Source organism: Oncorhynchus nerka, linkage group LG28 (genome assembly GCF_034236695.1).
Source record: "Oncorhynchus nerka isolate Pitt River linkage group LG28, Oner_Uvic_2.0, whole genome shotgun sequence".
Classification (NCBI taxonomy): Eukaryota; Metazoa; Chordata; class Actinopteri; order Salmoniformes; family Salmonidae; genus Oncorhynchus; species Oncorhynchus nerka.
In genome coordinates this window covers 51,614,975-51,667,285 of record NC_088423.1, presented here as the reverse complement: position 1 = coordinate 51,667,285, position 52,311 = coordinate 51,614,975, and the positions used below count along the sequence as shown (strand labels likewise).

Here is a 52,311-nt window from a genome sequence, read left to right as displayed (position 1 = left end):
CCATAGAATTACATTAGAAGTGCCCATTCAAGAAGGCTCAAGGTCATTCGCAACAGATAAAATGATGTCAAATCACATTATATCTACCATAGCTTTGATTGGACATCATACTTTTAAAATCTTAGCAATCAAGCTAGACAAGGAGTCATCATCATGAATCGCGTCAACAATCTATTGGCAAATCCTTGTCAAATGAAGAGAAATTAAACATACTGTATAACGTATTGGTGCTCATCGGCCATTGAACATAAAAATTACACAACAAGTTGGAAATCACAACTTCAACAAAGAGTGGTTTGGAAGGAATACGTGGGTAATTGCAAAGCAATCACTATTTTGCTTCCCTTGTCTACTATTCGGTGGAGAGGGTGTGTTCTCCAAGTCTGGGTGTAAGGGTCTCTTTTCCAGGCTTAAAAGTACTGACATCATGATACGACCTTGTTTTTTTTGTAGTTCCCAGTTGTCTTGAAAGCACCATAAATCCAGAGAACCCCAGACTTTGCTGACAATGTTCCATGACAAAATTTTCTCTCAAGAAGAACCGCTGCGCCACCTTGTTGTTCAAGTGGGTACAGCACAATGGTGAGTCCAAAAATGTGTTGTATACTGCTGCATAAATGATGTAGTATGTAATGGAGATATGTATACTGCAGCTAAGAAAGTAATACTAAGTATATGTTGTGTAGGAAACTGTTAGTAGACAATGTGCCTCACCCTAATCATTTGGTACCTTTCCCCCTCATAACTTAGCCTACCGTTCTGACTTGGTGGTGCACATGTAGCCTATAGCCTGTTTTAGATAAATGTCATAATTTATTATTGTAAGAGCTTTCATTGTCTGCTTACAGTGGGGCAAAAAATTATTTAGTCAGCCACCAATTGTGCAAGTTCTCCCACTTAAAAAGATGAGAGTGGGAGAACTTGCACAATTGGTGGCTGACTAAATACTTTTTTGCCCCACTGTATATGCCCCCTTTACCTATGCTACAGTTCTGACTTGGTGTACAGGGAGAACACTGTAAGAACGGCCCATGTTCTGAATTCTGTCGATGTACATTTCAAAAGTGCTGAACAAATAGACATTAATGTCTTAATTGAAATTATGGATTGCCTCTTATCCTCTCATCGTTCCATTATGCCATCGTTTGTACATCTCAGTTGTCAGTAGAAACCACATTTGATTAAGCAAGTCAGACATCTTAGCTATGTTTTTTTTAAAGGCAGTAAATGAGGCTGAACTAATTGTTTTGCCCCCAGACAAGACTCTGCTGATAGCCAGGTGTAGCGGTGGTAAGGATTATTTAAAAAATATATATATTTTACCTTTATTTAACTAAGCAAGTGTGAGGGAAAAATTATGTGTTCACTTTATTTGTTGTCTATGTAACAATTATTTACTTAACGACAGTAAGATATTTCTGTCCTGCTAATGCAGTGTTGTATGGTCTCCACTCTAGCACCCTGCAGCCAGTCTGGGTGTTGAGGACATGGGTTCTACTAGAGATAGCTTGAACCTCACAATTGACTTGTGTTTGTCACGTCTGCTCCCGCTCTTCCCTTCCCCTGGCGCTTGAGGGCGCCAGATTACCCTGCATTATGCACTCCTGCCATCCACCACGCACACCTGCCTTCCCTCGTCACACACATCAGCGTTATTGGACTCACCTGGTCTCACTTATCTCCTGTTTATTTCCTCCCCTATATTTGACATTTCCCCAGCTCTGTTCCCGGCTGCTGCATTGATTGTCTTTTGTCTTAGGCACAGCGTCAGCAAACAGAAACTGTCTCGTTACTCCCCGTACCTGCTTCGTCTCTCCAGCGTCAATACATGTGACAGAATGCAGCAGCCACATACAAAGCATCGGGGAGTACTGGCGTTCCGGTTGGAATGGTGGCAGCGGCTCTGGGTCGCCTAGCCAGCTCATCAGGCTTTCACGCCCTAGCTGGCTCGAGAGGTTTCCTTGCCCCAGCTGGCTCGGAGGGTGTCCATCCCACGTCGGGCCTCACCTGGATCGTCAGTTCTTGTTCGCCCGGCTGGTCCAGGACTTTTTGTCTTTTGTTTTGTTGGTGACATCGGGTTGGATCCTGCCGCCGATGGAACCGGGGGTGCCTAAGCCAGCCCATCAGGCTTTCTCACGCCCTGGCTGGCTCGAGAGGTTTTCCGGCTTGGCGGCTTCCCATCCCATGTCACACTCCACTGGATCATCGGGCTCCCCTTCTACTGCGGGATCAGCAGTCGTCTTGCCTCAGCCGGATCGTCAGGCTCTCGCGGCCTAGGAACAGTGGGTTAACTGCCTTGTTCAGGGGCAGAATGACAGATTTTTACCTTGTCGCCTCTGGGATTTGATCTAGCAACTTTTCTGTTACCAGTCCAACGCTCTAACCACAAGCCTACCTGGTGCTGAAAAGAGAACTCTGCTGTTGGGACAGCTTTATGTAGACCCTAACATTTTGTGGGCACCGTTTATCAGTTATAGTGCAATTAATGTATTGTTTAGTGCTGTGTAGTGGCTTTGCTGGCATGCATAAAAACATGTTTTATTTTAGTTTGCCCCACCAAGATTTACATGCTAAAGTTGCCACTGAGCGTTAAGCAAGTGTAAAAAACTATCATCTCGCAGCCAAAGCAGTAGGTATGAAAATGAGCAAGGACAAGAAGCAAAGCAAAGGAAACTTGCTTTGAGCCCCAAGACTACAGTGGTGAGTAGGGCTTCAGAGCTCGACTTTAAAGTCCATATGCGGTTTTCAGGCGGATACGATGGGAAGATCAACCCTCAGACTGCCAACAGCATTAAAATCTCAACTCGGGAAATAAAAAATGCACGAGTATTTTCGGATGGCAATGTCCTTCTCACATGTGCTTCCGAAGAACAAAGCAGTAAGGACTTAACCTTCACATTTGTGGCCAAACAAACCCTAGTGTACCAAATATGGTGACCAGAAGTGGAGTAAAGGGGTTATATAGAAACGGGGTGGCAGGGTAGCCTAGTGGTTAGAGCGTTGGACTAGTAACCGGAAGGACGCAAGTTCAAACCCCCGAGCTGACAAGGTACAAATCTGTTGTTTTGCCCCTGACCAGGCAGTTAACCCACTGTTCCTAGGCTGTCATTGAAAATAAGAATTAGTTCTTAACTGACTTGCCTAGTTAAATAAAGGTAAAAAAATAAAAACCATGTGTTTGATACCATTCCAATTATTCCGCTCCAGCCATTACCACGAGCCTGTCTTCCCCAATTAAGGTGCCACCAACCTTTTGTGAATTCAGCCCATGTTCCTGTTTCAAACCACCAGGGCCTGATGCATTGTTGTCACTCCGATTTCCCCAACATACCTCAAGAAATACTGTATGTGTATGAATAGATATTGCACACAGGGTCTTGGGATATGTACTGTCCTCTGACGACATCGTTTCTAACTAACAAATCTGCCTCTAAGATATTGTGGGAAAACAGTGATATGATACTTTAAAATTACTTAAACCTATGATGTTTGTGTTTCATGAAGATAGAGTTGTTCTTTTTAAAATAAATGTAATCAGCATATGACAATTGAAAAATAGAACTCAGTTGATCGGTTTAGTCCTTTCCTACCAAGAAGTTATCACATTTTCAAAACAATAATTTTCCACTTTCTAATTCTCTGGCTACAACTTGACCAAATGAGAATATGAGAGTATACACGAGGTGATAAAATATCTTACCAACTGTTTTAACTTTTAGTCTTGAGATTGGAATATCATTATGTTTCCAGAAGCTGTATAAACACTTTTATATCGCACATATCTGTTAAGTGGAAATCATGAACAGTATGTGAGCTATTATAGTTGTTTTTTTGTTTTTTTACAAATAGTAAAATATGCAGTTTTATAACTAATCATTACATTATTCATTAATCAACTAATAAAATAAAAGGGCAGCACATCACTCCAATGACAACTGTGGGCCCATGAGAGGATCCTTCTTCATTCTCACATTGCCCGTTAATGTTTTTTTTATATAGGTGGATAACTTTTCCAGGGTACCAAATGTGATTGGCTCCAGAAATAACTGTGCCGTACATTTCCTGGTGTGTGGATCCTTCAGGAAGTGCTACCACGCAGGTCCCTGTAGTTCTTGAGGTGTTGAAGATAATTGGGGTCTGCGTCTACCAATCCAACTGACAGGACTTTGGCCAACAAGTGATAGTCTTGTTCAGTTAACTGCAGAAGAAACTAATGTCAATTGATGATATTAAAGAATATATGAACCAGTTTTATTATCTAAAGTGTGTTATCAGAATATACGTGGCCTGCATCAACTCCACACCTTTTTCTTGTTGGCTTCCTTGTGTTCAGGATTTTGAGGATTTCCACCTTTATTTCTGCGCATCAAAGCATTTCTCTGTGAAAAAAAAAGGTTACATGGACTTTTAGAATGAAGACTAGTGAACTGTGATTAGGACAACAATAATAATTTTAAAATTTCAAAAGGAGGTGGGTCTGTCTGTCATTTATCAAAATATGAATCTCTTTGTTGTGAAGACAGGGAATCATTTCCAAACATTTGAGCAGGGTGACACAGTATATTGAAGTGTTGCATAATCTGACAATTTTAAAACAAACACACCAGGGCACTTTCAGTCAGTGGTAAATCAAGGAATTATAAAGGTAAATGGTAATGCACAATAAATGATTTACAGATGTGTCAAATGAACCCCCAATGATTACAGGAAAAATGTAAAGATAGAAATGTTAAGGCTTAACAGTAAAATTTGAAGACACTGAAAATGTGTAATCTGAAAATCTAGAGATAAGATGAGGTTGATAAGGAATCCTTTTCTGGTTTACACTTCCTTCTTAGGAAACATTTGATTTGCGTACCCCGGAAGTTTCAAGAAACAAGTAGGGAAAATTATACTTTGATAATTAATAATTGTGAGGGCATTAACAGGAGTTTTAAATACAATATCACTAGTTTTGGTATTGGTAGTGAAACTCGTGATGTAGGAAATAAAAAGTACTCGCCTCTTTTAGGCCATTTGAAAAGCATATAATGATGCAAATGAGGCCAATGGTAATCTGTAAAGGTTTAATGGAAAAGAAACATTAGGTCAACATTTTTATTTTCCCACATAAGGGCCTAAGTCTTGTTATGACGAAGGATCTTAAAGAAAAAATACAGGTTTCACAATAGTCTAGCACTGCTTATCAAATCCAGAATAATGTATAGGTAATACCTAGTATGAACTACAATTGGAAGCTCAAATAAAAGGTCCTTGTTTTTTAGATAAAAAGTTTGAACTTACCCCTAATATGTACAACATGTGTCTCTCTCTGTAAATCCTTCCTGAGAGGTGTGTGAGGTCTTATCTTAAGAGAAGCGAAGTTTCCTGCTCCTACGCTTTAACAGACTACTCTCGCAATGTGAATCTCCTACAAATAACCAGTAATACAGGTTTAACCGCATTTGTTAGGTATTGTTAAACCACAAAAGGCTCTAGTTATGCGTAGTGAGCTGGTCTATTACGTAAATAAACGTCAACTGATTGAATCAGAGTTATTTAATGATACACTCAACATAGCTATTGATTTTTTTTAAATAGGCTACACCTAGAAACAATGTGTGCATAAGGTTAGGCTATTTTGTGGAAAATCTGCACACCCATGTATATATAGACCCATTGGAAATGTTATAAAACCAAGTATGCAGTTACTCAAGGAATTCTTATAAAACCATAAAGTCTCAGGTGCAACTGAACCAAACCCCTAATTAATTGCTTTGTAATGATACATTTTCTATTTAAAATGCACACATTTAATGCTGTCTCAAATCAGAGAGAGGAATGTAGCTTATATTAAAACGACATTAAAAACATTACATTTAGACTATATTAAATCATATTTAAATGATTGTGTGCAGGTTTAATTGTCTATTTAGTTTTTATTATTTTGACTGTGTAGTCTGTGCCTACACCCTTCATCACCATACCACTCATAGTGCTTGGGGTAGACGTTGGTACAGTATTCGGCACAGATGTAATATCCTCAGTTTGTCCTCAATGGGTTATTGTTAGGAGGGAAACACAAAACGGACCTTAGATCAGTCTAATGGATCGGTGTCAAGGCGCAACGAGAGATATTACAGAAAGGAGGATATATCAGAGGAGACAATCCCATTGGGCAACGAATAGAGGAACGTATAACGCATCACCAAAAAGACTGTCGACCAATCGCCTTCACGTTGTCAAATATGCGTCACGCATTTGCAAAACTATCGTCATGAAATCCCTTCTTAATTTAAAGTCAGGGTAGGAGTCGAGAAAACCTGCCTATTTTCTTCGATAGTATGTAATGTCACGATTCCAAAGCTTATACGATACTACAGAGTACAAGTTAATTATTTCACATCTCGGAAAATAATTGCAATGTACTTCTTGTTGACCAAATCCATTTTAATGTTGGGTTTTGGAGCAGCGCCAACTGAACCATTCACGCCCTGATATTCACCCAGAATGCACCCTGCGGCCCATTGACGATGAATGGGCAACATTCAATGTGCGTTAATACGATACCAATTGGGTTTCCCGTCTCCTCAAAAATATCTCTGGTGCAACACTCTGCCGCATTCATGTGCTAGTAGAAACTAGGAAACTCGGAAATGTCCGACTTGCTAGTAGTTATACACGTGCTGCTTCCAATAAATCAACAACACAGAAATGTCTGAGTTTTCCTTCTGTGAACGCTTGTTGTGCTAGCAGTTGTCTGGTCTCAATAACTACCTACAATTTACACCTTCCGAGCAAATCTGGTCACCGACATTTAACTAATATAAGAAAAACATTTCAGACTTCTCGTGGCAACGTTCAAGTACCCCTGACTGCAGTTCGGGTCCGGGATAAATGTGAGTGGAGTCAAACGTTTGACCCTGCCCACCGGTGTTTTTTGTCCCTCTGTGGTTTGACAGTCACACTGAATACGAACACACACGTTTGCGCAAGGCACACATTGAATACAAACGTATTTCAATTTTGAAGATTGTAAGAAATATTATATAAAGTGGTACCAGCACATCTGTTGTAAACACTTTTAGCTTCATGCTATATTTAAGACAAGCTGATGATATTGTTGCAGTGAACAACAGACGTGCTATGTACTGTTAAAATTGTGTTGATAAATGTTATAAGTTAGTAATTATATCATTTCATTGAGCATATATACAGTTACTACCTATCCTGATTTATAATGCTATTTACTTTCCTCATGAGAATGGAGACAGACTATACCATATAGACATACTGACAAGCTGCATGTGTTAAGCTATATCAGCTCCAGTAAAGAGATCAGAGACTCGGGTGACTTCTACATCATCTTTACTAAACAAAATAACACAATTAAACATTTGAAACAAATAACACAGCAGACAAAAACAAGGTTTGACCACTCCTCAAAAATGGCTTCACTCTTGCTCCTCAAAAGAGGCAGAGACAGTAATTTTCTTGTTGTCAACTGCCTCAATATAGAACATCTCTCCTTGTAACTGGAACGAGAACATGAATGGTTCCTTGAGGATAATATTTTCCTCTTCATCCAAGCCATCATACAAAGTTCTTTAAGGGTTGTAATATGATCTCCCCGTCCATCCCAATTACTCTAAGGAGGGAAATGGTGCCTTTAAATGTTTGGTGTTCGCACCACCTTGCTGCTTCTAGGGTGTCCCTTAGAAGAACGTCTGCATCCTTGAAGAAAAAGCAAGAATAAATATTAAGAGTGGTCCTCATTGGGTGATCAAGACAAATTACACCCCACTTTCACAATACCACCATGCAAACAAAAGCCACTATTGCTATAGGGGTTTTCAGTGATATCTATAACTACTCGACAAGTCATCACAACTATTATATCTTGCCATGCAATCAAGCCTTCAGCATTACACACAGTAGACTACATACCCAGTTCACAGATCCCAGTTCGCAGTGCATTTTGTTTTCAGTATCGTCTAGAAAGAAAACAGATTGTGGTCATTAAGTAATGTAAAGAAACCTCTAGGGATATGTGTACAAGAATGCACCTTACTTTAGGCAAATAGCCTATATAGTACCTGATCCTGCAGAGCTGGATTCTGATGTGGGGCGGCAGGGTAGCCTAGTGGTTAGAGCGTTGGACTAGTTGAGTAACCGAAAGGTTGCAAGTTCGAATCCCCGAGCTGACAAGGTACAAATCTGTCGTTCTGCCCCTGAACAGGCAGTTAACCAACTGTTCCTAGGCCGTCATTGAAAATAAGAATTTGTTCTTAACTGGCTTGCCTAGTAAAATGAAGGTTAAAAAAAAATGTGACATGCTGTGACTTCTTGGGGGGATGTCTTCTAGTTATAATAATACCCCCCCTTTTGAAGTATGCTTGGGGTCCATGTCCATTTGGAAGACCCATTTGTGACCAAGCTTTATCTTCCTGACTGATGTCTTGAGATGTTGCTTCAATATATCCACATCATTTTGAGGATTGATTATAAAAAACGTTTGACATGTTTCTAAGAACTTTACAGATACTATTTGGAATTTCCGTCTGCCCCGTTGTGACCGCTTGAGCCTGTGGATTTCTTAACAAAACGCGCCAATCAAATGGTGCGGAACAAAAGGAACATTTATTGTGTAACTGGGAGTCTCGTGAGTGCAAACATCCGAAGATCATCAAAGGTAAGCGATTCATCTGATTGCTTTTCTGACTTTCGTGACCAATCTACTTGGCTGCTAGCTGTTTGTAATGTTTTGTCTGCTGAGAGAGATGTCCTTACATAAACGCTTGGTATGCTTTCGCCGAAAAGCTTTTTTGAAATCTGACACGCCAGGTGGATTAACAACAAGCTAAACTGTGTTTTGCTATATTGCACTTGTGATTTCATGAAAATTAAATATTATTAGTAATTTAATTTGAATTTGGCGCTCTGCAATTCAGTGGATGTTGACGAAAATGATCCCGCTTAACGGGATGGGTGCATCAAATTCTAACTGGTTCTCTACCAAACTGGTTCTCTACCAAATTTGTTCAAGAATGGCCCTTTTCCCTTTGTTCCGATTACAACCGCTCACTTTCAGTTATTTGAAAAGGAAGTCATCTCCCAAATATCACAATTTTTAAACAAGCCATAGAAAGTTGGTTGCAATTTCAATTTAATCCACCAGAAAATACAGAACAAATAATATAACAAATATTGTTGTTCAACTCAAATATTCAAATTGATAATATACCATTATTTTTTAAGAATATTTAAAAAAAGGTATAATCTTTGTAAATGATATATTTTAAAGGGCTGGTGGAGTTATGTCACACATGCAGCTAACAAAAACATATGGAAATGTCTGCTCTACCCAAAATTACAACCAACTAATTGCATCATTACCACAAAAATGGAAGAGAAAAGTGGAAGGGGGAAAAAGTAAGGAACTTGTCAGTCAGCCCTGCATTAAAGACCGTAATTGGTTAAAGAAAATTGTGATTAAAAAAAGTATACCAGTTTCATCTTGTGTAACATGTGTCATATTGTGTTGGTCCGCTAGGGACCTGTTGTCATCGTATTAAGTTTCTAATCAATAACCAATACCGTGTATGTGTATCTTATGTTGTCACTTAGCTTGTTAGTAAATTATTAAATCAATTTGTGTGGTACGGAATGATCAGTGAGATTCGGGTTTGTGCAGATTTACGGATTATGCGACATTCAGAATGAGACTGATATAAGGAAATTATTAATTGACGACTGTTATGATATCTATATTCTTAAGTTAATTCGGGAAATTGTAACTCATTAAATAAACTTTTCCGTGGTGCCCCAGTCCTAAATGAGTTAATTGTTACATGATTAATTTAAAATCGTGTAATAATTCAATGTTAAGTAATTATTCGATAAATAGTATGTCATCACATTAATGATAGTCATGTCACAACACCTTAGGGGGGACATGTTAGATGAAATAGCTTACATTTTGAATCAGGCTACCATCTCAGTTTTTTTATTTACTTGGCAATACATTTTTTTTCAGGTCTAGAGCCCTGCCGCTAAGGTAGCCTTAAGTAACTGCCCATAAAAATAAATTATTTAATTTATTGAGCAAAATAGTTACATTTATCACAATTACTTTTTGTCCATATCTCCCAGCTCTAGCAACTATTTATCGTAATTTATCCCTAATTTATCGTTAATGCAAAAAAAGTATATTTATCTCGATATGGATTTTTGTCCATATCACCCAGCTCTAAGAGTTTTTTTTATTTTTTATTTTTTTACAGTTTTTTTTGGGGGGGGGGGGGGGAGTAGATCAGCTTTAATATTGCAGATAGATTGTAGTTTCCATCAATGTAATTGTCTACATCACTTCCAATACCCCATATATTTTTTCAAATACACACACACACACAAACACACACACACATACACAAATATATATATATACACACTACCGGTCAAAAGTTTTAGAACACCTACTCATTCAAGGGTTTTTCTTTATTTGTCTTATTTTCTGTATTGTGAATAATAGTGAAGACATCAAAACTAAGAAATAACACATACGGAAGGAATCATGTAGTAACCAAAGAAGTGTTAAACAAATCCAAATATATTTTATATTTTATACTTCAAATAGCCACCCTTTGCCTTGATGACAGCTTAAGCTAATCAAAATATATTTTATATTTTATACTTCAAATAGCCACCCTTTGCATTGATGACAGCTTTGCACAGTCTTGGCATTCTCTCAACAAGCTTCATGAGGTAGTCATCTAGAATGCATTTCAATTAACAGGTGTGCTGTGTTAAAAGTATTTTGGGGGGGGGTGGTTTCCTTCTTAATGCGTTTTAGCCAAGCAGTTATGTTGTGACAAGGTAGGGGGGCTATATACAGAAGATAGCCCTATTTGGTAAAATACCAATTCCATATTATGGCAAGAACAGCTCAAATAAGCAAAGAGAAACAACAGTCCATCATTACTTTAAGACATGAAGGTAAGTCAATACAGAACATTTCAAGAACTTTGAAAGTTTCTTCAAGTGCATTCGCAAACCAATCAAGCGCTATGATGAAACTAGCTCTCATGAGGACTGCCACAGGAATGGAAGACCCAGAGTTACCTCTGCTGCAGAGGATAAGTTCATTAGAGTTACCAGCCTCAGAAATTGCAGCCCAAGTAAATGCTTCACAGAGTTCAAGTAACAGAAACATCTCAACATCAACTGTTCAGTGGAGACTGTGTGAATCAGGCTTTCGTGGTTGTATTGCTGCAAAGAAACCATGACTAAGGACACCAATAAGAAGAAGAGACTTGTTTGAGCCAAGAAACACGAGCAATGGACGGTGGAAACTTGTCCTTTGGTCTGGAGTTCAAATGGAACATTTTTTATTCCAACTGCCGTGTCTTTGTGAGACGTGGTGTGGGTGAACGGATGATCTCCGCATGTGTATTTCCCACCGTAAAGCATGGAGGAGGAGGTGTTATGGTATGGGGTTGCTTTGCTGGTGACAATGTCTGTGATTTATTTAGAATTCAATTCACACAGCATTCCGCAGCGATAGGCCATCCCATCTGGTTTGGGCTTAGTGGGACTATCATTTGTTTTTCAACAGGACAATTACCCAACATACCTCCAGGCTGTGTAAGAGCTATTTCACCAAGAAGGAGAGTGATGGAGTGCTGCGTCAGATGACATAGCCTCCACAATCCCTCAACCTCAACCAAATTGAGATGGTTTGGGATGAGGCGGACCGCAGAGTGAAGGAAAAGCAGCCAACAAGTGCTCAGCATATGTGGGAACTCCTTCAAGACTTTTTGAAAAACATCCCAGGTGAAGTTGGTTGAGAGAATGCCAAGAGTGTGCAAATCAAAGAGTGGCTATTTGAAGAATCTCAAATTTACAATATATTTTCAATTGTTTAAAACGTTTTTGGTTGCTACATGATTCCATATGTGTTATTTCATAGTTTTGATGTCTTCACTATTATTCTACAATGTAGAAAATACATTATAAAGAAAACACCCTTATTTTGTTTGTTTTTACTCCTGTCCTTCTTCTACCCTCAACCTCTCCCATCTATTTCTGATGTCCATCCTGTCACCACCTGTCACCATCGTTACCCGCACCTGCGCGTCATCAGACTCACCTGGACTCCATCATCATTTTCATCATAGGTACACTTCAACTATGACAGACAAAATGAGAAAAAAATCCAGAAAATCACATTGTAGGATTTTTTATGAATGTATTTGCAAATTATGGCCGTATACAGCCGAAAACAAGACTCACTAAATTTTATCAGCATATCGATTGCGCAACCAGGGCTGGAAAAACCTTGGATCATTGCTATTCCAACTTCCGCCCTGCCCCGCTCTCCTTTCGGAAAAGCTGACCACTCCATTTTGTTGATCCTTGCCTACAAACAGAAACTAAAACAAGAAGCTCCCGCGCTGAGGTCTGTTCAACGCTGGTCCGACCCATCTGATTCCACACTCCAAGAGTCAGACAACAACATTGACTAATACGCTGATTCGGTGAGCGAGTTCATTAGAACATGCGTTGAAGATGTCGTTCCCATAGCAACGATTAAAACATTCCCAAACCAGAAACCGTGGATTGATGGCAGCATTCGCGTGAAACTGAAAGCGTGAACCACTGCTTTTAATCAGGGCAAGGTGACTGGAAACATGACTGAATACAAACAGTGTAACTATTCCCTCCGCAAGGCAATCAAACAAGCTAAGCGTCAGTATAGAGACAAAGTAGAATCTCAATTCAACGGCTCAGACACAAGAGGTATGTGGCAGGGTCTACAGTCAATCACGGATTACAAAAAGAAAACCAGCCCCGTCACGGACCAGGATGTCTTGCTCCCAGGCAGACTAAATAACTTTTTTGCCCGCTTTGAGGACAATACAGTGCCACTGACACGGCCTGCAACTAAAACATGCGGACTCTCCTTCACTGCACCCGACGTGAGGAAAACATTTAAAAGTGTCAACCCTAGCAAGGCTGCAGGCCCAGACGGCATCCCCAGCCGCGCCCTCAGAGCATGCGCAGACCAGCTGGCTGGTGTGTTTACGGACATATTCAATCAATCCCTATCCCAGTCTGTTGTTCCCACATGCTTCAAGAGGGCCACCATTGTTCCTGTTCCCAAGAAAGCTAAGGTAACTGAGCTAAACGACTACCGCCCCGTAGCACTCACTTCCGTCATCATGAAGTGCTTTGAGAGACTAGTCAAGGACCATATCACCTCCACCCTACCTGACACCCTAGACCCACTCCAATTTGCTTACCGCCCAAATAGGTCCACAGACGATGCAATCTCAACCACACTGCACACTGCCCTAACCCATCTGGACAAGAGGAATACCTATGTGAGAATGCTGTTCATCGACTACAGCTCGGCATTTAACACCATAGTGCCCTCCAAGATCGTCATCAAGCTCGAGACCCTGGGTCTCGACCCCGCCCTGTGCAACTGGGTACTGGACTTCCTGACGGGCCGCCCCCAGGTGGTGAGGGTAGGCAACAACATCTCCACCCCGCTGTAGTTAACTACTTAAAACAGACTACTTATTAGATTTGACAGATATGTCGATATATTTTACTTGCGTAAAATAACCGATTCAATGTATTTTTCACACACACACACACACACACACACACACACACACACACACACTGACCTTTTAATGTGCCCATTGCGTGTGGCAGCGATCTTCCCAAAACATTGTTTATTGGCAATTGCAAGGTTGTACAGGTACGGCGTAAAAGTCTGCCTGCCATAATGAAATCCCTTTCGCTTACTGCTAGTGACCTGAAACATTTATTTCCAGCTGTCACATCCTGATCGGTTTCACCTGTCTTTGTGATTCTTTCCACACCCCTCCAGGTGTCGCCTATCTTCCCCATTATCCCCTGTGTACTTATACCGGTGTTCTCTGTTTGTCTGTTGCCAGTTCGTCTTGTTTGTCAAGTCAATCAGCGTTTTTCATCTCAGATCCTGCTTCTCCCCGGTCTCTATTTTTCTCGCCTTCCTGGTTTTTACCCTTGCCTGTCCTGCCTCTGAGCCCTCGCGCCTGACCACTCTGCCTGCCCCTGAGCCTGCCTGCCGTCATGTACCTTTGCCCCACCTCTGGATTACCGACCTCTGCCTGGCCCGACCCTGAACCTGCCTGCCGTCCTGTACCTTTCCCCTTACTACTCTGGTTATCGACCCCTGCCTGCCATGACCGGTTGTTTGCCTGCCCTGTTGCCAATAAACATTGTTACTCCGACACAGTCTGCATCTGTGTCTTTACCTTCAAATCTGATACCAGCCATGACTTGATTGTCAGTGGACCATTGAGTCTGTCAAAGTAACGATATTATGACTTGGCCAATTAAACAAGGGCGAGGAAGGCAAGTAAACAGATGCCCAGTTTATAGATGGTATTTTTTAAAATGTTTTATAATAGACCAGTGCTAATTTTAGCATGTAAATCTTGGTGGGGCAAACCAACACACTTTGGGGATGTATGCCAGCAAAGACATTACACAACACAACACTAAACAATACAATAATTGCACTATAACGGTGACAAATGGTGCCGACAAACTGTTAGGGCCTACATAAAGCTGTCCCAACAGCTGAGTCCCAACAGCAGTCCCAACACATTACCACTGCTGCACATGGCTATCAGCGGAGACTTGTCTGGCAGTGAAACAGTTAATTTACTCATTTACTGCCACTAGAAACCAAATGTGATTTCTACTGACAATTGAGATGGACAAACTATGGCATAAGGGAACAATAAGCGGATAAAAGATAATCTGTAGTTTCGATTAAGACATTTATGGGCGAGCTAGGACGGATATTTGTTCAGCACTTTTGAAATGTACAGCGACAGAATTCAGAACATGGGCCGTTCTTACAGTGTTCTTCCTGTACACCAAGTGGGAACCGTAGTATAAATAAAGGGTGCATATAAGCAGAAAATGAAAGCTCTTACAATATTTGATGATTCAATTTCTCTACAACACGTTATAGGCTACATGTGCACCCCCAAGCCAGAACAGTATGGAAAATAGACCAAATGGTTAGGGTGAGGAACATGGGCTACTAACATTTTACTACACAACATACACTTAGTATTACTTTCTTAACTACAGTATACATATCTCCCTGGCATATTACATAATTTATGCAGCAGCACACAGGACATTTTTGGACTCACCTTGTTGTCCTGTGCTCACTTGAACAGGAAGGTGGCGCGGTGGCCCTTCGTGGGCAGATTTTGTCATCAAACTTTGTCATCAAAATCTGTCATTCTCTGGATTCATGGTGCTTTCAAGACAACTAGGTACTCGGAAAAAAACTAGCGCAAATTATGAGGATGTCAGTGATCTTCAGGTCGTAGCTCTAGAAAGATGCCGAGTTACCAAATTACAATTCCGAGTTGGATGACCGTTCAAAGCGTATTTTCCCAGTCGGAGTTCCCAGTCGTCTTGAACTCACTGAAGTCAGATTTCCTAGTTCTGAGTTAAAAGTTGTTTTGAGTGTGACATAAATCATGCCGGATTGACAGCATGGCTAATGTTGACTGTTTATAATTTTAAACTTGGAAAAAATAACCTTAAACTGAGAAATGGGACCACAGACCCACCCCACTGAATAGCAGGCTAGTGAATGCTTTGTAATGCTTGCAGTTAGCCATTGATTCCTTCCAAACCACTCATTGTTGAATTTGCGATTTCCAACTTTTTGTGTAATGTTCAAGTCCAATTGCCGATGAGCACCGATATGTTTAATCTATAATCTTTAATCTATTTATCTTCATTATTTATCTTCTTATGACAAGGATTGAAAAAGATTTGCCAGTAGATTGTCGACTTAATTCATGATGATGACTGCTAGCTAAGTTTTTGAAAGTATGATGTTGACATGATCAATCCAATCAAAGCTACTGTAGATATAACTTCATTTGACATTATTCTATCTATGGCCAATGATCTTGAGCCTTCTTGGATGGGCACTTCTAATGTAACTCTATGGTAGCACCCAAGGGGCTTGAATTTTCGAGTGCTACCCTTAGATTTGGCAGTGATGTAGTGTCCCCATGAGTGACAGAACACTGATCCAATCACGGCGCAACTAGAGAACATTACCGACCCCTTTGCTCCGTATTTTCCGCTGGCTGCCCCACCATAGAAAGCACTGAGCTAGGCTGAAACCCCTTCATTTTGGAGCTGCCTTACTCAAGAAAGCAAAAAAGAGACCATGTTTGTATGGAGGCTTTATTAACTCAATTATTATTATTATTTTTTAATTAATTGGATCTTCTTATCCAAGATGGCGTAGCAGTCAGGCGTCTTTGTCTTCATCTTGTCGTGTCCCTTGGATATATCTTTTTTCTTCACATTTTCTTCGCATATATTTTTAAAATATTTTTTAAACCTCAACTCCAACATACTCTTTTGCAACCCGCCTCACCCAATGTGGTATGGATCTGCTATTTTCTTTACTTTAGAACCGGAACCCCCAACAGAAGCTAGCCAGCTAACTAGCTACTAGTCAGCTAGTAGTCAGCTAGCCACTGCTAGCGGTCATCAGCTAACCTTAAGCACAGACAACTCCTGCCAGTCTGCACAGCGCGTTTCAACCCAGAGCATACTAGACTCTTTTTCCCGGCTTCCGGATTCCTACCGCAAGCTCTGAATCCTGGTTTAGGAAGGCCACCAAAAACCCTGAAATTTCCATCCCTAACTATAACATTTTCCAACAAGATAAAACTGCCAAAGGGGACGGATTTGCGATCTACTGCAGAGATAGCCTATCCAGGTCTGTGCACAAACAATTTGAGCTTCTACTTTTAAAAATCCACCTTTCCAGAAACAAGTCTCTCACCGTTGCTCCTTGCTATAGACCACCTTCTGCCCCCAGCTGTGCCCTGGACACCAGATGTGAATTGATTTCCCCCCATCTATCGTCAGAGCTCGTATTGTTAGGTGACCTAAACTGGGACACGCTTAACACCCCGGCCGTCCTACAATCTAAGATAGATGCCCTTAATCTCACACAAATTATCAAGGAACGTACCAGGTACAACCCCAAATCTGTAAATACGGGCAACCTCATAGATATCATCCTAACCAACCTGCCCTCTATATACACCTCTGCTGTCTTCAACCAGGATCTCAGTGATCACTGCCTCATTGCCTGCGTCCGTAATGGGTCTGCGGTCAAACGACCACCCCTCATCACTGTCAAACGCTTCCTAAAACACTTCAGCGAGCAGGCCTTTCTAATCGACCTGGCCCGGGTATCCTGGAAGGATATTGACCTCATTCCGTCAGTTCCTCACCATCGTAAATAAGCATGCTCCATTCAAAAAATGTAAAACCAGGAACAGATATATCCCATGGTTCAATCCAGACCTGTCTGCCATTGACCAGCACAAAAACATCATGTGGCATAGCATTGAATAGCCCCTGTGATATGCAACTTTTCAGGGAAGTTAGGAACCAATATACACAGGTAGTTAGGAAAGCAAAGGCTAGCTTTTTCAAACAGAAATTTGCATCCTGTAGCACAAACCCCAAAAAGTTCTGGGGCACTGTAAAGTCCATTGAGAATAAGAGCACCTCCTCCTAGCTGCCCACTGCACTGAGGCTAGGAAACACCAATAAATACACGACAATTGAGAATTTCAATAAGCATTTTTCTACAGCTGGCACGGCTTTCCACCTGGCTACACCTACCCCGGTAAAGAGCCCTGCACCCCTCAGCAACTTGCCCAAGCCTCCCCCATTTCTCCTTCACCCAAATCCAGATAGCCAATGTTCTGAAAGAGTTGCAAAATCTGGACCCCTACAAAATCAGCTGAGCTAGACAGTCTGGACCCTCTCTTTCTAAAATGATCTGCCGCAATTGTTGCAACCCCTATTAATAGCCTGTTCAACCTCTCTTTCATATTGTCTGAGATCCCCAAAGATTGGAATACTGCCGGGGGGAGACACTCTAGACCCAAACTGTTACAGACCTATATCTATCCTACCCTGACTTTTTAAAAAACCTTTATTTAGCTAGGCAAGTCAGTTAAGAACACATTTATTTAAATGACGGTCTAGGAACAGTGGGTTAACTGCCTTGTTCAGGGGTAGAATGACAGATTTGTACCTTGTCAGATCGGGGATTAGATCTTGCAACCTTTCAGTTACAAGTCCAACGCTCTAACCACTAGGCTACTGTTATGGGATTTTTATGAATAATGATTAAATTATGTCGACATTTAACTTAGACCTATAACTAAACAGAATACTACTATGTTACTGTATGAATGTATGAATCTTATTATAATCACAATACTGAATATAATGTGTGTAGTTTTAGTCAAGAATTAGAACAAGGACTTTCTGTTCCTTGTTAGAAACTAATGGAGCTATCGTCAGACCGGCTGGAATACTGTGTTCCTTACAGGACATTCTGTCCCTACCCAGGGAGGGGAGAGACCTTGGGCTTGAAGTAGATTTTTTAACAGGTGGCAGACAATGTGGGAAGGCTTGTGAACTATATTGCCATTGTATCTGAGAGGAGGAGAGACATTTATGACGAAATGTGAGGTATATAAACCAATGTACATTGTATTATGACCAGCACTCTCAAGAATAAATGCTATTGGCTAATTTTGGTAGACTGGTCTCTGTCCATTTTATGGAAATAAGGATCTTACAAATTTTTAGAAACAGACAGAGTGATTTAAATTGAATTGGTTAATGAACACATATAGGAATTGTTAAATTCCTTTAACAGCTACGCTGCCGCCCCGCTCTAACCACTATGCTACACTGCCGCCCCACAAGTTCTTCAAAGCCAAGTTAACAAACAGATCACCGACCATTTCGAATCCCACCGTACCTTCTCTGCTATGAAATCTAGTTTCCGAGCTGGTCATGGGTGCACCTCAGCCACGCTCAAGGGCCTTATACGATATCATAACCGCCATCGATAAAAGACAATACTGTGCAGCTGTATTCATCGACCTGGCCAAGGCTTTCGACTCTGTCAATCACCACATTCTTCCTATTTCTCAACAAAGCATCCTTCACTCATGCTGCCAAACATACCCTCGTAAAACTGACTATCCTACCGATCCTTGACTTCCGCGATGTCATTTACAAAATAGCCTCCAACACTCTACTCAGCAAATTGGATACAGTCTATCACAGTGCCATCCATTTGTCACCAAAGCCCCATATACTACCCACCACTGCAACCTATATGCTCTCGTTGGCTGGCCCTCGCTTCATATTCGTCGCCAAACCCACTGGCTCCAGGTCATCGATAAGTCTTTGCTAGGTAAAGCCCCACCTTATCTCAGCTCACTGGTCACCATAGCAGCACCCAACCGTAGCATGCGCTCCAGCAGTTATATTTAACTTGTCACCCCCAATGCCAATTCCTCCTTTGGCCGCCTTCTCTTCCAGTTTTCTGCTACCAATGACTGGAACGAATTGCAAAAATCGCTGAAGCTGGAGACTCATATCTCCCTCTCTAACTTTAAGCACCAACTGTCAGAGCAGCTCATAGATCACTGCAAATAGCCCATCAAACTACCTCATCCCCATACTGTTATTTATTTTTTCTTCTCCTTTGCACCCCAGTATATTTACTTGCACATTCATCTTCTGCACATCTATCACACCAGTGTTTAATTGCTAAATTGTAATTATTTCGCCACTATGGCCTATTTATTGCCTTTACCTCCCTTATCTAACCTAATTTGCACACACTGTATATAGACTTTTCTATTGTGTGAATGGCTGTATGTTTGTTAGTTCCATGTGTAACTCTGTGTTGCTGTTTGTGTCGCACTGCTTTGCTTTATCTTGGCCAGGTCACAGTTGTAAATGAGAACTTGTTCTCAACTGGCCTACCTGGTTAAATAAAGGTGAAATAAATAAAAATATTAAAAAATTGTTTGCAAACTGATATGTGAAACGTACTAATGCCAAAATAACATTCAAAACAGGCAACCCAATTTTGTTAGTTGTTTTATTTTTTGCTAAAAATGTGGCACTGCCTTACCTGCCCGAGTGATATGTCGCCATTATAGTAGACAATGTTCAACAACAGTATGGGCACCGTTCGCACATCAAGGTCTCCGTAGGACCTTTGGATCTATAGGATCTGAGCCTATGCTCAAAACAATTGAGTGACCCCGTCTTAATGTGTTAAATTACTAATGAACTTCAGTGTAGTTTAAATGTTACATGGCCCTGTAAGAAGTCTACATCAGGCAGTGACAGTTGTATGGTTGCAGGATGCAAATGGTTTTAGTTGATTGTTTTTAATTCACACTTTCAATGCAATACTTCATAAATGTTTTGTCATACACGTGGTATACGGTCTGAAGTTTAAATCTGAGTTTAAATTATAAACTCAGTGGTTAGAGACCTGAATGCTGATTGGCTGAGAGCCGTGATATCAGACCGTATACAGGGTATGACAAAACACTTGTTATTACAGCTCTAATTACGTTGATAGCAGTTTATAATAGCAATAAGGCAACTCTGGGATTTGTGGTATATGGCCAAAATATCACGGCTAAGGGCTGTGTCCAGGCGCTCCGAGATGCGTCGTGCATAAGAACAGCCCTTAGCCGTGGTATATTGGCCATATACCACACCCTTTCGTGCCTTATTGCTTAAGTATAATCCATTCTGATCAATATTATGCAAGCTTTGAAAATAATTGATTTAGCTAGCCTGGCTCCTCTGAAGGCTTCAGTGGTGTTGCGCGTTCCAGGTCGACTTTATTTTAGGTCGCGCTGTGCAACAGGCAGTCTCAAGAACCAGAACGACAATGTGCCATTGAATATTGCAATATTATCCAGCTAACGCTAGTAGCTTAAGTTGATTTGAAATGTGACATTTGCTCAAATAATATCAATCAATGTTCATAGCTAAACATGAATCATGATACGTGTTCTTATGGTTGACGTCATTGACGTGGCGCTCGGGTCGCAACTACTGGTGGAGTGGAGAGCGAGTCACATGCGCCATTTAAATACCCAGCTGTCGACCGAGACATATTTTTTCAACACAGCGGCTTTTTCTGCTGAAGATGGCGGACGGGGAGAATATCCTTGTTGGAGCCACTTCCAGCGCTTCAAGTATGGAAGAACCCGTTTCAAAAAAGTCCAGAATGAGCATGGCCATAGAATGTGGGCTCAAAATTGTTCAGACTGAGCAAGCTACATACGGGCTCGAGGCTTGTGAGAGTTGGGCTGCGGCGATTTCTGCGCGGCCAGATGAGGAGATTGAGCCGGTGATGGCGTTAGGACAGGCCCCAGCAGCAGCAGCACTGGGCGGAGACAATGGACTGCTGGTCTTGGAGCCTCAGGAAAGCGTAACAAACTTAAACGCGTCTGGACCCGCTGCGGAGCTTGCAGGTAGGCTAATTTAGCTAGCTGTTATAGCTAGTATGCAAAGTTTTTTTTTTTTTTTGCGGACTCGAGCGTTGCATGTCTGGTTCGATTACTCCACCTTGGATAGCCAATTCAACTGGGCTCGCTAGCGTTGTAGCTAACTTGCTGCACGCTAGTTCAACAGTACGTCAGCCTGAAGGTTTGAAACTAGCAAACTTTAGCCGACTCATTTAAAAAAAGGTAGCCGATATCAAACATTAGCTTTTTGGCTAGTAACGTTATACAATTCAGGTTTTTGGGTTGCATGTTTTGTACATTTCAGGGAATGCAAAAACACAGTAACATTTAAGTCCTTTGCAGAATAGTTAGTTAGGTAAATTACTGTTCAACACATTGCCTGAGTGATCTGTTATGAAGAGACCGCTAGTCAACATTAAAGATGCAGAAATCCCTCCGCCATTTATTGGTTGCTAAAAGTTAGCTTAATTTCAGTTAATGTGACAACATACAAGTAGATAATAATGTAACATTTAAACCGCTATGAAGTCTATTTTTACACAACCAAAAATATTGTATGTTCAGCTGTTTGTTGGTGGTGTATAAAACCGAAAGCACAAGACGCGAAACTTAAGAACGGGAAGAAAAGAAAACACACACAGAACAGATATACTGATTGCTTTCAATGAGTGACCGCTATCTAACACATTTCTATATGAATTTGTTCGGGTACATATTGTAGCTTTAAATGAATTGGCAAAACTGTATCAATTCCCACAATCATGTCCTCTTCATTGTTTGTCCAGAGTGTCGTGGCACTGATGAGGAGTTTCACCAAAATGGCTTTGCCTTCCCAGATGATGTCAATGAGGATGATGACAGATCCTCACATGCAAGTTCCAGTGACTGGACCCCTCAACCACAGATAGGTACAAGATGTCTGATAATCAATGTTATTTTTACCAGGTGTATTGAAAATTCATTTTTCAAACCATACAAAGGACAACATGCACAACAAAGCACAACCATCAATGACATCACACCTGTCCAGAGACATACCTGTTTTCACTCATATCTCCAGTGCCGGTTAAGAGAATGCCAAGAGTGTGCAAAGCTGTCATCAAGGAAAAGGGTGGCTACTTTGAACAAACTCAAATATAAAATATATTTTGATTTAACAATTTTTTGGGTTACAACATGTTTCCCAATATGTTATGTCATAGTTGTCTTCACTAATATTCTACAATGTAGAAAATAGTGAAAATATAGAAAAACCCTTGAATGAGTAGGTGTTCTAACTTTTGATTGGTACTGTACATTTTTCAAGATGATTGACGAGAAGCGTATCGTCCAGTCCATCGGGTATCTCACTGCACCCTCATGACAATTCTTGAAATATGCAGACAAACAAATTTACATTGCAACACTTCTGACAACCAACTTTCTATCTCCACTCATAACATTTTGACTTTATAGCATTTCCAGGGGGCATGGATTATTTAGTCATTATTAGGTTTACACTTTAGACATTACTCTGTTCTGTAAATTGTCTCTTGTATTATACATTATGCTTAATCCAGTATAAACTAAAGGTTCATTAAGAATCCATTCATTTGTTATGTTCAAACATTCCCTCCATCTTGTGCCAACATCAGTTGTTTTTATGTCTTGGTACCAATAGTTTATAATCTCAGCACAAAAAAAAATGTCCCTTTTTCAGGACCCTGGTTCTCCAAAGATAATTAGTAAAAATCCAAATAACTTCACAGATCTTAATTGTAAAGGGTTTTAACACCGTTTCCCATGCTCGTTCAATGTACAATAAACAATTAATGAACATGCACATGTGACTAACCACTTACAGACGGTAGGCAATTAAGGTAGCAGTTATGAAAACTTAGGACACTAAAGAGGCCTTTCTACTGAGCCTAAATTGCAATGTCTGTATTGTGAGATGCCTAAGACAGTGCTACAGGGAGAAAGAACGGACAGCTGATCGTCCACACCGGATAGCTAAATCGGAACATCACACCTGCGGGACAGGAACAGGATGGCAACAACTGCCCGAGTTACACCAGGAACGCACAATCCCTCCATCAGTGCTCAGACTGTCCGCAATAGGTTGAGAGAGGCTCGACTGAGGGCTTGTAGGCCTGTTGTAAGGCAGGTCTTCATCAGACATCACCGGCAACAACTTTGCCTATGGGCACAAACCCACCATCGCTGGACCAGACAGGACTGGCAAAAAGTGCTCTTCACTGATGAGTTGCGAGTTTGTCTCACCGGGGTGATGGTTCGATTTGCGTTTTATCGTCGAAGGAATGAGCATTACACCGAGGCCTGTACTCTGGAGTGGGATCGAGGTGGAGGGTCTGTCATGGTCTGGGGCGGTGTGTCACAGCATCATCAGACTGAGCTTGTTGTCATTGCAGGCAATTTCCACGCTGTGCCTTACAGGGAAGACATCCTCCTCCCTCATGTGGTACCTTTCCAGCAGGCTCATCCTGACATGACCCAGCATGACAATGCCACCAGCAATGGTGCTCGTTCTGTGCGTGATTTCCTGCAAGACAGGAATGTCAGTGTTCTGCCATGGCCAGCGAAGAGCCCAGATCTCACGTCTGGGACCTGTTGGATCGGAAGGTGAAGGCTAGGGCCATCCCCCCCCCCCCCCCCAGAAATGTCCTGTGCCTTGGTGGAAGTGTGGGGTAACCTCTCACAACCATAACTGGCAAATCTAGTGCAGTCCAAGAGGAGGAGATGCACTGCAGTACTTAATGCAGCTGGTGGCCACACCAGATACTGACTGTTACTTTTGATTTTGCACCCCCCTTGTTCAGGGACACATTATTCCATTTCTGTTACTCACATGTCTGTGGAACTTGTTCCGTTTGAGGCTGTCATTTGGATAGGCTCTCTGCAAGGTTTTGAATATCATACCTAACATATGAATATCCTTTTCTAACTCAAATAGAATTCCCTTAAGATTGCTCTAATGTCCCAAAAGATTTCAAATCAACATTTTGTGATATTAAACTTAAATTGCATGTATTTGAAAATATCGACATTGGTCAATCGAAAATTGCTTTTTATTTCTGTCATGGAAATAAATATTTCCTATTACCAAGTATTTTTTTTTTTTTACACCTTTGTTTACATGTGAACCAATTTATCGGTGCATTCTGAATAGCTGTCCAAGGATTTTTACATAGGCTTGTGTTTCTTGGGAATAACATTGTTTTTTGTAGAATCTGTTTGAATTTTCTTCCATATTGTTAGTTGTAACTATGAAGTTGTTAATGTTCTCAGTTTATCGTTTGAAAATAGCCAAGTAAAACGATTGAGGGTGAATGCACATCTTCTATAATTACACATTGCTCCTCTTTAGTGCATTTAACGATATGTCTCAAGTAAAAGCCTTGGGTGGCGAGTTGATGCAATTCCGAGGTTAAAAAGATTAGGGAGCTGTAACTTTCCTTTTTGAGTTTTATTTGCCCGTATTTTAGGTCGCGCTGTGTCTAATGTCTAATGGCTGAGGTATACTTTTTTAAAGAATGTCTTTGGTGGGGTTATTGGTATTACTGAGAATAAATATAAGAACTTTGGGAGCCATGCCATTCTGAAGAGGTTTATTCTACCTTTACGATTTATGGGAAGATTGTTGCATTTAATACATATGCTGTAATACACAATTGCATGCAACCCAGGTAATGTTCAATATACAATAACATGTTTTTAAAGCAATTTGAATGTGCAGTATTTTTTTTTTTGAATAGGTTCCTACAGTTTTATTCAGCAACACATTATGAGAGAGACCAATCCGAGAACAATACTAAAAGACTTGCTTCCTGAGACTGTGCTTCCGCCCGACTTGGATGACATGACACTGTGGCAGATCATCATCAACATCTCGGAGCCTCCTAAAAGAAAGAAGCGCAAAGACATAAACACCCTGGAGGATGTGGTTCGGCTACTCCAGGAAAGCAAAAAGATCCTTGTGCTGACCGGCGCTGGGGTATGTATTGCAGGGAACAATTAAGTTTTGCTGTCTTTGTATAGCTTTCACAGTTGCCTTATTAGGACTGATGGTTTATTTTTCCTCAGGTGTCTGTTTCTTGTGGAATACCAGACTTTCGATCCAGAGATGGCATTTATGCAAGGCTGGCAATAGATTTCCCAGATCTTCCAGACCCTCAGGCAATGTTTGATATCGAGTACTTCAGAAGAGACCCAAGGCCATTTTTCAAGTTTGCTAAGGTTTGTGGACTGAAAGCATATCTATATAGTATTTGTTTAAGCGATGATGAATATCTGTAAATGACCACTTGTTGGATATGTGAGACTGTTTTGATTTGCTCTGATCTCTTGCAGGAGATCTATCCAGGACAGTTCCAACCTTCGCCTTGTCACAAATTCATATCTATGCTGGACAAGCAGGGGAAGCTACTACGCAACTACACCCAGAATATTGACACTCTTGAACAAGTGGCTGGGGTTAAGAGGATCATCCAATGTCACGGTACGTACTGTAATACATGTTAACTTTAATCAAGTGTTTGTGGTCCCGGGTCTAATATTCGTTCTTATGACCCACACTCTTCTGTATTTCAGGGTCTTTTGCAACAGCTTCCTGTCTCGTCTGTAAACACAAGGTTGACTGTGAGGCCGTAAGGGAAGACATTTTTTATCAGGTATTGGCAAGAATGGTTCCTATTAATATTCACCCGTGTCAAATCTGTGAATTGATGTGTACTCCTGGACAGACTTGTGGCTTTTTTTTCAGTCATTCACGGCTTATCTTGTACAGTAGCGTCCATTGTCTGATTTTGTTTCCATAATGAATTCAAATCTCTGTTCAAGGTTGTCCCTCACTGTCCACGGTGTACAGATATCCCCCTGGCAATCATGAAGCCAGATATTGTCTTCTTTGGAGAGAATCTTCCAGAAATATTCCACAGAGCAATGAAGCAGGATAAGGATGAAGTGGACCTCCTTATTGTCATTGGGTCCTCACTGAAAGTGCGACCGGTGGCTCTCATTCCAAGTATGTTGAAAATGTTTGTTTTTTTAGATGCCCAAGATAAAGCATAATACCGGTAATAGCATTGCTTATCTCGAGCCATGCATATATAACAGGTGACCTCTTTTTCCATCCAGCCTCTGTTCCTCATGACGTGCCTCAAGTCTTGATAAATCGGGAGCAGCTGCCTCACCTCAACTTTGATGTGGAGCTACTTGGGGACTGTGATGTCATCGTTAACGAGCTCTGCCATCGGTTGGGCGGAGACTTTGAGCAACTGTGCTACAACTCCTTAAGACTCAATGAGATCACAGAAAACCCCCCGCGGTTAGCGACTTCCGCAGAGCAGCCATCTTGCAAGGCCTTGTCTACTCACAGTAAGCCAACAGAAAAAGAACAGAAGCACCGTCACACAGATTCATCAGTCAGTGCTTCAGAGGAGACAAACACTCATATGGTCTCAGACACTCAAGAACGCGACAGAGTACCAACAGAACCTTGTCCGACGGCTCAGAATGTCACCAACACACCTGAAGTCGATGGAGTACCACCGGAGCCCTGTCCAAAAGGGCAGATTGTCCAAGACACTCCAGAAGTAGTAGCACAACCAGAGCCCTGTCCAAAGGCTCCAAGCCCCAATGAGGAGAGAATGGAGTATTCCGTCTCTCCATCAGCAGACACGCAGAGTGAAGAAGGCTCTGGATTAAATGATCAACACATCAACCTTGAGGTTCGCAGACTATGCTGCATGAGTCGAATCTGTCGAAGTCCTATCAGCAAGCGCCTTGATGGTAAGATTTTTTTTAAAATGCAAAACCTTCTGCTGGTAATAACTTTTCCATGTCATTTCATTAATCATGTCCTGTAATTTCCATGTTATGACAACTTGTTGTGAAATTCACCCAAAATGTCATGTCTTTTACCCAGCTTCTCAATACCTTTTCCGAGCACCAAATCACTACATCTTTCATGGGGCAGAAGTGTACTCCAACTCGGAGGATGAGACGTCCAGCTCCTGCGAGAGCGATGACTCAAGCCTGGAGATGGAGGAAGACAGCGACGCAGAGGACGAGCAGAGCACACCAACAGAGGTGGTCGAGGGCTGCCTCATAGACACAGTGACACACAAGAAAGCCTGCGAGGGCACGTTGAGTGTGAAACAGACAGACAATACAGACACAAATGTTCAGAACACCACAGACCTGTAAAAAAGACATAATTACCCTGTCTTGACAAGGCACTTTTCTTTTTTGTTTTTATTATCTTGTTTAGTGTTTTTTTTACTAGATTGCGTTGAGACACTTGCGTGCTTGTGCAGAAAATTAATTCTGTCTTTCTGCGTCCGACCACATTACTGAGCTGCAGGGTAGTTGAGTACATGTTTTGTGTACTACCATTAGCAGCTTAACCAAGAAAGGAACAGCAAACTTAGACCAAAGAACACCCCCCCCCCCCCCCCCCCCAATACTCCAAATGTTTTTCCATAAAGTCCTAAAAGGTTTGTTCTTTGACTTACCCACCACTGAAGTGTAAAGATTATATTTAATGGTGGCATTGTTTTCCTTACGATATTTGGCAGCTACTTTTTACTGTCACGGTCAAGCTTTTATTATTTTTGTATTTTGTAAGACATACTCAACGAGTAGGTGATGGTTTTCTAAATCATATTGAAGTTATACATTGTGCATACATTATACATAAAGCCTTATAACCATGTTCAATATGCTTTCTTTTGAGCAAATAGCACTTTTTTCGTCTTCCATTTCGAGCAGTTTGATGCATTTGTACTTATGTCCTTGGTTGCATGAGCTATTTGGAGGATGTGACTGGTTGTGGAAGTGCAAATCTATAGCGCTCGTTCACTTGCCTGGAGAAATGTCCAGCCGTAACACAGACATTGTGTTCTGTGATCAGTTTAACATGAGCTGAATTTAGTGTTTTAAGAACCTTATTTGTATGTTTAAATTGTTTTTGTTTTGATATTGATCTTGGTAGTAAAATAGCAAGCTTTTTCAACATTTGTGGTTGGCATTTTTTTTGTTTTCGTGACACAACATAAATAGCCTTTATTAATCACAAGGTGTAACACACTTGTGTAAGAAATGGATAGAGATATGAGAGTTGCATGCTATTTGATGGCCAACTTTAGTTTGAGAATACCACTTTACAGGTTAGTGCATGCAGTTAAGATCCTGCAGCATTGACAAGGGGGTGTTTTACACAAATGAAGGGACAACATTTACATGAATGAAATTGAGATGATTAAAATGAAATTTAAGAAATAGTATGTCATTCCTTCTGATGTTGGTGTGTCAGCTTTTATGCTCTGCATTTTTTACATCATTAAAAACGTACTAACCGCTTTCTTTAAAAACATTACATTTTATTTGCTGGATTTATTTTAGGCTTAATGACACCATGCACCAACAAATAGCCCATAACATAGCAGATGATCTCATTTGAGGTTACCATTTATGTAAATATGGCATTATTTACCCATATTGATAATGTATACTGTATTTATAGTATAGCCCTATACCTATGTTTTTAAAGTTCTTATGCCTGCAAAAGTCACAAAGAGCTGTGTTTTTGTCTAAAATTGTACTACTAAAGAATGTAATTCCAATCCAGCATCAGTGATAAAAACGAACCTGTAGTCATTGCATGATTTTAACTACATTGTCCTGATACCCCAGTCGCAGTTCTTTTCACGCCATTTCGTGCGATAGGTCATGTGGGCGTACATTTCAGTGCGTATATAGGTGCACACAGTGTCGAGAACGAGCCAACCACTCTCAAATCCAGTGTGGTGATACTGATTTTTTGCTACAGATGGTTTGTTTACATAGTAGGTTAAGATAATTAACGTACATTATGAAGTTAATGTTAGGCAAAGGATTAAGTTTTAGCTATAACGCAAGTTGTCAACAACTGTTCCAGACGCAACCACTAGAAGAACCTGTAACTTTATCTAGCCACAATGGTAGAAGCTTAAACAAACCAACTGTGGCAGAACAATAATCAGTATCATAACACCGGATCGTGGAATCTATTCAACACATCGCTAAGCCATTTTATAGTACAGGTTGGCTAAGCCTAACTACAGTAATGGTATTGCTGTTTCATCAGGGAGCCACAAAGATGAAGTAAACAAATGTAATCGCTGAATTCCTGTCATGTTTAAATTTCATGAAGCCACAAAATGGAAAGAAGCTAAACAAATGATTTTATATTTGAATTTCGCATTGTTTAAAGTTGAGAGATATCATTCAGCAAAGTAATGAGACTGGGTGTGTAAGTATGCCTCCGGGGTAATATGGTAAAGTTGGCCTCAAGTAAAGGCCTTTGAACAAAAAAGACATGAGAGAGAGAGCACTTCATCAGCTTTTAAATTGCTTAGAATACGAGTCAAATGTAATATGCTAATTGTGAAACACTTGCAATATAATCAGCAGAGATTAACCAAACATTACATGTACCTGCCATGGTAGAGAAAGAGAGAGAATGAGATAGTCCCCTTGTCCAGTAGAAGTCAATAATCAAACAACACACCAGAAACTTGATCAGTCATAACATGTTGCAGCATCATCATGTGTTATGATCCTATAGGCCGCAAGGACTGTAACATTATAGTAAATAATAAGACTACAATGCTGAATTGTTAGTAAGCATTTGGGGGAGAGAGGCTAATCTTCACAGTATCAGATACCTGACAAACTTGAGAGACAGAGAGAGTGTGTGTGAGATGCTTACCTGGCTTTTTGTAGAGCACAACTTTTTGTGGAAGGTACTACAGACCTTCTCGTGCACATAATGTTGTTGAGATACACTACATGACCAACATTTTTTTTTTTTTTCAAACCAAGGTATGAATACTGTTGTGTGCATGTTTTGTTAACCATCTGTATAATTATTATTTTACTATTTTTTGGATTCACAGACTTCAGCCTCCCTACACCTCTGATGAATACAACAGGGAACGTGTTTGATCATCATGCACTGCAAAATCATTCTGGCTAAGGAGATGGAGAACGTTAACACATTAACATCAACAGACCAGAGGATATATCCATTTGACTTGGAGCTCTCCTGGGAGTTTACCTCATATTTAGATTTTTTTTATTCTGCTTTGCCACTAAAATCATAATACACACTGACAACTAAAATATAGTGTTATTGTTGTTATTGTTATGCTTATTATTATTAATAATAAATAATAATAGGGGAGGGGGGTAGTTAAAAAATGAACCCCAAAAGGTTATTCAAATAACCCCTTTATAGGGTTCTTCGAAGAACTTATAGGGCTTCCCCCACAGTTTCAATTTGAAGAACTCCTGAAGGATACTCCAGGAACCTTTACTTTTTAGAATGTAGCCGAATCCCCTAATTTGAAGGGGCGTACACATACTTTTGTATATATGGTGTTTGTCGAGTTTCCTTGTAGGTCTATTTGGCGAGGAAACTGTGAAGACAGCTCTATAGCCTATTGCCTGTTTCTGTGTCTTTTATTAAAGAATATGAAACATTGTGTATTTTTGCTGCTTTTAATCAAATCATGCAGAGCTGTTCTTTATATGGCCTAAAATAAATGGGTTCATATAGGGAGAATATTATATATAGGCTGTAGCATAGCACATTTTGAGTCAGTTATGAAAATAGTACATGCAATGAATGCTGTAATTGTTTCATGTGGTAGGCCTAAAAGGCCAACATTTAGAAGTTTCAATAAAATAATACTTTGTAACATGACTATAGAAATGAAACATTGTGATTTTAGAGACACATTTACAGTAGCCTATGATTAAAGGGTTAGGCTCTCACCCTCATCATCCTTAGCATTATTCACATAATTCCAATTCAACCCATCACAATTATCGGCTTGGGTATTGACATCAATGAGCAGGCTTTCCAAGTGGGCTCCCTAGTGGCGCAGCGGTCTAAAGCACTGCATCTCAGTGCAAGAGGTGTCACTTCAGTCCCTGGTCTGAATCCAGGCTGTATCACATCTGGCTGTGATTGGGAGTCACATAGGGCGGTGCACAATTGGCCCAGCGCTGTCCAGGTTTGGCCGGAGTAGGCTGTCATTGTAAACAAGAATTAGTTCTTAACTGACTTGCCTAGTTATATAAAGGTTAAATAAAACAATATTAAAAGTGAGGAGAGACACATTGGTAGGCATATCAAAAGAAAAAGTCTTAAAATGATTATGACATTTGGACCACAGAAATCCAATGTTTATATAAAATGTATGCCTTTTCCCCTACATTGTAACAGTCTAGTAAGTCAATGTAAAATAGAACAACATCACAAAATCCATTTGGCCTGTCATTTAATTTAGTCTCAATATGATACAAAAAATGTTGGCTATTTCAAAAGATCAGTATACCATATTTTGAGTTGACTGTATAAGGTATTATATTAAAGATCTATTTGAGGTTCAACTTAAGGCAAGGACATATTTTGATACTCACCTCCTGTCTTGATAATATGAATGAGAATGTAGTCCATTTCATTTTGAAATCATTATCTGTCCATCTCTCTCATAGATCCCAGTTGTCGGCATGGGAGATTCACAAGACTATAACATTTGAATGTTGTAAAATGCTTCCCTGCCTGGACACCCACAGTCAAATCATTTCCACCTCCTCAAAATCATTTTCAATAAAAAAAAATATGCATGAGAGATTCACAATACTATAACATTGGAATTTTGCAAAGTGCTGCCGTACCATGTATGGTTGGCGAGGACACAGATTGAATCAAATGAATTACATGGAAATAATGTTTTTTAGCTTTTGAACCTGTGTAGGCGTACATTTTTAGCCTGTATAGTTTGTTGGACTATCCTTTTTGTAACATATGAGATATCAAAGCGTTCTAGAAAAACCTTGCATGTTATCACAACAGCTGTTCACTTGACTGTTATCCTGAAAATGATATCGGAATCAGCTGATGATTGTTGAAACACGGTTAAAGTTTTACGTCTACTTTCACAGATAAATGCTTATTATATTGATAGGCGAACATTGTCACTAATACAAGGAACAAAAAGTGATTTCGACAAGTAAAATGTTATCAGAATATTAAAATTGTACATTTCCAAGACGCCTAAAAGATGGTTCTAGTTTTAGGAGGTCATACTTAAAAGTAAAATAATAACATGCAAACAAACTAAAGAATACTATTTTATTAATTTAAGATTATCACCAAGACTTTTGTGATAATGGTGAACGCACCAATTTGTAAGTCGCTCTGGATAAGAGCGTCTGCTAAATGACTTAAATGTAAATGTAAATGTAAGACAGGCAGACAGTCCAGACAGACAAACAGTACATTAGGCTATACATTGCACAAGAAGAGTATAGGCTATTTTATGAGATTTAAGAGAATGAATGCAAATATATCCTGCTAATGAACAATCCATTTGATTACCTTTAAAACTATCGTCTGAACTGCCGGCTCTGAACAAATGGCTGGATGGATGGCTTCAATAGTCCAGCAATCGAATTGCAAGTCGTTCATATACTTATAATCCAAATATTCTGCTTAAAACGATCTTGTACTGCTACCCTCAGCATTCATTATTCTTAGAAAAAAAATCCAGGCGCATGAATGCTACATTTACAGACGGGAACCACCGACCGCAAATAAGACCTTCAGGAAGTGCCCCGAATATGATGCTTTCGAATGCCAAGGTCGCATAACCCTCAGCGCCCGGAACATCAACTGGAGGAGCTCCTGACACTTTCAGGCAACATGGGTTGCAGAAAAGGTCGGACGCCTTGGAGAAAGCCAATGTTTTCCATAGGTAGGCCATTGTGTTGTTTAACATAATCATGGATGTATTATTTGTATTCTTATTGTTGATGACAGGATGCTCAATGCCAATAACATGGTTGCTAATCTGCTTCTATCTCTTTTTTTTATGTTCAGAATGGAACTGCCATTATGCTGTCCTGCAAAACTTGTCGAAGACCGACAACAGGGGTGGAGGGATGTCATCGACTTTTTTCCGCGAATCTTGGCGCTACCCATCCCACCATTTGGAAGATCATCGAGTCATTTTTTTATTTTTTTATTTCACCTTTATTTAACCAGGTAGGCTAGTTGAGAACAAGTTCTCATTTGCAACTGCGACCTGGCCAAGATAAAGCATAGCAGTGTGAACAGACAACACAGAGTTACACATGGAGTAAACAATTAACAAGTCAATAACACAGTAGAAAAAAAGGGGCAGTCTATATACAATGTGTGCAAAAGGCATGAGGAGGTAGGCGAATAATTACAATTTTGCAGATTAACACTGGAGTGATAAATGATCAGATGGTCATGTACATGTAGAGATATTGGTGTGCAAAAGAGCAGAAAAGTAAATAAATAAAAACAGTATGGGAATGAGGTAGGTGAAAATGGGTGGGCTATTTACCAATAGACTATGTACAGCTGCAGCGATCGGTTAGCTGCTCAGATAGCTGATGTTTGAAGTTGGTGAGGGAGATAAAAGTCTCCAACTTCAGCGATTTTTGCAGTTCGTTCCAGTCACAGGCAGCAGAGTACTGGAACGAAAGGCGGCCAAATGAGGTGTTGGCTTTAGGGATGATCAGTGAGATACACCTGCTGGAGCGCGTGCTACGGATGGGTGTTGCCATCGTGACCAGTGAACTGAGATAAGTTCCTACCTAGCATGGACTTGTAAATGACCTGGAGCCAGTGGGTCTGGCGACGAATATGTAGCGAGGGCCAGCCGACTAGAGCATACAAGTCGCAGTGGTGGGTGGTATAAGGTGCTTTAGTGACAAAACGGATGGCACTGTGATAGACTGCATCCAGTTTGCTGAGTAGAGTGTTGGAAGCCATTTTGTAGATGACATCGCCGAAGTCGAGGATCGGTAGGATAGTCAGTTTTACTAGGGTAAGCTTGGCGGCGTGAGTGAAGGAGGCTTTGTTGCGGAATAGAAAGCTGAGTCTTGATTTGATTTTCGATTGGAGATGTTTGATATGAGTCTGGAAGGAGAGTTTGCAGTCTAGCCAGACACCTAGGTACTTATAGATGTCCACATATTCAAGGTCGGAACCATCCAGGGTGGTGATGCTAGTCGGGCATGCGGGTGCAGGCAGCGATCGGTTGAAAAGCATGCATTTGGTTTTACTAGCGTTTAAGAGCAGTTGGAGGCCACGGAAGGAGTGCTGTATGGCATTGAAGCTCGTTTGGAGGTTAGATAGCACAGTGTCCAATGACGGGCCGAAAGTATATAGAATGGTGTCGTCTGCGTAGAGGTGGATCAGGGAATCGCCCGCAGCAAGAGCAACATCATTGATATATACAGAGAAAAGAGTCGGCCCGAGAATTGAACCCTGTGGCACCCCCACAGAGACTGCCAGAGGACCGGACAGCATGCCCTCCGATTTGACACACTGAACTCTGTCTGCAAAGTAATTGGTGAACCAGGCAAGGCAGTCATCCGAGAAACCGAGGCTACTGAGTCTGCCGATAAGAATATGGTGATTGACAGAGTCGAAAGCCTTGGCAAGGTCGATGAAGACGGCTGCACAGTACTGTCTTTTATCGATGGCGGTTATGATATCGTTTAGTACCTTGAGTGTGGCTGAGGTGCACCCGTGACCGGCTCGGAAACCAGATTGCACAGCGGAGAAGGTACGGTGGGATTCGAGATGGTCAGTGACCTGTTTGTTGACTTGGCTTTCAAGACCTTAGATAGGCAGGGCAGGATGGATATAGGTCTATAACAGTTTGGGTCCAGGGTGTCTCCCCCTTTGAAGAGGGGGGATGACTGCGGCAGCTTTCCAATCCTTGGGGATCTCAGACGATATGAAAGAGAGGTTGAACAGGCTGGTAATAGGGGTTGCGACAATGGCGGCGGATAGTTTCAGAAATAGAGGGTCCAGATTGTCAAGCCCAGCTGATTTGTACGGGTCCAGGTTTTGCAGCTCTTTCAGAACATCTGCTATCTGGATTTGGGTAAAGGAGAACCTGGAGAGGCTTGGGCGAGGAGCTGCGGGGGGGGCGGAGCTGTTGGCCGAGGTTGGAGTAGCCAGGCGGAAGGCATGGCCAGCCGTTGAGAAATGCTTATTGAAGTTTTCGATAATCATGGATTTATCGGTGGAGACCGTGTTACCTAGCCTCAGTGCAGTGGGCAGCTGGGAGGAGGTGCTCTTGTTCTCCATGGACTTCACAGTGTCCCAGAACTTTTTGGAGTTGGGGCTACAGGATGCAAACTTTTGCCTGAAGAAGCTGGCCTTAGCTTTCCTGACTGACTGCGTGTATTGGTTCCTGACTTCCCTGAACAGTTGCATATCACGGGGACTATTCGATGCTATTGCAGTCCGCCACAGGATGTTTTTGTGGTTGGTCGAGGGCAGTCAGGTCTGGAGTGAACCAAGGGCTGTATCTGTTCTTGGTTCTGCATTTTTTGAACGGAGCATGCTTATCTAAAATGGTGAGGAAGTTACTTTTAAAGAATGACCAGGCATCCTCAACTGACGGGATGAGGTCAATGTCCTTCCAGGATACCCGGGCCAGGTCGATTAGAAAGGCCTGCTCACAGAAGTGTTTTAGGGAGCGTTTGACAGTGATGAGGGGTGGTCGTTTGACTGCGGCTCCGTGGCGGATACAGGCAATGAGGCAGTGATCGCTGAGATCCTGGTTGAAGACAGAGGAGGTGTATTTGGAGGGCCAGTTGGTCAGGATGACGTCTATGAGGGTGCCCTTGTTTACAGAGTTAGGGTTGTACCTGGTGGGTTCCTTGATGATTTGAGTGAGATTGAGGGCATCTAGCTTAGATTGTAGGACTGCCGGGATGTTAAGCATATCCCAGTTTAGGTCACCTAACAGAACAAACTCTGAAGCTAGATGGGGGGGCGATCAATTCACAAATGGTGTCCAGGGCACAGCTGTGAGCTGAGGGTGGTCGGTAGCAGGCGGCAACAGTGAGAGACTGTAATTTTCAAAATTAGTAGTTCGAACTGTTTGGGTATGGACCTGGAAAGTATGACATTACTTTGCAGGCTATCTCTGCAGTAGACTGCAACTCCTCCCCCTTTGGCAGTTCTATCTTGACGGAAGATGTTATAGTTGGGTATGGAAATCTCTGAATTTTTGGTGGCCTTCCTGAGCCAGGATTCAGACACGGCAAGGACATCAGGGTTAGCAGAGTGTGCTAAAGCAGTGAGTAAAACAAACTTAGGGAGGAGGCTTCTGATGTTGACATGCATAAAACCAAGGCTTTTTCGATCACAGAAGTCAACAAATGAGGGTGCCTGGGGACATGCAGGGCCTGGGTTTACCTCCATTGCAATGATAGCAGCAAGGAAGTGAAATGAGAATGGAGCAGCAACTTCTGGGGTACCACCGCCATGGCAAAGACCCCATTACCACAAGAAACAGAAGGATCTGAAGTCACTGGCATGTAAATACTCCAACATCCATCTATTCAAGTCAACTAAATGTGCAAAATGTGTTAATTTGACAAATAATGTTAAGTTAAGTTGACTTCAACTCAATAAAAGCTGTAAACATAAAAAATCAAGTTCAGTTAGCAAAGAACAATTTGCTCAGTCAACTTTCAAATCAGAACTAATACGTCAAATAAACTAAAACAAGATCCCAGTTGTGTTGACAAAAAATCAGCTATAAATTATGTGTTCCCTCAACTTCCAAATTAGATCCAATTAGTCAAATGAACTAAATGAATACAACAGTTGTCTTGACTTTAAATGTCTACAAATAACTACAAATCTGTACATTAACTTAACTTACAAAATTAAGTTAAATCAGTTAAGACCTATATGTTAATTTAACTTTTAAGTCAGAACCAAGATGTCAAATCAGTGCAACTGTCTCCGGTGCACATGTACTGTTGTGTGAGTTTGAGTCTGGGTTTGAACTTCTTAATTATCGACCTAATAGTGTATCTATTGTTTAATAGTGGAAAAAATATATATATTTTTGAATTTGTGAGTGTTTTTGCCTTTCCACATTGTGATTGATGAAAAATGCATATTCTATGCATGTTAGCTTATTTTTATACACCAGTTAAAGGGAGCCATGTAAGGCCACAATACAGCTCATTTTTCCATAAGTAAGAATCCATATGGGGTGCCAACAATTGTCACAATTGTAATTTTGTTGATTTGTTTGTTTTAAATGGAATTTGATTGGTGCAACTTTTCTGCAGTGACTTCCCCCATATTCCTTGCAGCCAATAAATTCAGGTTTTGTTTGTGAGGGCAAAGGTCACGTGCAATATCTCATGTTCTCATTTCTGACACCAATGGAGCAAATGTTAATGAATATGGGGCCACATAGCAGAGCAAGGGGAACAACTACTTTAGGTCTCAGAGCGAGTGACATCACCTGATTGAAACGCTTTTAACTCGGTTACACATGCACATGTATTAGTGATCCTAATATTGGGCCTAAGCTTGCATGGCTAACCATCTTAACAATTCGTGTTTGGTGAGGCCAATGTAGTGAAAGTAATATGTGTAACGTTACAATTGGTTATAAAAGAGATTAACTACAAAAAACACTCGGAATGCATCAGATCACCTATCCCGTTGTTTGATGTTTGTGTAGAGTTTTCTCCTTGTTTGCGCATTGATATAGGGGACATAAGTCAAACTTAATTTGGTTTAGCATTTACAAGCACTCCTTGTAATTCTAGTAATCAATTAATTATTAAACAAAAGTGTATAATGTTTAGAATCAAACATATTTTTGATTTACTTAAGCCTTATTTTAGATCACAAGTGTTAATTTATAGGCGGCGGCGTCATTTCAGGAAGTGGCTTGATCAAGACTGCTTCTGAAACTCTATTTCATTCAACAGCTTTCCAAGCTGGAGTGAGTAGCTTGGCAAAATGTGAGTATCTCCTTTAAAAAAATACAACCACTAGCATATTATTTACCTACTTTTCAGCACAAGAATAGCAAGGACATTAGCCACTATGTTACATGCTATGTTAAAATGGTCATTTGGTTAAATTAAGCAAGAAAAACATTTGGCTACGTTTAGCAAATATTATTTTACTATATCAATTTGAATGGGATTACTTGTGCTATTCTGCTATGTGTACTGTAGTATAATTGTAGCTAAGCTTGCTGTTATCATGCTTTTAAATAGTACCGCTCTAGCTAGCAGCACACATGGCTCCAAATTGCAGACATGCTGACTAACTTTGTTTGATAACCTGTATAACAGTATCTAGCAACAAAAGCCAACTGTAGCTATGCTTGTAGTTACAATTACTATTATAATGGGTGGTAATGAGCAGTTATCAGTTTATTTTACTATTTGTGGTTGTATTCAGTAACTTGCTAGCCAAACATCAGATATAGGCATGTGTAGCTAAGTAAATTCTCCAGGGTATGTTGTGGCATTTAGCTAGGATGCTGTTAGCTAGCATCGCACTATCTAGCATAGTGTTTGTTTAGGACCGTTAAGACACGTGGCCGAATTTGCACATGTGCTGGTTAGTTAAAAGTGCATTTATTAAGCATGGCGCTAGATCGCACATGGTCAGAATTGCACATGTGCTGATAAGAGTTGCTTGTTGGCTAGCTTGGAAATAGTTTGATAACCTGCATAATAGTACAAAGGAAAGATGTTTGCTAGCCATGCTTTTAGTTAGTATTGGGTTTTAAACCCTCATTTTTTTCCAAAAATATATATTATTTAAAACCTAAGAATATGCCAATGATTTGAATTAATTAGCCTAATCTTGCAATTATTAATGTTGGCATATTTTGTTAGTTTACAATTGTTAGTTTGGGTGTATTGAGATGTTAAACCATGTTATAAAATGAAATTTGTAGTTAACAGATTTACCTAGACAGCACTTATATCTTGAATTTTTAACCAATTTCAGAATTAGCTAATTAACATGAACTAAAGTTTTTTTTTTTTTAAGGTTTATGTAAACATTATTTTTTTTAGATGATTGGAAATCCAAAAGCATTATTTTCAATGGATGAAGTGGAACTGTAAGTACTGCAAATTTGACACATCAAATCAACTCATCCTTATTAGACATTACAAATTGAAGCATGGACATGATGCAAGATACATTGATGGATACATTGCCATGTATCCATCAAGACTGTCAGTGCACCTTTAAAACAGAAATAGCACTCAAGAAGCATTTGACTCAACACTGAAGAAATGTTCATGAAACAGTTACTGTTTGTATAAAATGTGACCTCTGTAATTTTTCTGAGCCCTGTTGCTGGTGGTGATTGAGGCAGACCAACAGTGGATGAAGTACAGGAGTTCTGTGGTAGCTGGAAGGCCACCAGTCATTTCACCCCTCCTGGCCCTGCTGTTTGCTTTGACGAGTCCCAGTCTGGAGTGCAACGCCCCTAGCCATTTCCAACTGAGGCAGAGTGCTCCAAGTTGTTTCTGACAGAGGAGCTGGTGGGAAACATGGTAGAGGAGACCAATCGCTGTGTCTTGGAGCTACAGGAGAAGAGAGAGCCAGGAGTGAGGGGGAAACTCGCTAAATGGGTGACAACTACAATTGGTGAAATGTATACCTTCTTGGTGACAGTCCTTCTCATGGGGATAGTAAAGAACTCCCTAAGAGAATACTGGAGCACAGATCCTATGTTTGCAACTCCCTTCTTTGCCAACCTCTTTTCCCAAGACCGCTTCATAGTTCTGCTGCGATGCCTGCATTTCATCAACAATGCTACTGCCATCCTAAGTGACCCGTTATACAAAATAAGAAATGTTCTTATCAGCCTGACATCAGCATTTGGTCGGGTCTTTGTGCCATACAAGGACCTATGCATTGATGAGTCCCTGATGTTATGGAAAGGTAGGCTGGCGTTCTGTCAATATATTCCCTCCAAAAGGCAAAGTTTTGGAGTCAAGTTCTTTGTCATGTGTGACGTGAAGACAGGATTTGTCCAGGATATTATAGTTTACACAGGGTCCACCACTGACATCAAACATTATGAGGGGCTTGGGGTGTCAGGGTCCGTGGTGATGACCATGCTGGCTCCTCATCTCAGCAAGGGACACACTTTGTACGTGGACAATTGGTACAGCAGTCCCACACTCTTGGAATGCACTCGGAAAAGTACCAAGTGGTATACGAAGATATTTTTCCATCTGATCGACACTGCTGTCCTCAACGGCAGTATAGTTCACCGCCAACTAACAGGTGAGATGATTACTGAACAAGGTATTTTTGTAATTGGATGTACAGTTCACATACATCCATTATGCAACTATAGTGATAATATCTCACCCACCTACCCACTGCCTCATCATCCTCTAACTTTCCTCATCCTCCCCACTCCCTCATAGGTAAAGTAATTACCTACCAAAAATACAGAGAACCTCATGAGAGAGCTGCTGGAGGAGTACACGGAGGCATTGCAAAGTCTGCCTGTCTGGCGCCAGGAGAAGTAAGCGGAGGAAGATGACAAAATACATGTGTTTAGCTTGTGATACACCTCTTATGTATTTCACCATGCTTTGAGGAATATCACATGCTCAAGCATTATTGAGCACATCTGCAGCAATAAGTGACTGACTGACCTGACAGGTGACTTGACAGGTGACCAGCCATGATACTATGCCTTTAGAGATGGGGGTGGAAATGCAGTTGTTGTTCAGTCACTGCATGGATATTAAATATGGGTTATGCATATTCTGTTTTTTGTCCTCTAGTAAAACAAGTTGTTGAACCAACTACCAATACTGCAATAAAATAGATGACTATTACATATGGGCATATGTGTTTTCATCCAGTAAAACTGTTAAGGAGTGTACGCTAGCATACAAAAGCTGTCCTCATTCTTCAGCTCCAAAGATGTCCAGCTCCAGTTATGATATTGGCAAATAATGTTTGTGGTTTCTGAAAGTACAGAATAAAGAGGAATTACTAATTAGAATACAATATAAGGATATAGCAATAAAACTACTACAAAGTAACATAATAAACACTGCCTGCTATAAGTTGTTTATTGCATTGACAAATTAACAGATTTGAGTTATAACAGTAAGAAACTAACTTTTGAGCTCCACAAGGGGGTGGGGCAGAACAGAACTATGCTGAATAGACCAAATAAACCATGGTCATATATTTTGATTTTTATTTAACTAGGCAAGTAATTTAAGAACTAATTATTTACAATGATGGCCTACACCGGCCAACGCTGGGCCAATTGTGCGCTGCACTATGGGACTCCCAATCACAGCCAGTTGTGATACAGCCTGGATTTGAACCTGGGTGTCTGTAGTGACGCCTCTATCACTGAGATGCAGTGACATGGACTGCTGCGCCACTTGGGAGTCATAAAGCAAAATGACTCCAAAAATACAACACAAGCTAATAGTTTTCTGACACAACTAGCATTGTTTTACAGAGCTAATAGAATAATGTAGCTATGTAAGCACGATTGACTATAACACCATAAAGGTAATAAAATGAGTAACGTTACCTCACGTGTCCACGGTTATAAGGAATATATTATGATCCATACATGCAGTGAGCTACAGCAGAAACGGCATGCGGAAACTATTATAACGTAATAAGGCACTTACTTTGATAGAAACGCAGCCTGGATTTGAACCAGGGAGTCTGTAGTGACGCCTCTAGTACTGATGTGCTGTGCCTCACTGCTGCACCACTTGAGAGTCATAAGGCCATGTAGCTTCAAAATGCAACACAAGATAATACTCCTCTGATGCAATTAGCATTGTTTTACAGAGTTAATAGAATAATGTAGCTATGTAAGCACGATTGACTAAAACACCAAAAAGGTAATAAAATGAGTAATGTAACCTCACGTGTCCACGGTGATAAAGAATATACACAAATATATTATGCTCCATACATACAGTACGCTACAATAGAAATGGAAATTGTGAACACGTGAGCAGATCCTGTTCTGACGGGAGATGATGTCTGCAGACGTGAACTGCACAAACATTTGGGAAGTGCTTGGGGAATTTTGTCCGTGTCAGAAATATCCTAAAAATGTAATTGTCCGCAAAAGTAAAAATGACTATTTTTATGTGAATGAATGAGGCGGAACACACCGAAATTCAAACTGTTTTTAGAAAATAAAAACTTGTTAGAAAATCATTTGAAATTGAAGTTCGATCAACCTATAAATATAAACAGGCTGCGTGCTTTTAGTTTGAGTGCAGCGGTGATAAAATGTACTGTTACGTATCAATCACCTTCTGGAATGGAGAGAACATTCTAACATCACGTGCATAAAAAAACTCACGCTGGGGCAACTGTTAGAGATATCTGGTGCTTCTGTCACCAACCAAGGAGGGCCTACAGCAGCACCTAGATCTTATGCACAGATTCTGTCAGACCTGGGCCCTGACAGTAAATCTCAGTAAGACCAAAATAATGGTGTTCCAAAAAAGGTCCAGTCACCAGGACCACAAATACAAATTCCATCTAGACACTGTTGCCCTAGAGCACACAAAAAACTATACATACCTTGGCCTAAACATCAGCGCCACAGGTAACTTCCACAAAGCTGTGAACGATCTGAGAGACAAGGCAAGAAGGGCATTCTATGCCATCAAAAGAAACATAAATTTCAACATACCAATTAGGATTTGGCTAAAAATACTTGAATCAGTCATAGAGCCCATTGCCCTTTATGGTTGTGAGGTCTGGGGTCCGCTCACCAACCAAGACTTCACAAAATGGGACAAACACCAAATTGAGACTCTGCACGCAGAATTCTGCAAAAATATCCTCAGTGTACAACGTAAAACACCAAATAATGCATGCAGAGCAGAATTAGGCCGATACCCACTAATTATCAAAATTCAGAAAAGAGCCGTTAAATTCTACAACCACCTAAAAGGAAGCGATTCACAAACCTTCCATAACAAAGCCATCACCTACAGAGAGATGAACCTGGAGAAGAGTCCCCTAAGCAAGCTGGTCCTGGGGCTCTGTTCACAAACACAAACACACCCTACAGAGCCCCAGGACAACAGTACAATTAGACCCAACCAAATCATGAGAAAACAAAAAGATAATTACTTAACACATTGGAAAGAATTAACAAAAAAACAGAGCAAACTAGAATGCTATTTGGCCCTACACAGAGAGTACACAGCGGCAGAATACCTGACCACTGTGACTGACCCAAAATTAAGGAAAGCTTTGACTATGTACAGACTCAGTGAGCATAGCCTTGCTATTGAGAAAGGCCGCCGTAGGCAGACATGGCTCTCAAGAGAAGACAGGCTATGTGCTCACTGCCCACAAAATGAGGTGGAAACTGAGCTGCACTTCCTAACCTCCTGCCCAATGTATGACCATATTAGAGAGACATATTTCCCCCAGATTACACAGATCCACAAAGAATTCGAAAACAAATCCAATTTTGAAAAACTCCCATATCTTTTGGGTGAAATTCCACAGTGTGCCATCACAGCAGCAAGATTTGTGACCTGTTGCCACGAGAAAAGGGCAACCAGTGAAGAACAAACACCATTGTAAATACAACCCATATTTATGCTTATTCATTTTATCTTGTGTCCTTTAACTATTTGTACATTGTATATATATATATATATAATATGACATTTGTAATGTCTTTACTGTTTTGAAACTTCTGTATGTGTAATGTTTACTGTTAATTTTTGTTGTTTTTCACTTTATATATTCACTTTGTATGTTGTCTACCTCACTTGCTTTGGCAATGTTAACACATGTTTCCCATGCCAATAAAGCCCTTGAATTGAATTGAATTGAATTGATATTTGGAACTCACGCATGAAAGGGTTAATAATATACACAGTTTCTCAAATTAATTCAACTAAAAATGGTCAGTTATACTGACATGATGATGTGGACCTAAGTTTATTTGTCTACAGTAATGTAGCTTTAGTTATTAGAACTCCACATTTGTTAACATAAAGGTTTAAGTTTTTTCAAATAATTTTAAATGAATAATTAACAAACGTCAAATTAACCGTCTAGTATTAGTCAAAATAAATGTAATTAAAGTTAGGGTAACGTGAAATGTGAAGTACTCTGAGCTTGAAAAAGGCAATGCAACCAGATCACTGGAAATAATAAGTTAAAACAACAAATCATTTTTATAGCCTACTTGATCCCTTCGTGACAATTTCAACCCTTTCAATGACTCCAACATCCTTAAGAAGCTAGAACACTAAGCCCATTCTGGACGATTTGTTCCTGAACTTGTTTTTGTGTAGCCTACTCTTGTATTTTTTGGGTTATTTGAAAATGTTTTAGGCGTATACTTATTTTTGCCCTCTTGTTTTTTATTTAGTTAAGCTTTTTTTGTTGACAAATGTTTTATAGTGATTGGTTAGTGTAAAAATTAAATACAAGGTAAATACATTCGTTAAAACAAATAGATAGTAGAAATGACAGGCCTAGGTATAGTATAGGCTGTTTTTAGCCTTTATGACCATATGAACAAAATTATATACAATATTCTGCCCATATTAACAAATTTATGTAGGCCTAGGCTACAATATTTTGCACATATGAACACATTTATTTTAGGCCTTAACTGAACCAATTCTTGTAGGCTCTATATACAATATTCTGCCCATATGAACAATAGAATATTTGTAGCTAAATATTTTTTAATGAAAAGCAGACTCATGAACACAATCATGCAATAGTAAACATACAACATTTCACATTCTTTAATATCAGACTCATAAACACAATCACGCAATAGGCTACAACTTGCTTCACAGCTTCCCCAGGAAACTCAACATATTGTACCCTCATGTGGATGAAAGGGTAGCGGAGGAGGGAGTTCACTTCTGCTGCAGTGTTTGCTTCGATGTGAGAGAGAGATCGTCAAGGACTCCAGTCACCCGAGCCACAGACTTAACTCCGTTACCATCTGGCAAGCGGTATCGGAGTATCGGGTCTCGTACCAACAGGATCCGAGAGAGATTCTACCACCAGGCCATCATTCAGACCGCTTATAAGCTAAACCTAGTTGTCTCCCTGCACAGACCTGCACCTTAGAGACTATTTTTGCCTTAGAAATTAATTGCACAAAGAGGCAGGCGAAGCACATGCGCATACCGCAGTGGGAGTGAGTAGCTCAGTTTTGTACTGACAACAATGTGGTTATGTAGAAGTCAGACAAAATTCATTAAGCCTCTAAAATGGATAGATCAATATATCCATGGGCACAATTTTCACTGGGACAGGGACCCCCACCATTCTAAAATGGCAACTGTATTCCCCAGTTTTATCATTGCAGTGTGATATAGGGTTGTGCGATATTACGATCTAATCGGAAATCCACAATGTTTCAAATAAAATTTTATTGGTCACATATACGTGTTTAGCAGATGTTATTGCGGGTGTAATGTACAACGCTCGAAGAGTGATGAGTGTGGAGTCAGGTGCAGAGAGCAGAAGATTCGAGGGAAAAGCACTTTAATGTCCAGAACCAGGAACACGTACAATGGGTGACGCCGAACACAGGCGTAAAACACAACCCGAGTACCACTGGTATATACCGGACAGCGAAAACCCAACAATAATCAAATACACTTGTTACATAAACAGCAACAAGCCCGCACAAACACAAGCGGGCTAATCAAACTTAAATAACCCCAACCCCAAAACCCCAACAATGAACAGGTGAAAACAATTAGACAATACCAAATGAAAAGGGAAAAAGGGATCGGTGGCAGCTAGTAGACCGGCGACGACAACCGGCCTCGGGGACAACGATGGAACTCCCTCAGCATAGATGGATCCAATATGTCCCCCATGGAACTCCCTCAGCATAGATGGATCCAATATGTCCCCCACCGGGACCCAGCACCTCTCCTCCGGCCCGTACCCCTCCCAGTCCACGAGGTACTGCAGGCCCCTCACCCGGCGTCTCGAGTCCAGAATGGCCCCTATCGTGTACGCCGGGGACCCCTCGATGTCCAGAGGGGGTGGAGGGACCTCCGGAACCTCACCTTCCTGCAGGGGACCAGCTACCACCGGCCTGAGGAGAGACACATGAAATGAGGGGTTAATACGAAGGAAGTAATAATCGATAACACACCTCGTTTATTCTCTTCAGGATTTTGAATGGCCCCAGCCTCGGATGCGTCCACCTCCACTATGATTGCCAAGAAGGGTACAGATGCGCCAACACTGGCGCGTCGGTGAACAGCGCCTTCAAACGGCGGAATGCTCCGTCCGCCTCTGCCGACCACTACAAACGCAGAGTATTGAGATACACTTTTGTTATTGAACAAATACTTATTTTCCACCATAATTTGCAAATAAATTCCTAAAAAATTATACAATGTGATTTTCTGGATTTTTTTTCTAATTTTGTCTGTCATAGTTGAAGCATACCTATGATGAAAATGTCAGGCCTCATCTTTTTAAGTGGGAGAACTTGCACAATTGGTGGCTGGTTAAATACTTTTTTGCCCCACTGTATGTCTCCATAGCCAACGTCTCCTCCTGGGACAAAGGATACGTGACTCCTGGGCAGTGCAGCGTTTACCTGGAGGTTTATCATGCAATCCCCCTTTCGATGGGGTGGTAATTGGGTCGCCTTCTTTTTACTGAAGGCGATAGCCAAATCGGCATACTCAGCGGGAATGCGCACGGTGGAAACCTGGTCTGGACTCTCCACTGTCGTCGCACCGCTGGAAACTCTTACACACCTACCTGAACACTCATCAGACCACCCCTGGAGAGCTCCCTGTCTCCACAAAATCCTAGGATTGTGAATAGCCAGCCAGGGGATCCCCAGCACCACTCGAAACGCAGGTGAATCGATAAGAAACATACTAATCTGCTCCTTATGATCCCCCCGCGTAATCATTTCCAGAGGAACCGTGGCCTCCCTGACCAGCCCTGACCCTAACGGTGGACTATCTAAGGAGTGCACGGGGAAGGGGGGGTCTAGCTGACCTAACGGAATCCTCAACCTTTGTGCGAGTCCGCGAACTATAAAGTTCCCAGCTGCGCCTGAATCGACTAGCGCCTTATGCTGGAGAGAAGGAGAGCTTAAGGAAACAAATGAATAAAAACGTGACCAACAGGAAGCTCTGGGTGAGTGTGGTGCTGACTCACCTGGGGTGACCGAGAAGTGTTCTGCCTGCCCTCTCGACTCCCGGAGGAGCCTCCTCCTCCGGTCTCCCTAGATGCAGCCCCCCCTGCTCCATAGGTATGGGAGCGGGTGGAACAGACAGGACCCTTTCAGAACGTCCGCGAGCAGCCAGCAGATTGTCGAGCCGGATCGTCAGGTCTATGAGTTCGTCCAGGTTGAGCATGGTGTCCCGACAAGCCAGCTCTCTGCGGACGTCCTCTCTCAGGCTACACCTGTAATGGTCTATCAGGGCCCTGTCGTTCCACCCCGCTCCAGCGGCCAAGGTCCGGAACTCCAGCGCGAAGTCCTGCACGCTCCTCGTCCCCTGCCTGAGATGGAACAGTCTCTCACCCGCCGCTCGGCCCTCCGGAGGGTAATCGAAAACGGGTATTGACCCCTCGCCGAGTCGGGCCCGTTCCAGACGGCATTGGCCCACTCCAGGGCTCTACCCGTCAAGCAAGAGACGAGGACACTCACGCTCTCCTCGTCCGAGGGAGCCGGCTGAACGGTGGCCAGGTAAAGCTCGAGTTGGAGCAGGAATCCCTGGCACCCCGCCGCCGTTCCATCGTACTCCCTCGGAGGCGCAATACGCAGGGCGCTGGTACCGGATACCGCTGGAGGAGATGGTAGCGTTGCAGGTTGGAGGGGAAGTATGGACACCACTCCTCTCCATCATTGAATCCATTGCTGATCCAATGCGATGGACGTGCGATGAAGGACACGCTCCTCCATCGTTGGGAGAGGGGTGGTCACTGCTCCTGCTGACTCCATACTTTTGGGGTGCGGGCTTCTATAACGCTCGAAGAGTGATGGGTGTGGAGTCAGGCGCAGAGAGCAGAAGATTCGAGGGAAAAATGCTTTAATGTCCAAAACCAGGAACACGTACAATGGGTGACGCCGAACACAGGCGTAAAACACAACCCGAGTACCACTGGTATGTACCGGACAGCGAAAACCCAACAATAATCAAATGCACCTCTTACATAAACAGCAACAAGCCCGCACAAACACAAGCGGGCTAATCGAACTTAAATAACCCCAACAAGGAACAGGTGAAAACAATTAGACAAAACCAAACGAAAAGGGAAAAAGGGATCGGTGGCAGCTAGTAGACCGGCGACGACGACCGCCGAGCGGGAAGGGGAGCCACCTTCGGTGATATTCGTGACATAATGCTTGTGCTTCTAGCTCTGACAATGCAGTAATATCTAACAAGTGATATCTAACAGTTTCAAAACATATACCCCAAATACATGTACATCTAAGTAAGGAATGGATTAAGAATATATATACTGTACATGTACACTATTGTTCCAAAGTTTGGGATCACTTAGAAATGTTGTTTCTGAAAGTAAAGCAAAAAATAATTGTCTATTACAATAACATCAAATTGATCAAAAATACAGTGTAGACATTGTTGATGTTGTAAATGACTATTGTAGTTGGAAACGGCAGATTTTGTATGGAATATCTACATAGGCATACAGAGGCCCATTATCAGCAACCATCACTCCTGTGTTCCAATGGCACGTTGTGTTAGCTAATCCAAGTTTACCATTTTAAAAGGCTAATTGATCATTAGAAAACCCTTTTGCAATTATGTTAGCACAGCTAAATACTGTTGTTCTGATTTAAAGAAGCAATACGACTGGCCTTCTTTAGACTAGTTGAGTATCTGGGGCATTTTAAAAAAAAATTTATTTCACCTTTATTTAACCAGGTAGGCAAGTTGAGAACAAGTTCTCATTTACAATTGCGACCTGGCCAAGATAAAGCAAAGCAGTTCGACACATACAACGACACAGAGTTACACATGGAGTAAAACAAACATACAGTCAATAATACAGTATAAACAAGTCTATATACGATGTGAGCAAATGAGGTGAGATAAGGGAGGTAAAGGCAAAAAAAGGCCATGGTGGCAAAGTAAATACAATATAGCAAGTAAAACACTGGAATGGTAGATTTGCAATGGAAGAATGTGCAAAGTAGAAATAAAAATAATGGGGTGCAAAGGAGCAAAATTAATTAATTAATTAATTAAATACAGTAGGGAAAGAGGTTTGGGCTAAATTATAGGTGGGCTACGTACAGGTGCAGTAATCTGTGAGCTGCTCTGACAGTTGGTGCTTAAAGCTAGTGAGGGAGATAAGTGTTTCCAGTTTCAGAGATTTTTGTAGTTCGTTCCAGTCATTGGCAGCAGAGAACTGGAAGGAGAGGCGGCCAAAGAAAGAATTGGTTTTGGGGGTGACTAGAGAGATACACCTGCTGGAGCGTGTGCTACAGGTGGGAGATGCTATGGTGACCAGCGAGCTGAGATAAGGGGGGACTTTACCTAGCAGGGTCTTGTAGATGACATGGAGCCAGTGGGTTTGGCGACGAGTATGAAGCGAGGGCCAACTAACGAGAGCGTACAGGTCGCAATGGTGGGTAGTATATGGGGCTTTGGTGACAAAACGGATTGCACTGTGATAGACTGCATCCAATTTGTTGAGTAGGGTATTGGAGGCTATTTTGTAAATGACATCGCCAAAGTCGAGGATTGGTAGGATGGTCAGTTTTACAAGGGTATGTTTGGCAGCATGAGTGAAGGATGCTTTTGCGAAATAGGAAGCCAATTCTAGATTTAACTTTGGATTGGAGATGTTTGATATGGGTCTGGAAGGAGAGTTTACAGTCTAACCAGACACCTAAGTATTTGTAGTTGTCCACGTATTCTAAGTCAGAGCCGTCCAGAGTAGTGATGTTGGACAGGCGGGCAGATGCAGGTAGCGATCGGTTGAAGAGCATGCATTTAGTTTTACTTGTATTTAAGAGCAATTGGGGGCCACGGAAGGAGAGTTGTATGGCATTGAAGCTTGCCTGGAGGGTTGTTAACACAGTGTACAAAGAAGGGCCAGAAGTATACAGAATGGTGTCGTCTGCGTAGAGGTGGATCAGAGACTCACCAGCAGCAAGAGCGACCTCATTGATGTATACAGAGAAGAGAGTCGGTCCAAGAATTGAACCCTGTGGCACCCCCATAGAGACTGCCAGAGGTCCGGACAGCAGACCCTCCGATTTGACACACTGAACTCTATCAGAGAAGTAGTTGGTGAACCAGGCGAGGCAATCATTTGAGAAACCAAGGCTGTCGAGTCTGCCGATGAGGATGTGGTGATTGACAGAGTCGAAAGCCTTGGCCAGATCAATGAATACAGCTGCACAGTAATGTTTCTTATCGATGGTGGTTACGATATCGTTTAGGACCTTGAGTGTGGCTGAAGTGCACCCATGACCAGCTCTGAAACCAGATTGCATAGCAGAGAAGGTATGGTAAGATTCTAAATGGTCGGTAATCTGTTTGTTGACTTGGCTTTCGAAGACCTTAGAAAGGCATGGTAGGATAGATATAGGTCTGTAGCAGTTTGGGTCAAGAGTGTCCCCACCTTTGAAGAGGGGGATGACCGGAGCTGCTTTCCAATCTTTGGGAATCTCAGACGACACGAAAGAGAGGTTGAACAGGCTAGTAATAGGGGTGGCAACAATTTCGGCAGATAATTTTAGGAAGAAAGGGTCCAGATTGTCTAGCCCGGCTGATTTGTAGGGGTCCAGATTTTGCATCTCTTTCAGAACATCAGCTGAATGGATTTGGGAGAAGGAGAAATGGGGAAGGCTTGGGCGAGTTGCTGTGGGGGGTGCAGTGCTGTTGACCGGGGTAGGAGTAGCCAGGTGGAAAGCATGGCCAGCCGTAGAAAAATGGTGGATTATGGTGGATTTATCAGTGGTGACAGTGTTTCCTATCTTCAGTGCAGTGGGCAGCTGGGAGGAGGTGTTCTTATTTGCCATGGACTTTAGTGTCCCAGAACTGTTTTGAGTTAGTGTTGCAGAAAGCAAATTTCTGCTTGAAAAAGCTAGCCTTGGCTTTTCTAACTGACTGTGTATAATGGTTTCTAGCTTCCCTGAACAGCTGCATATCACGGGGGCTGTTCGATGCTAATGCAGAACGCCATAGGATGTTTTTGTGTTGGCAGTCAGGTCTGGGGAGAACCAAGGGCTATATATGTTCCTGGTTCTAAATTTCTTGAATGGGGCATGTTTATTTAAGATGGTTAGGAAGGCATTTTTCTTTTTAAATATCAGCATCAGCATTTGTGGGTTCAATTACAGGCTTAAAATGGCCAGAAACAAATAACTTTCTTCTGAAACTTGTCAGTCTATTCTTGTTCTGAGAAATGAAGGCTATTCCATGTGAGAAATTGCCAAGAAACTGAAGATTTCATACAACGCTATGTACTACTCACTTCACAGAACAGCGCAAACAGGCTCTAACCAGAATAGAAAGAGTGGGAGGCCCCAGTGCACAACTGAGCAAGAGGAAAAATACATTAGTGTGTCTTGTTTGAGAAACAGACACCTCCACAAGTCCTCAACTGGCAGCTTCATTAAATCGTTCCCAAAAAACACCAGTCTCAACGTCAACAGTGAAGAGGCGAATGTCAACGGTGGGTGTAGCTGGTGCATGGAAGTCAGGCACAGGAGAGCAGAGATGAGTGAACACAAAGTACTTTACTGAGGCAAATAGTAAGACCAGAACGCAACAGCGTCACCAACACCAAATGCCCAAAACAAGTAAGGCAGCACAAAGTACCACAAGCAAAGTACAAAGTCCCGGCTGCCACAAAACACAGGTACATACATAAAACCTGGCGCTAACCAGCCGGAAGCGTGCCAACCTCGACAATAAACAATACCCGACACAGACATGGAGGGAACAGAGGGCTAAATACACATAGTAATTATGA

At 41.4% G+C, this 52,311-nt stretch overlaps 1 protein-coding gene and 2 long non-coding RNA genes across 4 annotated transcripts; 2 read left to right on the top strand and 1 right to left on the bottom strand.

The window, feature by feature from the left end:
* Positions 1-3,510: 3,510 nt before the first annotated feature.
* On the bottom strand, positions 3,511-5,430 carry LOC115112723 (uncharacterized). Its single transcript, XR_003861012.2, has 4 exons — positions 5,284-5,430; positions 5,003-5,056; positions 4,305-4,379; positions 3,511-4,198 (listed from the first exon to the last, which is right to left on the bottom strand). It is a non-coding gene; the product is annotated as an uncharacterized LOC115112723 (long non-coding RNA).
* Positions 5,431-21,020: 15,590 nt separating this feature from the next.
* LOC115113398 (NAD-dependent protein deacetylase sirtuin-1-like) lies at positions 21,021-28,788 on the top strand. Of its 2 annotated transcripts, none has more exons than XM_029640983.2 (9): positions 21,021-21,419; positions 22,250-22,321; positions 25,169-25,407; positions 25,497-25,649; positions 25,764-25,911; positions 26,004-26,083; positions 26,253-26,436; positions 26,550-27,203; positions 27,340-28,788. In XM_029640983.2, the coding sequence occupies exons 1-9, from the start codon at positions 21,092-21,094 to the stop codon at positions 27,618-27,620; spliced, it is 2,139 nt and encodes a 712-aa protein (XP_029496843.1). In that variant the 5' UTR covers positions 21,021-21,091; the 3' UTR covers positions 27,621-28,788. The 2 variants fall into 2 exon arrangements, with proteins under 2 accessions (XP_029496843.1, XP_029496842.1); XM_029640982.2 differs by having other exon boundaries at positions 22,199-22,321.
* Positions 28,789-38,248: 9,460 nt separating this feature from the next.
* Positions 38,249-41,162, top strand: LOC135565581 (uncharacterized). Its single transcript, XR_010461708.1, has 3 exons — positions 38,249-38,294; positions 39,369-40,596; positions 40,743-41,162. It is a non-coding gene; the product is annotated as an uncharacterized LOC135565581 (long non-coding RNA).
* The last annotated feature ends 11,149 nt before the right edge of the window (positions 41,163-52,311 follow it).

Coding starts and splice junctions, on each gene's coding strand:
- LOC115113398 (XM_029640982.2), top strand. CDS start 21,092: ATGGCGGACGGGGAGAATATCCTTGTTGGAGCCACTTCCAGCGCTTCA. Junction 25,912..26,003: donor GAGGATCATCCAATGTCACG/GTACGTACTGTA, acceptor TCTGTATTTCAG/GGTCTTTTGCAACAGCTTCC. Junction 27,204..27,339: donor TATCAGCAAGCGCCTTGATG/GTAAGATTTTTT, acceptor TCTTTTACCCAG/CTTCTCAATACCTTTTCCGA.